At 40.0% G+C, this 72,089-nt stretch overlaps 1 protein-coding gene across 1 annotated transcript; it reads right to left on the bottom strand.

The window, feature by feature from the left end:
* Positions 1-44,678: 44,678 nt before the first annotated feature.
* On the bottom strand, positions 44,679-55,912 carry zgc:153993 (uncharacterized protein LOC767645 homolog). The gene is made up of 6 exons (XM_017709789.2): positions 55,552-55,912; positions 53,976-54,024; positions 53,690-53,851; positions 53,318-53,450; positions 50,709-50,813; positions 44,679-45,967 (listed from the first exon to the last, which is right to left on the bottom strand). Exons 1-6 carry the CDS (start codon positions 55,613-55,615, stop codon positions 45,869-45,871), a joined length of 612 nt encoding a protein of 203 aa, XP_017565278.1. The 5' UTR covers positions 55,616-55,912; the 3' UTR covers positions 44,679-45,868.
* Positions 55,913-72,089: the final 16,177 nt, after the last annotated feature.

Raw genomic sequence — 72,089 nt, 5'->3', positions numbered from 1 at the left:
ATTACAGAGAGAAGAGAAAAGAAGAAAGAAAATCCGGGTCCGAGCCCCCATGAGCAAGCCAGCGGCGACGGTGGCAAGGAAAAACTCCCTAAAAGGAAGAAACCTTGAGAGGAACCAAGACTCAGAAGGGGAACCCATACTCCTCTGGTTGACACCGGATAGCAAACATTATTAGTATGAAGTATTATAGTAAAGTGGGAAAAGAGAAGATCTGAGGGTGAGGATTGCACAGCGCTGTAAAGCAAGAAGCTCAGTGGTGGTCAAACCAGTCCAGAAGGCTGGTGAGCAGCGGCACCAATCAAGGCAGAAGAGGCAACAGCATCAGACGCACAGGATGGGCAGCTGATCAGCTCGGCAGAGAAAAGAAAGAAAAAACACAGTCAGTTCTGTAAAGAGTGGCTGACCACAGATTACAGTAAAACAGAGCAATGGAAACTCCAGCAGGTCTAGACCTGACAGGGAGACTAATCACCAAATGCTTGACTGTACAAATAAGTTTTTAGCCTAGACTTAAAGATTGAGGCTGTGTCTGATTCCCGAACATCGTATAAGAAAGCTCTCCCCCCGATGTAACTTTATTAATTCTAGGTACCAGTAGTAAGCCAGCACCTTGTGATCTAAGTAGGTGTGATGGTTCATAGTGGGAGAGGAGCTCACTCAGGTACTGAGGGGCGAGCCCGTTTAAAGCTTTATAGGTCAGTAATAGAATTTTATTATTAATGTGGAATTTAACAGGTAACCAGTGCAGGTTTGATAAAACTGGACTAATATGGTCGAACTTTCTGGTTCTTGTGAGGACTCTGGCTGCAGCGTTCTGGACTAGCTGAAACTTGTTAAGGCTTTTGCTGGGACATCCAGACAGCAGGGCATTACAATAATCTAGCCTTGAAGTAATAAATGCATGAACTAGCTTTTCTGCATCCTGTAGGGATAATGCATTTCTTAATTTAGCAATATTGCGGAGATGCAGGAAGGCTGTTCTAGTGATATTAGTTATATGTGTGTCGAAGGACAGATCAGCGTCTATCATGACACCAAGATTTTTAACAGATAAGGTTGATGAAACTGAGAGATTGTTAAGTGTTAAGTTAGACAGTTTGTTTCTGGCTAATTTTGAACCCAGAAGCAGGACCTCTGTTTTATCTGAGTTAAGTAGCAGAAAATTGCTTGACATCCAATCTTTTATGTCTTTTATACAGTCCTCAATCTTGCCAAGTTTAAGTTTGTCATCCGGTTTGCTTGATATATATAACTGGGTGTCATCGGCATAGCAGTGGAAAAGATGTGTAAATGGACCCACAGATGACATTGCACAACCAAATGGGTTACGAACTATGTAAGGTGCCTTTCATTAGCACTGATATGTCAGTATATTAACCAATAACCATAAGATATTTTATCTACTTCAGCTGTTCTTAGACCTAGACTGGACTTAGACTTTGTGGTCAGATGTCCCAGACTTGCCACCTACAGGTTAAATGAGAATGAGGTTTTGATGTGTAGTGATAACAACCTGTCTTTACCTCTAACACTACTAGGCATGGCCATCAAAAACAGTGTTTTTTTTACAGCTGGGTGTGGCGGTATGAGCAGAAACCAGCCGACTGTTTGAAGTTTTGAGCTTTTTTATTTTTTTTTTCAGGCCGTGTTGTTTCGTCTCGGTGCGGCTGGAGAGGAGAGACAGCCACTGCAAACAGCAGGTGTGGCTTTTGAACGAAGCCACGACATGGCAGGTCTCTTTGGTCTCCATCGTCTGATTCTTGTTTTCATCAAAAGAAGAAAGGCCCTCCTTGCTGTTGTCTTTCATCTCCGTAGAGCTGGCCTCTCCTTCATTCTTTACCTTTTGTTTATGTGTTGTCCCTGGGCTGTAGCTTTGTGGCTTCTAGCAGGTTTAACTATTTAGCCCTTTGGTCAGAAGGAAGCAGTGGTTGAGGATTGCTTTACTGCAATGGATGATAAGTTCTGACACAGGTAATGTCAGAGGTACCAGATTTTTGATTGCCTTGATCTTTACTTAAGCAGTAGCTCCCAATCCTGGTTCTTCAGTATACCATCATATTTGAGTGTTCCTTACTCTAACACAGCGGAGTCAACTAATTAGCCATTTAGCAATCTGTCTTGTTGACAAGAATTGGATTAAGATGATTTCTCCAAGTAAGAATAATATCCTTGTGCTCTTTCAGAACAACATAACCAGCAGTGCAAAAAGATAATTTCCTAAATGTCACAACCTCGTAACTGTAGTTCAGTGTCTAAAAACGGCTGTTTGTTTCTCTCAGAATCTCCAGCTCTTCTTTCATGATTATTCCAAATGAAGTTGAGTCTTAGTGAATGTTAGCTAGCTAGCATGCTGTTAATGCACAATGTTAATCAGTGTCATCATCACAGTTGTCCCTTCTCTTTAAGTGCTCTGTGAATTCTGACTTTTTAAAATGTTGATTCAGTACCATTATCTTCATATTAAACCTACATTAATATGCTAGCCAGCTAAGTTTACTAAGACTACTATGTTGTCCCATCTAAATGAATCATAAAGGAGGAGCAGCTTCAATATACACAATAATTCAAAATGTTTTAAAAATACACAATGTTTTACTGTCTGGAAAACAGTGCATTATAGTGGAATGTTTTTAATTACTCAGCTAAAATTAGCTAGCTGTTTTTTTATTATTGAGAGTCCCCCTTTGGGCTTATATAGCTCAATTCAGTCACTGTTTAAAAATATTTTAACAAATTAACAGTTTTGCCTAATTTTATGAGCTGAAATGCTAAAAGGACAGGTTTGTTTTGGAGACAATTTCCAAGTGGGTGGCAGGCACACACCGATGACAGCAGATATCAGATAGCAATAATGAAAAGTAGGACTTGACGTTAAGCTTTTTCAAGGACTAAAGTAAATCCACATTTTGTTCCAAAGAACAAAATCACCTGTCCACAGAAGAGCAACACTCACAGCTGACTGCTGGATTCATAGGTTTCTTAAAATGTTACAATTAGCACTGAACAGTTTTAATGTGTGAAAGAGAGAGAAGAAATGGAGAGAAAATAATTCCATCCTCCATTTCTTTCAGCTCTTCTGTTTCAGGGCAGAAAAAGAGGGAAATGTAGCTTCCTTGTCCTCCTGTCACTCTTTCACATGTTTAGATGTTTTTCTGTGGTAAATTAGCTAACAGTTAGCACTAAATGACTAGCCGGTGTGATAATGTTCAACGTGATAATTTTCTGAGGTCAATTAGCTAACAGTTAGCTCTAAATGACTAGCCGGAGTGATAATGTTCAACGTGATGATTTTCTGAGGTAAATTAGTTAACAATTAGCTCTAAATGACTAGCCAGAGTGATAATGTTCAATATGATGATGTGCTGAGGTAAATTAGCTAACAGTTAGTGCTCAATGACTAGCTGGAATGATAATGTTTAATATGATGATTTTCTGAGGTAAATTAGCTAACAGTTAGCTCAAATGACTAGCCGAAGTGATAATGTCCAATATGATGATTTTCTGAGGTAAATTAGCTAACAGTTAGTGCTAAATGACTAGCTAGAGTGATAATGTTCAATATGATGATTTTCTGAGGTAAATTAGCTAACAGTTAATGCTAAATGACTAGCCGGAGTGATAATGTCCAATATGATGATTTTCTGATGTAAATTATGTAACAGTTAATGCTAAATGACTAGCCAGAGTGATAATGTTCAATGTGATGATCTTCTGAGGTAAATTGGCTAACAGTTAGCTCTAAATGACTAGCCGGAGTGATAATGTTTAATATGATGATTTTCTGAGGTAAATCAGTTAACAGTTAGCTGTAAATGACTAGCTGGAGTGATAATGTTCAATATGATGATTTTCTGAGGTAAATCAGTTAACAGCTCTAAATGACTAGCTGGAGTGATAATGTTCAATATAATGATTTTCTGAGGTAAATTAGCTAACTAGCTAGCATTAACCAAGTCCCACTTCATAAACTTTACATAAAATTAATGTTATCCAAAAAGCACACCTATATAGTGTGAGCACACGGTTTAGTTTGATAGTAAAGTAAGTACTGGTAAGTAAGTGGCTACGTTTTTATGTTAACATAGCTCCTTACTTTTCAGCCAAATTAGTGTGCGCACTACTACAACTAACACAAACACAAAGCAATGTTCTTCGTCATTGCTCACCTTTGTCCTTAAAGTTAAAATAGTTTTTCACTCCCTCTTAAACTACATGTCAGCGTTAGCCTTTGACTTGTTTGAGTGTTACCTGGCATGTGGCCATGATGTGGAGGTTTTAAAAATATTCTGACTGATTAGCTGATTAGCTAAGCTGCTGCTAAACAAAGGCTCTCAGGTGTGATGAAAAAAGCTGAAAAAAGACCATTACAACAATTAGGATTAAAACCATTTGGTTTTGCTTATGCAAATTGGCCTTATAGTTACCATAAGAAACCACTAGTTTCCTGCAGGACACCTTTAGGTCCCCTCAGGAACCCATCAAATGAATCTGGAATCAGTCTGCTACCTTTTAAACCACTAGAATCCTTTACATTGTGATATCATTTACATTTACGGCATTTGGCTGACGCTCTTATCCAGAGCGACTTACAATTTGATCACTTTACACTGGTAGGCTAAGGTGGTGTTAGGAGTCTTGCCCAAGGACCCTTATTGGTATAGTGTAGGGTGCTTGCCCTGGTCGGGGATTGAACCCCAGTCTACAGCATAGAAGGCAAAGGTGTTAACCACTACACTAGCCAACCACCTCACCACCCATTAGGAAAACACTAAATATCCTTAGAAAGGAAATCTCCAGGTTTGGGAATCACTACACTATTAGACTGCATAGGAGTGGTTACAACTATATATTGCCACATAGGAGTGTATACATCGCAATTATTTCACTTAATACCTTGATTTAGAGGTCCTACATGACTCCAGTTGTCTAATATCATGTTTGTCATTTGTCATTATTTCAAATGTAGTTTCCTCTTAGCCTTTAAAGTTTTATGCTCTTCTCTATTAATAACTCTTTTGGCATGCAGCAGCTAATCCAAGTCAAGCTGTAAAAGTTGTAAGAGCAGTTCTGTCAATCCACCGGAGCAAACAATGTGGCCAGACATTTGGTGTCCCTCACCCAGAGATGACCCTGTGGAGAGGATATGCTATTCACACGCTACAGAAAACTCACACAAGGAGGCAGATCAGGATGTACTTTTGCTTTTACTGTACCGGTCCTTCCAGTGTGTTCAGTGCTAAATTAGCAATCATTGAGGTTAGCCACTGGTGGACTGAATCAGCTGCATGTATTTTCCCCAGCTCTGCTTAATGGGTGCTGTTCTTCTAAATAAAGTGGACCACACCAAAAACAATCTGAGCGTGTTTGTGGGGGAGGAAAAGCATCTATCTATCTTGTTCCTCATCTTTACAAAGATGTAAACATTGCTTGACTCAGAGTCAAAAGAGGGAACCTCCCGCAAATAATGGCACTAATTGTGGAGCATTTCTATTCAGTGTTATCCTCAAATTACTTGGGATGGTTAAGGATCGTTACTGCCCACGAAAAAAGCTTTATGAATTTGTAGAATTTGAATGAAGAGTCAGTATTAATGAGTGGATCACTGTTTCACTGTATTTCATAAAACCATCTCATTGTCATCTGCACACACATTGTGCCACCTAGCTTCAGTTTGGGAGACTAACCCTGTGTCCTTGTTATGCTCTTTGCTCAATAGTTTTGCTCAATAGTTCTATCAGCAGTTTCCCTTGAGTTTCCTTGTTCAAACAGTTTTGGGTGAAAACGGGCCCTCTTGGGCCTGCTTAACAGTAACATTTATTGATACTATTTTTGCCAAACGGGTGTTTTTAAAAGGAAACCACATTTTACAACAGCATGCCTAGGTCACGGCTGCTGTGCGGTGTTTTCTTTCACAGATTCCTTGGATGGCTGGTATGAGAGAGCGTGGAAAGGCATGTGTTTCCAAAGAGTCAACAAGACTGTGGGGGATCGGTGTGGTCGGTGCCACCTCAGCTGCAGCCCTCATTTACTGTTGTCTTTGTTTTTATTTGATTGCTTTACTGTGGCTTAAACATGCTGCTACCCCAAAGTGTAAGTTTGGTTAAGTTATAATGAAGTCAAATGGTGGGCATGTACAAGGAAAAGTGTGAACATGGATGTCACAGCTGCATAGGAAGGCTCTGAGCCACGGTATATGAGGTGCAAATGATGTGACAGTTCAAGTGTCAAATGTAATAAAGCATGCTGGCTATTCTTACAGGTGCTTTAGTCAAGCGATTTCTTTTTTTACTGGAAGAAATAACCTGGAAAATGTGTAGAACATAATAATATTTTTTTTTTTGCAATAGCATCAGTAGACATGTGCCTGGGAAACTTTGTTTGGAAACCTGCAGGGTGGAGTAAAGGGCTTGTTTGTGTTTATTGACCTCCTGTCAGTTATTTCAAAAGACACTTCCCAACACCCCATAATGCTGCTCCTATCTCCTTCTGCTTAGCTAAGAAAACATGGCGGAATCCAGTTAGCAACCCTGCCCCACAGGTTCTAGTACAGTATGGGGAAAACACCAAAAAAAATTGGAAAATTACAAAAGAAAGGGGATAAAATTGGATGCAACATTAGCACTGTTCCTCATGAAACGTTACATTAAACCCAATACGTATAATGAGTGAACTGTTTGAATTGGCCCAACTTTAGCATAACTCATTAAGCAAATACATCTTTCTCACTCAGAGAGCTTCATAAAGTTATGCTTTGGATGAACCAAAGAAAACAGAACAGCAAAGACACACTTAACTATTCTCAAGCAGCAAATCGGTATGAACCGAATGTCTATTGAGTTTTTAGGCCTGTACTTTTACAATCCCCTGGACAAAAGAGACAACGGAGTTTAATGCTTGCTCTGGCCAGACACCGCTGTTATACAAAAATATTCATCTTCAATTTTGACTCATGCACCTTTAAGAAGAAACTCCAGTTACACTACTCCATTATATAGAATTCAACTACTCATGGGTTATTTAAAGAAATGGAAGAGGTCCTCAGAAAGCAGATTTCTTGACCTGGTCCATTGTGGCTTCATATGGTTTTCTTTAAAGTCCATTAATTTTTAAGATTGAAAGAGCCACTTGGAGGTCAAAGGGTGGCACTGTCTTCTCCTCACTGTCTGTAGACAGGGCATGGCCTGTCATGGAACTCACCAAGGCAATCTTCTGTCTACATCATACTTGGGGCCTGGCTATTGGCCAGTCTACCAAGGTTAGGAGTCTCCCTGGAAGCTGCCAGACACTTAAATCACAAGGCCCTCAGCCAGAGAAGTGTCCTCCCACCACCCACCCATTTAATCCATCCTGCCCAGTGCCCCCACTGTCAGCTATCTCTCCTGAGACCGTACTAGTGAAGTGGCCTGGGTGGGGGGTCCGGAAGATGCCATCCTCTCTGCGCTGGTCAGTTCCAACTGTACTTAGACAGTAAACACCCGAGGGACCACATTTTTCCCAGGCTTCAGCTGCAGCGCAGTGTCTCATCCGTGCGGTTGGGCCTGTGCTCTTTGCTGTCTGCGTGCTGCTTCTGTGTCATTATTTTGACTCTCGCTACAGCAAAAGGGTGGCACGGACAGTGGCGGCCACTACCCGCCGCGTGGTGCACTGGCTGTGTCCCATGATGACTCAGTGAGGCCCGTTCATATCTCGCCATCCAGATGTAAACAAGGGAACTTACACACATATTTAGGCACTGTAATTTAGTTGGATTGATCTTGTAGCAAAATCAGGCCATTTATAATCATGGAAAAAACAACAACTGAAGCAATTTGTTCCTCAGAATGTATAGTTATTACTCTCATTTAGCTACATTATTTAAGTGTGATTACAAAACTCATGTCATGCATCTATACATTTACCACCACAAGCACAGCCTCAAAAAAAAAGGTACAGCTCAATCTTTAGGTACGAAATGCAAAATCAACATCATACTAACAACAGTAAATAATTCACTTACAACCTCAGAAGACTAAATGTTCACCAAGTTCTCTTTGAATACTCTTTCAACTGGGGTCTAAAGCATGATACAAAATGCTCATCCACACATTGCATGCAGTTACACTTTTTCACCAGAGAGGTCCAAATCTCACATTGTGTAGCTTCAATTATGTAGTTCAGTTTTTCCTTTCAATTTATTTTCTATATCAACAGATTTGAGTTGCTGTTTATGATCTGTTTTGATTAAAATGTTTTTTTTTAAATAATATATAGTATAGATTGTCATCAAATTCAAGCTGTAGTAAAGAATCTTCTACAAAAATTCAAATGGTAACAATTAGTATTATTAATTAATGTCTGTAACAGAATTTCTCCACTTGTCCACAAGGAAGAAATAATTAGCATCAAATTATGCCATGTTTTTGTTATCTCTGGAAATAACTATGACTTATAGCCATAATTAAAGGTTATGATGAACACAGTTATATAACTGTTGAGACTATGCAATGTGTCATGCACCATCAGATGAGGAAGCACATTACTCGTACAAATGCGTTTGACCTTTTTTGCCACATTCCATGTCTCTGAGCTCCCCGGTTTCCCTGTGGAGGACTCTTCGTTTTATGATATACCACATGTCCAGACATAATGGAGGTGTCATGGGTGTTTTTTCACGACACAAAAGCATTCTTTCGCTAAAAAGCCTTTTTATTTTTCTTCACATCTCAGTCAGAATGCCCCCGTTTACCTATTTATTTACCCTGCTGAAATCAAAGACATATGGGTCTTTAAAAGCAAGGGGTGAACGAGGATCTTCGGAGGATCTTTGGATAAATGCCCTCAGATAAGTGGACACAAAGACACAAAAGGAACAAAAGCAGCTGAGGCTGGGAGTGCTCCATCACCGAGGGTCACTGTTATCTTATCCAGGAGAAAGAGGAGAAAGACACATTGACACCTCTGCGCGTCACGCTCTTAATTCCTCCATCACAGAGCTCCCTCTCTTTCTCTTCCCCCTCTCCCTGTCTCTCTTTCCTCTCTCCCTCTGCCTCTCTCTTTTCATTGAGACAATGATAAGACTGCCGACAGAGGCCTGCTGATAAGACATTCATTCCTTCCCCAGTGGAAAGTGTTGGCTGTTAGCAGGTATTCACATCACTTGACCTTAGTCCGCAAGGCCGGAGGATCTTTCAGCAGGATATTTATACTCAAGCTGCTTTGCTTGTGTTAAAGTTTGTTGAGCATGTTCTTTATTAAGAGGCTTGCTGTTTCAGCTAATGAGGTCAGTGCTGTGTTAAAAACAAACCTCAGATCCTGCTCATTTTTTCCAGTACCTCTAAAGATATGTTAAACAATAACTGTTAAATATTTCTACTAAAACGGCATAGAGTGTCCCTAAACCTTAACACTTACCAAGAATGCAAAGAATCATGAATATGCATGATTATTCAAAGTGTAAACCCACCCTTGCTGCACCTTTTCAAAACAGCGCCCTTCCCCCCGGCACTGCCGGATTTAAACTGGAAACCTCAATTTGGACCACGCAATGAACAAAAATTTCTGCAACTGCTTTAGCGGCTCCGGTCCAGTATCGGCTGTGTCTGAAATGTAATAAATGCTGCTGACTCACAGTATTCTGGGGCAGTAAGGGCAGGCAGTCACATCTGAATTGAGTGTTTATGTAAAACACTGTGAGAGTTTCCTCAGTTTGGTCACTTTTTGAAGGGCAGCATAAATGTATCCCAGCCTTCATAAAAGACTAAAAAAAAGATGCTAATGGCTAACAGGTAAAGTGAGGTGTAACTATCTTGGCAACAGTATGATGTATCGCTGCTTTCAAAGCGTGTCTCAAAATCGATTCGGTTGCAGGTATGTTCATCACATCTTGGCATTGACTTAGTGCGGTCAACAAGGCACTGAGACAGCTGCTTTCAGTTACAGCAATACATGTTGATGGTAGCTGTTAGCATTACCACCAGTTTTTTTCCAGTCTTTCAAAAGGATTAGGATATGGCCTGTGCTGCCTTCAAAAAAAAGCGACCAAAATTGAGGAAGCCCTACTATCCTGAACACTGTCTCTGCTTTATGAGACATAGCAGATACAAAGCTCCCACTATACAATCCAATAAATTTCTGTTGTTATGTCAGCACAGGTATCAGTTCACTCAAACTCACACAGATTTAAGTCTTTATCCTCTAAATTTGCATCAAGAAGCCTTAGTAAGCTGGGACATGCCTGTGAGGTTGCATATAAAGGCTGTTCAGGCTTTCTCACTAGCTAATGCTAGCTACTGGGGCTATTGAGGACATTGAAGCAAATGTGGCTTAAGCTAACAGCTTCTCACACAAAAACTCCAATTTATCCACTCAGACTTTAGTCTAATTTTCTAAAATTTGCATCAATGAGATTTCAGTGAGCTCAAATGAAACTGTGTGGTTGGGTGTAAAGCTTTTTAGGCCTTCTCACTAAGCTAACGGCTAGGCTACTGGTGCTAACACGGACATTGAAGCAAACATAGTTTAAGGGCTAACAGCTTTTCACATGAAAACAAAGGTTGTCCACTTAGATTTGAGTCTAATTCTCTAAAATTCCATCAGTGAGATTTTAGTGATGCATGAACCTGTGTGTTTGTGTGCAAAGCTGTTTGGGTGTTCTCACCAAAGCGAACACTAAATTCTAGTGGCTAAACAAGGATATTGAAGCAAAGGTTGTATTGAAGTACATTGGACATTGAAGCAAAGGTTAGGCTAACAACTTCACAAACAAAAACACAGATTCTCTGCTGAAAAAACAGCACATTCTATGCTGTCTTAGCTTGTTTATGATGGTTTTACACTGCACTAGTGCTGGTTTAGCTGGTCACCCAGCATGGCCATTTTTCACTTTTCCTTTCTTAAATTATGAGGTCCAAACCAATCTCATGTATCTTCTCTTCTTGATGAAAATTCACCGCTGCAAATCTGACACAAACAGGACAGTCTGGTCTCTTAATACAGAGACCACAAGACCTAGCCCTTCGTAAGGCTAATGTGTACAGAGTAATTTCCCAAGCCTAACAGCCTGTATTTGTTCCAAATCCCATTCCTCGTCTTCATCAGCTTTAGCCACTCCGGGCCAGTTCTGTGAAAACAATGCAGTCACTCGCTAGAGGCAAAGAGCGGCCTGCACTGGCTTCTTAGATCTGCGCTATGCGACATTTGAGCTGGGCCTCTGCCAAAACCAGAGAGACTACTTGACAATTTGAAAACAGCCGCGTCCTCTGGGGCCATTCGCTGCAATCTAGAAAATGTGCCTGGCAACTTCACATGCAATTAAATCGAGGGGGGGGGGGTGTCCCAAACATACTCGGAGAGGTAGGGAGAGTCTAAGAGAGGCTCTCTTAGATGGAACGCAATTAGTGGCTTAGTCATTTTTCCCATGGACCCTGTTTTTGACTGGATGTATTTATTTGTTTTTATATTTATTTATTTATTTATTAAAATGCAGAAATACTTGGTGTTGACATGTTCTTTCATAGGGTGCTCTGCAGGAACCTCTACCCATGGTTATCTCTTAAAATGTTGTTGGTACCGTTGCACGCAACCAAGGCTGATCGTGAAACCATTGACATCTGGGAGACCAAAGGCTGGAGACAAGCAGTCTTGATTTGCAAAACATGTTTTCCCACAAACAGCATCCCGGCCAGCAGTGTGTGAAAAACTCTTTTCGTCCTTTCCCTCTCATAGGAAGGCAAAGTGAGGTGGTCCTGTTACGTGGGTACTGTTGCACCTCTGTGGCTGCGTTCATTTGGCAAAGTTAGAATTAAATACACTTGATTATAATAGTGTTTAATAAAGTGCACTGACTTCTGAAGTTTTTCCCACCTGCAAAGGAAATATATTTATGCCATGCACGTATATTGTCATGTAAATAGCAAATAATTTTGGAGCCTTTCTATTGGTCCATTCATCAAGAAATTACATGAAAGAACAGCAGCCATGTTTAAATGTTGCAGACAAAGAAAGAAAAAAAATTTAAATGTTTTGTTTTTCACAGCAACTATATATTTAATTATTTAGAGATTCTAACAGTAGCTATATACACACACATAAACTCGATATATAGAAAACCTCATATCTCCAAAATGATCTTTCATCTTTCAAATGATGTCAAAAACAGAAAAAACAACCAAAATGGACATATGATTTTATAATGATTTTATTTTGCATAATTTTGAAAAAAAAATCTAGCTACCTTTTACCTTGTGTTAAAATTTCATGACAGGCAGACCAATAGAAATGCTCCAAAATGACTTGGAGGGGAAAAACTTTGATTTATTCACTTCAATTATGTGTTAACCTTTTTTAGAAACAGTCCAAAATTACTTACATTAACTTTGAAGATTAAAAATGCTTTTCCTTCTCCTGTAGTTTTTTTGAGATACAGGGTTTTGTTTGCATATCACTGTATTTCACTAAAATTCTTTTTACATTTACATTCAGTACGTTTTTGCAAATTCTACATTGTGTTAAAGTCATTCAAATCAAAAGACTTGATGATGCATTAAATTGTTCCACAACGCAACGTAATCGAAACAGACTGTTGTGAGGTCAGATATTTACAGGCCTGCCTCTCAGAGAACGAAGGCCATTTGCAGGAATGTATCGTGTTGCAGTTATCGCTGCCCGTGTTTGATGTCAGCCTGGCCGGGCTACAGTTTTAGCAGTGAGTGAGCGCTGAGCAATGCTAACCAGCTGAGTCTGAGTTAGCTGGATGTGTACAATCCAGCCTAGAGCAACCTGGAAAAAAGAAAAGACCATGGGAGAGGTTTGGGAAAAAGACCAAGTGCCTGGCTTTAAAAGCGGGTTGGGGGGGGGGTAGTTGTATATGGTGCTATTTCTTTTGATTACAGTGTTTGAAGTTGCTGTTCGTCCTGAGTAATATCTGATCACATCAGCAGCAGATGGCATGATGTCTGCTGCCTAATGTCTATAAATAAAACTGGCCCAGTCATCATCTTCCCATCAGTGGACCTGCCTGAAATGCTGGAATACAACTGCGTGTATTTTGTGAAAAGCACTTTACCAAATCAGGATCTCGCGACAGTGTAAGTTAGCCTAGTTTTTGTCTGCTTTTCCTGCAAGGGACATTTTTGTTATTTATCTACCGCATTATTTGAGACTTATTCATGTAAGTTAACCCATTAAAACTAAAACCCAGTTTAGCAGCATTTACAGAACATTAAGCATTAATATCCTCACATTTTACATTCTGCTGACCCCCTGAAGACCACTTTTTTATGAAAAGTCATAATTCATTTGTACATTATCATTTTCCAGCCTTTCTTTAGACCTTGGAATTTAACAGGCTGTTTTTGTTAATGTGTCTGATTGGCTGTCCTCTGTTATGCCTCATTCGAGATCGCAGTCTGGCTTGAAACACTCCTTATAACTTCAGCCTGAATGGGTGGGGCTAAAATGCCTACAAGCTGCTGTCGGCTGAATAGGCGGACAAACTGTATGCAAATGTGTTGATTTTCGTGACATCACCAAAACAGTAAATTCAGAACTGAACTGTATGGACTGCATGTGTTAAAACTTTACCAATACTACATCAATTCCTTTCCTTTAAACAAAACAAGTAAAAAGTCAGTTTTCCATGATATGGACCCTTTAAGAAGTCTGGAGTTGAAAGCGCTGCAAAAGCATGGCAATACAATTAGCTAGCACGGTTCAGCATTTCAGCATAACTGGATCCCCTGTGTTCTTTCATTTATCCTAAGCATACTGATGTGTGAGTTCTGGGCAACAGTTGTTAGCCCTCCAGCTGTATGTGCCTATTTGCATCACGGTTCAGCTTTGCAGAGCAGAAATCTGCACTGCTAATTGAGCCCAGCTTTAGATCTGCTGCTCATGGTTTGAGTTTATTGACCTTGTGTGGGTGAGGTGTGTGAGCATGTATGTCTGTGCGGCACCATTAAAACGTTTGGAATCACTTGATGCAATTTGCTATTTTATTTAATAATAGCTGATACAGTGTAGACTGGACATACTGTAAACACTGAAAGCTATTGTTAGAAGCTTTATTAAATACTAAGGGGCAGATTTTACTAAAAGAGGGACTAATTAATAACAGTCTACCAACACCTGGCTGTTGGGGGTGTCCAACTTAGCAGCTTATTTACTACTTTCATGCAAATGAACACATGCACAACTTTATAATTGACATATGAGCAGCACAATGTAACCACGTGTTTGTTTTGGCTTGACTTTTTGTACAGACACTTGTTTCACCAGTAATAAAAAGTAAATCCTTCTCAAATCTGGATCATCGTTACTGACTAAACAGCCCAAAATAACAACTTATTTTTTGAGATATTGATTTAGTAAGTCAAAAATAATGTAAAGTCATTACTTATTGAGGGTGTATGTGAACATACAGTATATCACCAATGTAAGTCATTTTTAAATAATTTTTTTGACATAATACATAAGACAAAAACATGATTTTGTTATTATCACTTTCTGTTTTCATAAAAAAGTAAATAGTAAAATTCATTGTGTGCTTCCTAGTTGTTTGGTAACTGTATGGTTTTACACTTGTGGTCAGTTTAACCTGACATTTCTGTAACAGAGGTTGCAGAAACAAAGTAGCCAATGCCTTTAGTAAAGCAGGGACTGCACAGCATAGAGTTTAAACATAAGCTTTTAACAGTAGTCACTCTTAACACACTTGTAAAATAGTGTTATACAATAGATCCAAAACCGCAGTTTAAAACTAAAATGTTGTAGCTTTTTATTTCCTGCATCATTTTTCTTACTGAACATACATAAATATGTTTGAGAAGTTTTGTCCCACTGAGGAAAAACAATGGCAGCCATGTAAGCACCAAAAATATGATGTATAAAGTGATGAGTCAGTATTTACTAATAGTGTTTGTAAATCATAATAAGTACTTTATTATAATCTCTATAGACTCTTGTAAATGTATATGCAATGATGCCCCTTTGGTCTTATTATGGTTACTTAAGGGCTGCTGAGCCTCCTCTATAATGCCACTGCATTATCTTAATTTAAATTTAATTTGATTTCTATTTACAGATTTTTCTCTTTAAAATCTATTGCTTTAAACACTTTTTTTGTCAAGTTTTATATTCTATTGTATGAATAAAATATAGATTTGTACAAAAGTCCTATAAGAATATAAATAAACTCGCCTGCCTTTCAGTCGAATGCAAAGGTTTTAGGTCCCACTGCGGTCAGAAGATATGTTTAGTTGATTTTCTAAGAGAAAATAAGAGCACATTTCTACACATTGTGCAAAAGTAATGGCTTAAATTTTATGTTTTTTTTTTTCCAATTTATTAAATTCAGCAAATAAATAGAAGTTCTGCACTGAGATTTGCAGAAAAAAAGCCATATTTGTATCTTATTGGTTCACTGTAGATTTGCTCTCTGTAGGATGTGTTTCTCTTCTTTTCACCTCACAAATCAGCAAAACATGATTTGGCCGGGGGTGTTTCAGACTTTTGCACAGGGCTGAATGTATCTGAGAGTGTGTGATTGTGTCAGTGGATGAATGGGCCCTCGCCAGCGGAGGCAGGTGTTTTCTCGCCTTGCTCCACTAATCGATCAGCGGACGGCCGTAACAAGCGGGCCTGAATTGAAGGGACATGGCCCCTCGCCCCTCAGCCCCTCCCCGTGTCATCAGTCTTGTCCTACAAGATGCCTCACACCCGGCGATGGCATGGGAGACTGACTGTGTCAGCCCACGCAGAAAAAAAGACCCTCTCTCTCTCTCCGCATCAGTGGGAGAATGGGACACAGAGGAGGACAACAAAGTCAAAGATTCTTCACATAGCTTCCCATTTTCATGCACTGCTGCCAGCGGAGAAATGAGTATGTCCCCCCTCCTTTGGCACCCAGCCAGATATCTCATTGCCCCATTCCCCCCCCCCCCCCCCGCCCCCCCCCCCCCCCCGCCCTAACCTTTTATCTGCATTCAAAGGTAGCCCTATACCTACCATTCATCAAAGGAGTTCAAATGTGACCACCTTGCAACCTAATGCCACTTTTTTCAAACTTTCTCACTGGCTCGGAGGAAAAAAAACAGACTTGAGGGCTGACCGGAGAGCACTGAGCTCCACATACACCTCACTCAGAGCCTAATTTAATTCCTACACACATTTCCATACAATCAGCCTGCACTTTATTATAGTTACAAAAATAAATGGTAAGTGCTGTTAATGTCAACATATTTTCAGTTTGTACGTTTCTGAGTGTTTATTCTGCCACTCCTCTATCAATCATTTTAAAACCAGTGAGCACAAAACAAAAAATAACATTGAATGGGATTAAAAAGTGAATGCTGTTTAATTGAGTGAAAGCTTTAATTACTGCCTGGCTAATGAACTCCACATTTATGAATTCAGAGCCAGAACATTGTGGTTACCATCAGAAAACTGAAGCCTGGTTTGAATGTTTAGATCTGATCCAGGCTGATCATGAGTAAAAGTCCTCTTGCCACTGCGTTTATTTAAATAACAAGCCTACACTGCAAAAAAAAAAGTTAAAAGCACAAACATCTAAATACTAAGTAAAACAAAATCAGTGATTAAACTCCAGCGATCTGTTTTGTACAAAGATTAACGTTGTTGTTTTTTAGTTGTTCTGTTTGTTTTGGTAAATATATGCACATTCCAAATGTGATGCTTGCAACACTTTACAAAACAGTTGGGACATGTTGCTCCAAAATGTGTGCATATTCTATCAGCACAATGGAGCCTGTCACAGCCACACCATGACAGATCCTGGCTTTTGGACTTTATGCTGGTAACAATCTGGATGGTGTTTTTCCTGACTCATCAGAGCACAGCACACATTTCCATTTTCAGTCCATTTTCAGGCTTTGAGGAACAGTATTTTTCACTTTTTTTCTGGCATGAGGCTTGAAGATTGAATGTAGTGTACCAGACTGCCAGTTAGTTGTGATTGTGTTGCACACAGCACAATGGGTGTTTTGGTTGTATTTCATTGGTCTAACTGATCTCCAGGCAGCTCTGTGTGATTAGGTTAAGTTTCTGCATTTAAATCTTGCTAAGATACAGTTGAATATGGGCTACAATAAAAATTGCAGCTCTTGCAATTAAAAAAAGCTGCAATGTGATTTTGAAATAGAGTAACCTATCTATATAATATGTTTATGATATTAATCTTTCAGCCCTATTCGAGACTATCCAAGGAAATCTGATGCGTCTGGAAAACCTATCAAAACGGTCAGTCTTTACACTAGGTGAAGTAAGGCAGCTGTCCAGGGACCCCATAAGCCTAGGGCCCCCTCAGAAATATAAATCATATATACTGTGCATACTAAGGTTAAATTGTATGTTAAATATATTAAAATGTTGCCTATACATTTTAAAATTAGCTGTTATTTGTGATTCTTGAGATTATTTTCAGTACAACAGTACAATGTAGCTGCACCTCCTGGTCATGGTTATAATGAACTTTTCCATGTTGATATTTGATAAAAAACTGTGTGACAGACAGACTGGTATGAATAAGGCAATGAAGGAATGATATACATTCTGCAATTCTGCACAGGGAGCCATTTGGTGGGATTTTCTTGTTGTTTAGAGAGAAACTCAAAGTTATACAAGTGTAGCAAAGAAAACTACGTCAATCTGGATGGTCCTATCTTTGGCCTGGAGAACAAGAACATTATCTCCATAAATAATTTGAAAGTCTGACTTGTCAGAACGGGGTGGCATGGTGGCGTGGTGGGTAGCACTGTTGCGTCACGGCGAGGAGGGCCTAGGTTCAATTCCCCTTCTGTGTAGAGTTTGCATGTTCTCCCTGTGTCTGCGTGGGGTTCTCCTGGTTTCCTCCTCACAGTCCAAAGACATGCAGTCCGGCCAAGTTGGACATGCTAAATTGGCCCCTGGGTGTGAGTGACTGTGTTTGTCTGTCCTGTGATGGACTGGGGCCGACCTGTCTGGGGTGTATCCTGCCTTCCGCCCGATTGACCACCTGGGATAGTGGTTTAGAAGATGGATGGTGGACTTGTCAGAACACAATACACATTTCCACTGTGCATCAGTCTATTTCAGATGAGCTTTAGCCAGAGAAGTCGGCAGTGTTTTTGGACATGTGATGACCTCACTGTGCATAGTACAGTTCTAACTTGCATTTGCTGATGCAGGAACAAATTGTCAATTGTAGATTGACAGTCATCTACAGGTCCCTGTAGTGATATCTACCATAAAAACATGCAGTTTTTTTTTTGTTGCAGTTCCATCTAAGGGTCGGAGGTCAAGCACATTCAGTTGTGGTTTTTTGGCTTTGCCCTTACATACAGAGATTTCTCCAGATAACCTAAATAATTTGATGATATTATTATACCATAGATTGTGACATATGTAAAATCCTTGCGAACGCTCAGTGAGGAACGTTGTTCTTAAGCTGCTGCAGTATGTAATGATGGATTTTTTTGGGCAGCGTGGTGAGCCTTGATCCATATTGCTCATAAAGATACATCACGGATGCATTTCCTGGTTGATCCTTTTTTACTCAAGCGTTGATGTCACCCTCTTTTAAAAATAATTTTCTGAACATTAAACAACGTTCCTAGTCAAAATATTCCCCTGTTCCAAATGGGAATTGTTGCAGGCATCCAGAAGGAGCATATGTTTAGAAAAAAACAAGAAAGTTGTTAAAATAAAACAATACATATTTAGTCTTTTTACAGCTTTCATTTAAATGCAGGTCAAAGTGGATTTACAAATGACTGCTTGCACAGGTTTAAAAGACCTAACCTATTTAGAATTAGCTCTAGTGTTGGGATAATAAGAATACGTTATTTATTAATTCCTGGAAAATATTATATGTTCCTTTACTTCTATTTTACTTTGTATTAAATTATTTCAGGACATTGGCAGAAACATTTGCTTAATTCAAGCATATTTCCTAAAACAAGTAAAATGATCTGCCAATAGAGTGAGATAATTTCACTTCATAAAATTACTCAATAAAAATATCTTAAACATAAACACAAACATAAATTAAATAATCTTATTCTTTCTACAACAGGAATGGGAAAATGTAGATATATTGACTGGATTTAAGATGATTTCACATATTTTTTTGCAGTATAGACAGTTGCATTACTATTTTAAAAATGTCTATCTAAGGGGTCAGATGCCTGTCTTTTACCCCAGAATCACTACATCCACCGCCACAGACAATGTGCTTTCCTCTTGGCAAGTCACCTCAATTCTATTAGAACGTCTGGACACTGAGACCATAGAGAGCCACAGTTGTTGGCACATGGATGTCCGGCAATAGTCCCCCTTGTGCAGGTTCAGTCAGAGGGCGTTAATGAAGCGAGTGAACGTGTGAAAGAAGGAAGGATGTAGCAGCTGATCAGCAGGCCTGATAGCAAATGTGTGTGTTTAGTGTGCTCTGAAAACACTTAGATTAAACAGCCACCAGTTCATCCCCTATTGGCATGAAGCGGGTCATTTCATGTTTAGTGGCCACTTGTTGCACATGGAAGCTTCAGTCAAACATTGCTGTGCATTGTTCTAGGAAGTTGACACATGGATGTGTATATCTGCAAAGCTGATTGGCGGCACTAAGCCCTTTTTTCTTTGGGCCCTTTGAGAGTACAATAGAGGGTAATTAATTTGAAAATAGCCCTCTTGTCACTACAGATGCATGCTGGTAGTTTGAGTTTCTTCTCATGTTGGTGCACCACTGACCTCTTTGTCTAGGCAGGAGGTGAACCTGTATATCAACAGGCATCACATTACAAGCTTCAGATCTTGATAGGCAGAGAGATAGAAAAGAATCAGATAACTTGTCTAAATTCCTTTTTAGGAAAAAACACAGGACACATGTATGAGTGCATATGTGGTGCCTGGCCTGTCTGCAGAGTGATTGGCCTGTGGATCAGACGGCCTTGATCACAACAGCTTTTCTAGGCTCAGTCATGTTAGAGATTCTTCATGTCCTTAATGTGAGCTTGTCTGCTGTCACCAAAGAACATCAGACAGCCACTTGGGATAGTTTGTGTGTGTTCTGGTTGCTGGGACTTATTAAGCCTGATGATGGACACAGCATGTAGTGGTGCTCGTTGTAGCACAGTCATGAAGATGTATGAACGCAAGGGCACACTTGAAGAGTTTTTAGGCAGAGCAGCAGCTGGACATGCTCTGTTTCTTGCCTTTGACTAGGGTTGTGCTGTTTACCAAGCCAAATTTTATCCAGCGAGTTGGATTGAATTATGTAGATGTATAAACCAATAGTTTAGCTTTTAACTGTCTGACATTACAGGGAAATTCCACCAATCTCTCAGAATTGCTGCATGACCAAATGACTGAGATAAGGCAAACAAAGTCATTCACAGTGGTGGTGAATGGAAGCAGACGTCCAGAGTTTAATGCTTCTGAAAGCAACTTCATAGAAAGATATTTAAGCAATAGAACACGAGAGTGAGTGTGTTATCGCAAAATAACATCACGACTGTGATTTGGTAATACACAACCTCGAGTGTTCTATTGGCTTTATATACAACAGTTAAATAAATAAAGTAGAAATTATAAACTGGGCTGTGAATGTGGCATTTAATATGTTTTAATGTTGGCAGTTCCTTCTGCCAAATTAGAGTTTTTTAAAAAGCAGCTTGTTGCTAGCGTCAGAGTAACGAGCTCTGCCCTCTCTCGCTGCACAGTTTCGGCCAAGTTTAGTGTAAAATCATATTCTGAGTCTGACCAAATTGGCTGTCGGTCAAATGTGATCTTAAAAGGATCCATTTTCTGTTTGTGCACAAAGCAAGAAGTAAAAACATTCAAATGGCTTGAGCGTCTCCTACAGCTTTCAAAGTCGTTGCTTAGCAACGGAGTCTCAGCAGAGTGATACAGTGTTTGTGGAAAACCTGTGATGTTATGGCAAAATAACAGCACGGTCAGAACGCTTTTCAGAAAATCAGCTCACATGGCCAGAACTAACTGTTGTATAATACATGTATATTACATCTAATGGTTACAAAGATGTCACCCGATGCCTGTGACACTGATTTATGATACAAATGCAATTCCAAAGTTGGAACAGTGTGTGAAATGCTAATAAAAACAGAAAGCAGTGATAAGGCCTAATTGTGTTTGACCTGTATTCAGTTGAAAACAGTACAAAAACATGTTTGATGTTTTACCTTATGAAATGTATTGCTTTTTTATTAACATATGCTCATTTCCAAATACAGTGGCTGCAAAACATTTCAAAAAAGTTGGGGCAGGAGTATGTTTACCACTGTGTTACACCACCTCTGGGATACTGAAGACAAGAAATTTTTTGCCATTCTTCAGTTAGTCGAGGACAGGGGAGGTGAGGAAAGGGGGCAGGTTGCAGCGCTATCTACCCTATCCACAAAGGGGGGGCGAGGAACTAAAAAAGTTCTAAAGAATAGTTACAGAACCTATTTTCTCCAACAAAGCACAGTAAAATTAATAATGAGAACCAATAAAAATAAAATGAACAGAAACATCATGTTCTGTCGAAGACATGGGCTTGAAATCCTAATCACAAATCAGAAAACGATCAAGGGCTCTTTTACACATCTTTTTATTATGTGAAAAAGATTCAATTATTTGTCTATTTATCCATTTAGAAAATGGAAGTCTGCAAAATGTGGTTAAAAGGCCCAGTATGCTATAGCAGTCACCTCACCGCATCTCTATTTTCATGCAGAAGTTAGTATCAGCTGTCTAGTTTGTAGTAACAACACCCAGGTATCTGATATTCAATTTGTGCCGTGATTCAAGCACAACACAAATATCACACAAGTCCCTAAACCTCCAACATATGCCCCCTCCCCTCCCCCCGAGCTCAGATCACTCACATTACATGTAGTTCCTAGTTCCTTTCAACACCACTACAAGCAATTTGAATCTGTATGTTTCTTTACAGTGCGGCATTTCACCATCAAACAACCCATTACATCAAACAATTCATTACCCATTAAACCATTGAATTATGCTGAATTTTAAAAAAAACAGTGGAACTTGTTTTAACATCCTTACAATTGATATCTTATTGAATAGGTCACTAACTGCTTAGCTGCCAGAATGAAAACTGACCGAGAGCTCAGAGCTGGCCAGTGCTGCATAATATTAGGCTTAACTTACTCATGACTGCTAAGAGCAGCTTTCAGTCTATTTGTCAGAGTAACAGCAGGGTTAATCCCACAGCCATTATCATGCATGCTGCCCATCTCTCCCGGCCTGTCATCCATCACGACAGAGAGGCAGAGATGAAGGCCTACAGTGACAGACAGCCATAAGACTGCACCCCTTCAGAAGCTCCAATTGGTAATGAGGCGGCAAATGTGTGTTCTAAAGCTGGGTGGAGAGGATCCCCTGCCGAGACCCCCACTCACCCGTTCGGTGTGTTAAAAGCCCAGAGCCTGCCTGAAGCCCCAGCCACAGTCCGAGCAAGCCCCCCAGGCTACGTTCACATTACAAGTCTTATTGCTCAATTCAGATTTTCTTTCGGTAACAGTTCACATTTCTGTTTCTAAGAAACCCATGTCTATCATTAATGTGAATCATGCCTCTGTCCTGAGTGTGTGTGCGTGTGTGTGTGTGCATATGCATATTTTACTATTTCACATACAATTTGAAAAAAGGAGAATTAAAATGAGAAAAAATGGATTTTTGTGTTCACACAGCTCTGAAGAATCAGATTTGTTTTACATTAGGCAAAAGAAAAGTGGCCATTAAGGTGGATTTGAGCCATCATTAAAAGGTTGAAGAAGCGTGTATTTAATATTTTTGCCTAGGATGTGACACAGATCTGTTTTTTTAGAGTTGTGTGTGAACACAAAAATTAGTTTTTTTGGGGTTTTATTTCTTACATAATACTTCACTGCACAGGCACAAGTCAGTGGCCTAACATATGTCAGCAGGATCCTGTTTCACACAAATGACAAATGAGTTGCTAACAATCAGAAATGTAAACAACCAAATTGGATCAGAGCGCAAAAAATGGAACTGAGCAATAAGGCATGTGATGAAAAGACAGCCTAGTCTCATCCCAGAGAACAAAGCCCAGGACCCTTTTTATTGATTGGTTAGGACAACTTTTCACTGACCTGCCGTTTCCTCTGAGCGTTCTGAGCGAACTGTTCCCCTTTCTTCTTGGGACAGGCTCCAAATTCCTCATGCTGCCTCCATGAAAGCGTGGGGACCTATGGCTCCTCTCGCGGGGAGTTAACCAGGACTTAGAAAGAGCTGTGATTATTTGTGGTTTGCTTGGGCTTGTACCATTTATTTTGCTCTTTTTTTTTTTAATCCCACACGATTTCGGCAGGAGCCCGAGGCGCAGCCTTCCTGCAAACTGTGGCGCTGACGAACATTTAAAGATAAATCGAATAAAGAATCACTTTGCATGTTTGAATCTAAGCTGATGTAGCATGTAAGCATGTAAGCAAAGCCTCATTAAATAGAGATATCCTCTACTTAAATCTCAGCAGAGTAAGCAAGGATAGAGGGGGAAAAACTACTGTTTAGATACAGTGCGTAGCTCTTTAAATAAATTGCTGGAATCAAACAAGCCCTAAAGACTGTAAAACACAAATTTAAAGCAGTAATTATATTACTAGCGCTAACCATCGAAAGCAACATATGCTTAGGCAGATCCCACATAATCATGTGAAGCGTTTTATGGTGGCCAGGCTCTATTATTTTCAGGTTAGGCCACAACGTCCCTTCAGTCGCTCAGCCTGTGCGCAATTGCATTGTACATGCACAATAAACAAGTCAGCCTTGCAATTAGCACAACACAGAGCGGTTAGGGAATACACACTTTGTAACAGCTAAGACAAAAGCCGGGGCTATGAGTTTTGTGTATTGTGAGTTCTCCAAAGCCACTTGAATCTTTCATTATGTGATTAAGGGGCCTGCCTTGATCCCTCTCCAATTGAGTTGTCTCTTTCATTCTGGCAGCTCCTAATTGGAGTCAGTGTGATTTTAACGGGGTTTAACAAGGTCACAATCTAATGTCATAGATGTTTTTTCCCCCGATTGAGGTACGAGCTTTTTTGTAAGGGCCTGGGCGTGAATTTCTGGTAAAGGATTGGACACTACGTGAGAGAAATACTTCTGTCATTAATCCTGTTTCTTGTAAGTCGAACAACAGCAACGTTCCTAATTGTCCACAGGCAGCAGATATTTTATGGGAGTGTGAGCGGCAGGGAGAGTAGACACGGTGACATGAGTTACCATTAAAGTATGCCCATTAGAGCCAGGCAAAGAACACAGAGGCGAAGCACATGGGTGGTAAGGAAGGAATGATTACCAGCATGGTTTTACAGTTACGGGATTGATGGTACAGCGTTGTGAGCACTTGTGGTGCCTTTTTAGTTATTTCAGTTCATTTTAGTTAACTGAGCGGATTTCTGTTAATATAATAAAGAGAAAAATATTAATAAAGTGGCATGCATTTAAAGCATACATTTCCTCTATATATGTTGGGTGCTGGTCACACCTTTTGTTGATTTTCTAAGTGGAAAGAAGCTGAGCTCTTAAAACAAAAGAAAACATATATTAATCATTCCACTCTTTTTTTTTGTTCATATGTTATTTTGATGTCTATCTTATTTTGTACAGTCTTTTACATTAAAAAGCCAAATTATGCTTTCTTTACAATTTAGTGACCCCTTTGTGTTAAATGCAGGGCATCAAACAAAACCAAACCATACTTATATGATTTTTTTGCATCTATGGAGAGCACACTTTAATGCACAATAAACTATTAAATGTGGCCTGTGCAAAAGATATGCCACATTTTATCTTTTTTTTTTTTTTCAAAAATGTTAAACTCGAGAAATAAATAGAAATTGTGCACTACGATTTGCTGAAAAATGTCATGTTTAAGTGGGGAAAAAATTAAACATATAATGTGGCCTGTGCAAAAGTTATTTCAAATTTTATGTTTAATGTTAATAGCACTACAGTTTGCAGAAAAAAGCCATATTGAAGCCTGTCCACTGCTGAAGATGTATTAACTTATTTTCACTTAGAAAATCAACAAACCTGTCATTTGATTAAGGGTGGTCAAACTTTTGCATTGGTTATCCAGGCTGGTCTTTGTATGTACTTGCCCATATGCTACCTGTGACAACTGGACCGCCGCGACTTTCATTATAAATATGACCTGCACCCGTGTGAGCATGAGGACAGTATCCATACACTCAAGAGAGCTGAAGAGCCTAATCATTCAAATATGAAATTGATGGATAAAGAACCTTGAACTCTTACTACTGACCAGTTTTCAAAGTTTTGATTATCATTTGAATTACACATAGATGACTGTGTCTTTTCAAGTCAGGGCAATGAGGCCTTTTAAATGATGCTTACTGTAACTAGCTGTTTCTTTCATTTCTTTCAATTTGAGAAAATGCAATGGATCATATTTTGCAATAATACCCATTACCTGTTAATAGACCACATTAAATATTGCTTCTGAGAATAACATGAGGTTGATCTGCTTGACAGAGCAAGAGAGCAATGTAGAGAGATAAAGAGAGATAGGCAGACAGATATACTGACATGGAGACCGCGAGCATGTGAGTGAAAGACTGTGGCTGAGGTGGGCGACTCCTGGCTCTTGTTATTAAAAAACGTTGTCATTAAGAATAAACACCCTGTCTAGGCCTGATTGAGTGTACACGGCTTCAAACAGGACGCCCTAATTGTTATTATCGCTCAATGGAGCCATTAGAGCAGAGAGGAATCAAAGGCTAGGTGCCCACATAAATGGGAGATGGGCCTAGCGTCTGAGGAGAGATGGGTGCAAAAGGGGCACCCTATGATGTCACTCGGCCCCCGACAAGCTTTCTCATGGGAAAAGTAACACTCCCCTCTGCTCACCATAAAAGAGGAGAAGGAGCCATAACAGTAACAAGCGCAACCAGCGAGGCCGTTTGATGTGCCCATGTTATCTGTCTCCTTGGCTTTTTTGTATCCCCATTCAGGGCATTAAATGTGATCATTGAAGTGGGCCGCCCCGTCTTCGCCGAGCACAAAAGTCTCTCGCTAATTGCTGCCACATCAAATAAGCAGGAACAACTCCGAATGGGAGCCTTACAACTGCTGAGGAAAAAAAAATGAACCATTGCTTAAAGCTGGTTAGAGAGGAGGGCTTTTTGTGATTTCCCATCTAAGATTAGGTTGGTGGTTCGGTGAAGGTGGTGGCAGGGCTAGCAGAGGGGCAGGGGGGCGGTTATCACACAGGAAAGACCTCTTCACAGATTAGTTCTGCATGGGCAGCCGTTCGCTATTCGTTTCAGAGTGACAAATCCAGTGGCTTGCCCTTGCATTGTCTTCTTGCTGGGAGCAGAAATGGTGGCCCACGATTTTGGGGGGGGCAAAAGCTAGCTAGCGATGGAACCAGTGTGTGTTTTCAAAGTGTAACTCTTCTCCTTGCCGTCACGGCCCAGCGATATGAGTGTCTCGGGGGCCCCGGTGCCGCGCCACACGGAGCGAGAAAAAGCTGTCAATTCAGGGGCCCTTTCAAAGGCGCATCACTTTTGTGCAAACAGGGCCTGAAAGTCACAGTCCATATACTCCCTCAAAGCATGCTCCCGGTTAAATAGCCATTGACTAGCTTTGGATCAAATGTGATTTGTTTGGGACAACCCCCCGTCCCCTCCCCCCACCACCACACTTCTTTTTGACCCACTGCATTCTTGTTTCCCAATTGTGTCGTCTTTGTTTGAACAGCGAGGTTCTGTTGGGGGGGTGAGGAGGTAGAGGAAAGCGCCTTGGCCAGGGAACGGCTCCTGTGATTTGTTCTTTTTTGGCTCTCCTGCCGGATCTTGTCAAGGTCACGACCCAGCGGAGTCCACCACCTCTATCCGTGTTAGCTGGTCAGGCATACTGCTTTGAAAGTGGGAAGATAAACATATCTGTTGCACACAATCCAATCCATCAGCACGACTTGCCTCGTGGAAGTGAACCACGCTGTGTTGTCACTCACAGATAAATAAGCTGTTGGACAGAGGGTGGACTGGGAGGGGAGGTGTTTTAGTAAGCTACTACATAAAAACTTTCCACACAAAATGTCCACATCCATAAATACCATCCGAAAAAAAAGGCTTCAACTTTAAAGTCTTGAAGATTTGCGTCATATCTGTGTATATTCCTGGAGGGAGAGGGGAAATGTAGTTGCTGATTACAGTGATCTTAGACCCGGTAGCCACCATTCAGGCATGATGACATACAGTCAGCTTCAGCAAGGAGGATGAGGAGTAGGGGTTGGGGGGAGTGAGGGGGTCATTGCACTTTTTCCCAATGAGTGCTGCCTCTAAATATAAATACTAAATATGCAGCTTGTTGAAATATGTCTGCCACTACAATTGACAGCTCAATAAGGGAGCGACTAACACATTAGCATCTCATTGGCTGCCAAATATCTCCTCAAAGCCTCAGGGTGATAAAATCCGTCCAGCTCAAGGTCTTGGGTCAACTGGTCATCCAGAGGTTCCTCGTAATCCTGCAAATCTGGGCTGTGTGTCCAGCTAGGCCAACTGCTGCTAAAAATATGCCACATAGGTCTTTTAGGTCCTGCCAGAGGGGAATGTTGCTTGGCCATGTGTAACACAGAGCAAGGAGACGGACGCACATGCTGAGATAAGCAACTTTTATTGAGGGCAAATCCAGGGTCATGGTCATGACAGTCCAGGTTCATTTATCCAACACGGATAGATCGATAGGCAGACATGACGAACAGAAACACAGAATACAGAAATCCAAAGCACTTCAATCAATCAAACAAACAATCAGCATGTCAAAACCAGCATACAAACAAATCAAAAATACATCCAAACATCTCGAATCAAACAAACAAAACATCCAGCAAACATATCAAACAAAGACCTGCAAACACACAGGGGAAAACAGGGCTTAAATAAATGAGGGACAGGTGGAAACACAGGTGGAGCCAATCAGGGGTGGAGTCACAAAACAAGAGGGCAGGACTGAAAACCAAAACAAAAGCACATGGACAGGACTGGGAAGTAAACACAACAGGAGCACATGGACAGGACTGGGAGGGCCAATCGTGACACCATGGGAAGACGACAACTTTAAAAATACAGTTTTAGCAGGATGGAAGAGTGAGAGTGTGCTGTGGTGTCCATTCTGAGTTCCAAATAGCTAGGTTTAGGGTTCGACTATTCAATATTTTCCCAATCATTTGCAATTTGTGGCCTGCACAATCTTCCACAGAAGCATAGGTATAAAACCACTGTTCTGATGAATATTGTCTTAAAAATGTCTCAAATATTCTATAAGAACAGGAAAAGTTCAAGCTGTGTTTCACTTTAATGAATATATTAAAATGTTTTTTATACTTACTATTACTATTATTATTATTATTATTATTATTATTATTATTATTGACAAAGCCAACTTACTGTTCTTCGCTTTATTATTCTATGCTTTTTTCCCTACCATTTTTGTGGGCGGCAGTTTCAAGCTAGAAGCACAAAACTTTGCAAGATTGTAGCGCCTGTACGGGAAAGCTTGTGCTTTTCAATCTGATCAAACTTATGTTTTTCATATAGCATTCATTCAAAACCAACAAAAAATGAGTGGCAGAATGTTGAGAAAATCCAAATCAACCTGCCACAAACGATATTACAAAGAACATCCGTCACAGACATTACACAAAGACTCACATACATTTTACATTTTAGCAACCACCTGAGATACCTTAGCAACAGCCTTGCAACACACAAGCAATCACCAAGGATTATATAGCAATGGCATCAAATTGACTTAAAATTTGCTCACAAACTTTCCACTTCTAATTAATTAATTTGAGTTAGCTTTGTACAACTGCTGTAATCTATTAATTTATTTTTCTTTACATTTATGCTTTTTTAATGAAACTTAAAATACTGCAAGGTAACATAAAACATCAGTGGTGAACAATTATTGTCATAGCAAGGGCCTAACAGCCCTGACCAGGTTTAACCACATTGTCTTATACACTGAAAACAATTTATCAGTGAGGAGGTGACCAAGGATTCATTTCTATATGAAGATTCAAGTTTTTAAGCCATTCAAAAAAACACTGTGCTGTGTCAGTCTGTAAACCAGTGAAGTCTGAATAAATTTCTTCCTTCTTCGGATGACGCCACTCCGCACGCTACTGTTTGTTCTCAGAAATAAATGCAATGGAAAGAAGCTACATAGCAATACAGAGCAGTAGGGAAACAATCTGGACGGCACTGGGCAATTAAAACTGACATTAACACCTCCTGTCAGAGTTCCTACACAGACAGTTAGGGACTGAGTGTAATGTTTATCAAGCAATAAATCAATCAGTTGGTGAAAATGTCTATAACCAAAAAGCAAGATCAACCATGTTAGCTTGAGATGTTGAAAAAGCTTACTAACAATAAACTATTAGCAAAAAGATAAACACATGTCAGTGAGGGGGTGTGGTTAGTAGCACGTAAACGTTTCCCTCAACCAACAGCTCCAGGGAACTACCACCGCCATGTTCTTACTCTATCAAATGCCAACAGTTTCTGAAAGGAAACATGAAAGCTGTTCCACTTAAAGCAGCTGGGAACAGCACAAAGTTTGAAGTGTGAATTGCCGTCAGTGGAATTCTTCAGCACAACTCCCTCTTAATTGCACAGATCGATTTTTCCTCTGCTTATCGTCTGCTGCGAAGCCAATGAAACTGTTTCACTTTGAGCTTGAAGGTTAGATCAAGCCATACAAGCTTTACTTGCCATCATTGTTGTTGTTGTTGTTTTAGTGGTAGCAGCATAACAAGTGAAAACATGCGAATGTGAAGAAGGCCTGTTGTACAAATTTGAGTGCAAGTTTACTACCTGTTCTACAGAGAGCTGTAACTGAACAGATGAACACCAGTGTAGCCGGCCACATCAACTGGCAAACATAATGGGCCTTTCTGTGATTGTTCATCCATGTCACCTATACATCATGAAGGACACGGACTCCCTAGCTCACGGCTTCTGTCTCCAGAGACCCCGCTCAGGATTAGGTGTGTGATAATCTCTTTGTTTAGAGCAGGCTTTTGTCATCTGATTTGGGATTTTCCAGGGTCAGAAAAAGCAAGAAGGACATCAGGATGAAGAGAGAGGCCTTTTGTCAGAGTAATGGGAAAATCCAGATTTACCCCTTGCTGTAAAAATGTTTACTCAGAGCAGCAAAGAGAGGCGCACAGTAACAGTAACTTACAGCTTTTAATGTTGATTTTATCTTCATTTATAGATATGATGACGATCAGAGAAGATGCTTCCAATGTTGTTGTATGGCGAGTTCTCACTGAAATATATCATTAATGAGGCTCAGCACCTGTTGTCACCTCTCAGGGTTTGTACAATGGCCTTGTTTAAGAATGTTGGATTAGTTATACTTCATTGTTGTGCAAAGGGAAATATAACAAGCAATTGTGTTCCCCTGCAGAGCATAAGTATTATATCCACTGGAGAAAGAAGGGTCTGACCTCAATTTAAAGGCCTTTTGAGGTATTACCTGGGAAAGCAGTGGAGGGTCTGTTGGACAAGACCACCATGCAGCATATCGCCCCCCAGCAGTCTGCTGGAAGACTATTGGAGGGAGGCAGGGGGCCATATTCTCCTCCAGTCTGGGAGTTAGTGCTCAGCCACCAGGAGGGAGGCCCAGCCACAGTGGGGAAAAATTATCCCAAATCCCCTAACACTGGGCCTGCACAGCTGGCTAGAGGCACAGAGACAGTGGCTGAAAAGCAAGCTTCAGCCAGCCTACAACAACTCCCCCAATCACTCAGCCCACATCCCAAGTCCCATTCACAGAGAGAGGGAGAGAGGAGTGAGAGAGAGACAGAGAGGGAGGGAGGGACAAGAGTAAAGGGAAAGAAAGAGGAAAAACAGAGTGGGAAGAGGGACTAGACATAGAGAGACAGAGGATTACTGGTCAGAAAATGACGTTAACTCATAGCAAACTTGGTTAGCCACATGCTAACAGGTACTCTCTACTTTTGCCACTTTACATTTGCTGTGCAAATAATAAGCAAAGCCCAAGTGTTCTCAGAATGGTGCCTGATGCATATAACAGCGCATTATAAGTGTGTGAGGTGGGGGTGAAGTGGTGGCAGTTCTCAAAGGCATGCAAAGGGTTAAAGGCTCCCCCTCAGAGGACATCTGAGTTGAAGGATTTCTCAGTGTCGATAATTTGTCTAGAATAACTGCCGTGAACCGCTTGCTTTTAAAAAGGGAGAAAAGAAAGCAAAAGAAAACCCTTTGGCCAAACCCACATTGCTGTAGGTCTATGGTGAAGTAGCACTCAAGAGCGCTCAAAGGGCCCTTGCTGTCAGAATGGAATTTGGAGTGACCACAGAACAGTTGTCCGGCCCATGAATGTCTTTCTTGCTTAGTATAGATGGAGGTATGTTCATACGGCTTCATCTGTCTTCATGCATTTCCCGAGCCCTTCATGGGGAGGCTTGGTCAGCTCCGCAGCATCATTAAAACTGCACATGTTTGTTCCGATTGTCCCGCGGGCCTGCAGGTCTCAACCTTTGATCTTTTTTTATTTGGTATTGTAATAGGCCAAACGAAATGTCCAACACAGATGTTCATCATTAACAAACCCACTAATTTACTCCTTGGAGTTTCACAGTCCATTTAGATGCTGAAATGGAATAGAAGTGTAAAGAAAGCTGGTTTTGCCTTAGTATCATTGGAGGTGTTCAAGTATGTCAAATTAACTCCAAAGGTCAAGGAGCATTCTGCATTATCTGTGCTTGAATGACTTGTCAGGTATTGTCATTTTAGGTACCGCTAGCTTTGAGACAGTATCCAGTAATGCTAAGACCCCTCATTGGACCCTTTTCCTCTGAGTCAAAACATTTTATTTCTAATCATCAGTAGAGTCATGGGAGGACAGTGCTGCTTCTAGCTGCTTCCACTCACATGCCCAGTGGCAAACTGGTTCAAGCTGTTGATTTACAATGTAGTTAATGCTGACATCTAGTGGTTACTGGAATCGGAAACTATCAACAGTTCTGAAATTATACATCATGGGTGAGAAAAGATGTATAAATCAGTATGTATAAATCATAATTGTCCCAATTGTTTTCATGCATGGGTCATTTTGGAATTAAACTGGAATGGAATTTAAATTAACACATTTTTCAAAAAACAATTTTTTTCATCCCAAAACCAAATAATCTTGATATGCCTGATAACATCTCCTATTATCACATATACAGGAAGGAGAGGTTACTTCCAAACATATTTCACAGTTACTGGTGTTGTATGAATACGGTGTAACTCCAATGACGGTGACTCCAGTGACATTCTGGGTGAAACTGAGTATTCTGTAAATTGGCTGACTCATTGGTGGTCAGGTGACTATTTAAAATTAGCAATAAAACCTATATGTGGCATTATTTTGGAAAAACAAAAGTACCCAGCCATTAAAGTACATAACACCAGTGCCACGTAGAAGTTATGAGCTGCCTGATGAACAAAATTATTAATAAATTAATGAAATATAGTGAGCAGGTGTGACTGGCCTTCTCATGCCTTGAGATGTTGAGATGCGTCCTCTCTGATGAGCCTCGACCCGAGGAAGCAGTTTAATAGAGTGGAAAATACTCTGTTAAAATGTGACATAAGAGTCCTGATGTCACCAGTGCCCAAAGTCTCTGTGACAAATTAATTTTTAAAATAAAATATTTTTGTAATGTAGTATAACGTTAATGATATAAAAAGTAAACATGAATCTGTTTTATACAAATTCCTAAGTTGAAGCTCTTAAAAATATTGTTTTATATTAAAAATGTTCAAATGTTGAAAATCGGTTTTGTGACTAAATGTTTTACAGATGCAGAGTGACTATGAATCAGGATAAAAAAATTAAAATCTGAGAATCATAAGGGAAAAGTATTTAATCTTAAGTCAATTGTGTAAATGGACATGCTGATGTTTGGAGTTCTGCCTAATGTTTTAAGCATCTTTTAAAGCCCTGCTATCTTTCTCCAAAGACTTTTTAAGGAGACCCGAACTAAGAAGTTAGTAAGGTGCTTCTAAACACATCCATTTAAGCCAGTTGCCCCATTTGCTAAATTCATGTTTTCCATATTTTGGAACAACAGAGCAAAAGCCAGAAATATGAAAGAAATATGGGAAGAATATGGAAACAGTTCTATTTTTGCACATGCAGTTTTAGTGTATTGAATGTTAAATAGTACAATTGTCTCTTTGTTTTCTATTTACAAAGACAGTTTTACACTATTGCAAGCAAGCAAAATTGATCTATATAGCGTTTTTTACAACAGGTGTCGTCACAAAGCAGCTTTACAGAACAATCAGTATTACAGAAAGAAATAGAAAAGAAAATCCGGGTCCAAGTCCCCATGAGTGTCGCCAGTGGCAAGCAAAAAAAACTCCCTAAAAGAGGAAGAAACCTTGAGAGGAACCAAGACTCAGAAGGGGAACCCATCCTCCTTTGATTGTATATATATTGCATATATTTAGAACTATTTTTCTAAATATATGCAATATATAGCATTACAATGTTCAGTCACATGTCACATATTCCAAGAAATGTCTAAAGTGTGTGGACCTAGCAACCCCGCACACATTTCAAGGACATTGGCGGCCTTGTGCCAGTGTTAGCTCAGCTGCTACAAAGGTGGGGAATGGATCCCCAACGTGACAATGCTGAAAGTGGTCAGCTCCAGAGTTTCACCACATGCTATTATGAAACAGGCCCGTTATAAACATTGTATGATCAGGTGGAGACTTGCAAAACTGGACTTTGTAAACAGCAAACCAGACGTTGTCATTACAGGGAGTGTTAGAATGACTTCTTTCTAAGGGAAGAAAGTGGTTTACACTGAAACAAAAGGAACAAAAGTGGACAAAAAGCATGCACAAAAATGCTGCACAGTGCAGGAGATGTCAATGGCCACTTTCAGACACAACAAAGTGGGTTTTGGGTCAACTGTATATGAATTCAATAGAAAACGGACCAAGACCTATGTGTAAAAAGGGTGTCTATTTCAACACCACCAGACAAAACATGCAATTGTTGGTCATTTTGTTCTATTTTAGGTTTAAATTTTAAAATATTCCCTGTGTCAGTAATCTGCTTTCTTAGGGAACTTTCCATACCCAGCAATGGTTAATCTTTTGGAAGCAGTCAGTATGACAATATTGATGTTCTGGGCCTCACGTGAGCTCTCTGACATTCACACGGGTTCTGATTCAAAACGGACCTGAGGATTCTGAACTGTGCAGATCTCGGAGACCTGGCCTTTCTTCTGCACACACAGCTGTGCAAATGGCGCTTGCACCTGAACAATGTGGGCACCGGCTACAGATCAATAAGCAACCTGGCTCTTATCAAGACTCTGAATGTTTTCATAGATAGAGCCTGCGGTATGTTTCATGACCAAGTGTGTTTTGACGGCTGGGCACGTGCAGCAGCACGGAAAGCATCCCTCTGGTTTACTGCTACTTGTTTACATATTGACTTTTTAAAAGAAAACACAAATATCTTTATCTTGTAGCAGTTATCTCAAAAACTACTCAGCTTTTTTTCCTGAAAAAAAGCCAGCTGCTCTTACATTGTGTAGACAAATGGACCAACAGAAACAGTCCAAAAGGACTCTGTAATTTTGTGTTAACTTATCTTAACATTAAGAATGTTTTTTTATCTCCTTCTGTAAAGCATGTCATTGATACAAGGTTTGGCAACATGCTATGTAGCAGGCCTGGGATATAATAATATGTTGTGACTTTATGGCAGTTCCTTCCATTTAAAAGATGCAAAGAAATGTGACATGGGTGGTAACAGCTCTCCCTGTGGAGAAACATTTAGACTGCCAAATGTAAGTGAGAAAATGAGCTCTATATATAGATACACTTTGTATTTCTACAATTACAGACTAGTCCCTCTGTTTCTCTGCATACTTTCTTAGCCCCCTTTTACCCTGTTCCTCAGTGGTCAGGACCCCCATGGACCCTCACAGAGCAGGTACTATTTGGCTGGTGGATCTTTCTCAGCACTGCAGTAACACTGTCGTGGTGGTGATGTGTTAGTGTGTGTTGTGCTGGTATGAGTGAATCAAAGACTGCAGTGATGATGGAGTTTTAAACACCTCAGTGTCACTGCTGGACTGAGAACAGTCCACCAACCAAAAATATCCAGCCAGCAGCGTCCTGTGGGCAGCGTCCTGTGACCACTGATGAAGGACTAGAGGATGACCAACACAAACTGTGCAGCAGCAAATGAGCTATCATCTCTGACTTTACATCTATGAGGCAGACTGACAAGGTTGGAGTGACTAATAGAGTGGACATTGAGTGGACATAGTACCTGATCTCCATGGGGGTCCTGACCACTGAAGAACAGGGTAAAAGGGGGCTAACAAAGTATCAGAGAAACAGATGGACTACAGTCTGTAAATGTAGAACTACAAAGTGCACCTACATAGTAAGTGGAGCTGATAAAAAAGGTCATAATGTTATGCCTGATCATCTGGTCATCTGGTTACTTGTCAATCGATGTCCGATTACTAGTGTGTTCTTTAACCTCTTGGGTTGTCCATCTAATTATTTCTCAATTTGTATTTGTAAAGCAACCTGTTGAATAATGTATGCTTTATTCACACTTTAGGCCTCAGCTAAACAGTAAACTCTTCAACTAGACTCATAAGTGCATTTTCTAGAAAAGTTAGCAACTCTGCAGTCAGTAGCCTACATCCCATCAGGCCACTGAAGCTTAAAGAGAAGTTATTTCCTTAAGGAAGTTGTCATGTGTCATTACACTCAGGTCACAGTGGAGGATGTTACTTTAAGCCCTAACCTTTCCATGATTTAGGTGAATCTCTGCAGCCTCTATTCGAAAGATAGACTTGGCAGTGACTCAGAAAGGACACCCTGGTGAGACAAAGCTTGTCGTCTATACAGAACTGAAGCCCCATGCAGCTGTGTGCTGCCGTCTATGACGCAGGGGGGAGACCCGCTGTGGGAGAGCAGGGGGGAGATACCTGCAGAGTTCCTACAGACCACCACCGTGGTCCAGTCCATGGACGGACACTGCCTGGCTATGACGATACACACCCCTCTGGCCTCAGGAAAGGTGGCCTACGTAATTCCCCCATCACTCCTAGCTGCACAAACCTTAAGACACACTCACAACTTTCTAAATATTCTGCTCAATATTTTCTGTTTTATTTAGAAGCAAGCTCTGACTAAACCCCTAAGTGTTAGTTTAAAAAAAATCTGGAGTTACATGTTCTGATTCCATATACATTTATCAGCATTATGTTGCCTTACATAGAGTAATTAAACAATGACTTAAATAATGTAGGGTAGTGCTATATATGTAATAATAAATTAATATGGAAAATAATGTGTTGTAGTTATCAATTTAAACACCATTTATCTGCATTGAAAACTGAGCGCCACTTTTGAAATATGAGTGATTCTGAATATTAATTTTATTAAAACTTCATTCTTGATGATGTACAGCTTTCTGATTTTTCTGTGGAATCATCTACAGCATTGTTTATTATTGTAGACATATCAAAAGTTGTTTATTTGTCTGAACTAATAAAAATTCAATGACACTCAAAAGCCATGAACTCCTCTAAGGCAGCCGACTGAGGATCTAAAAATGAAGCTTACAAAGAAGAAGAAGGTTATAAAAAGATATCAAAATACACTGAGAAAATCACAATTCCCACTGACAAAATTAAGAAATGACAGTTAAGGGGAACTGTGGAGTAAAGGTGGATCTAGAAGACTAAGAAACTCTCAAACACAAATGCTCATATACTGACCAGAACGACAAACAAAAAAGCACCAGCTGGAAGGTTTAGCAGACACAGAAGGAGTAATGCACCGTTTTGTGTGCAATGTGCTTGCACCAACATGATTTGCAGAGTCATCTGTAGGAAACCTTACCTTTGCCTTCATCAAGTCAACATCTGAAGTATATAAAACAATATCTAGATAGGCCAGAGGCATTTTGGAAACACTTTAACCACAATCACCAATTTGTATGTTTGGAGAAAAAAGATCAGTATTTGATGAAAGGAACACTGTGTAAAGTGTTAAGCATGGGAGTGGAGCTATTTGGCTTTGAGGTGGAGTGATGTGTGCCAAAGGGCTTGTTGCTAATTACTGACTTAGAAGGGGGTCTAAACTTTTGCTCATGCCACAATTGCTATTTTATTTGTTAAATTAATTAACAATAAAGCAATTGTGCTTTAACATTTGTGACCAAGGTTGCCCACATTTTGCAGACAACTGTAGCGTAACAAAAACAGCAGCCTGTTCAATTCTGAAGAATAAAGAGAAGTTGGAAACTGTTGAAGTAACACCTGTATGGAGTTTGCATGTTCTCCCTGTGTCTGCGCGGGTTTCCTCCGGGTACTCTGGTTTCCTCCCACATTCCAAAGATATGTAGTCAGGCCAATTGGACATGGTAAATTGCCCCTAGGTGTGAGTGAATGTGTGTGTATGTCTGTCTGCGCTGCGATGGACTGGTGACCTGGCCAGGGTGTATCCGCCCGATGACAGCTGGGATAGGCTTCAGCACCCCCCACGATCCTGAGGGAGAAGCGGCTTAGAAGATGTGCGTGGAAACTGGTGAAGTAACACTTTATTATGACTCATTTAATGTAAAAAAGCATAGGAACATTATGTTATATATAATTTATATGTAAATTATTATACAGTGCATGGACAGTAGGGGAAATGTATGACATGAGACTTTTAATAATCAAAATCTATGAAAATGCTGTTTATGCTAGAAAATGTTAATTACAAATCAAACATTTACTAGCACAAGTGTATTCCAAAATATAGCTATGTTAATAAACTCCTTAATGCCTATAACAAGCTAATAAAAGTAAATATTTTTTGCTCCCTCCCTCACGTATCTATGTACATATCCTAGGCCAACCTTCCAGGCCACATGAGTACCCATATACTTGTTTGTGATGCTTAACAACACAAAGCTGACAGTGTTTAATGTCTAACAGCTAATTCACATTGTCCCACAGAGCAAAAGACGGCACATGTACTCCAGGGGTCCACACAGGTCAGGAATAAGAAGCTAGGATTCTGATGTTCCGGAACATTCCAAGAGGACTGTGGAGAGTCACCACTCTTATGACATCAACCTGACTCCTAAAAAGCAACAAACACAGCATGCAGCCTGGTTGCAAAAATTAACCCCTTAGCAAAAGCGACTTAGCTCACTGGAGGTGCCATCCTGTTATATAAGACTGTTGTGTTTAATGCACCACAATTTATGCTTCATGGGAGAGGAGACGTGACACACAAATCATGGTGACGTCACCGTTGACGAGAAAACAGTGTGTCAAGGCTCTTTGGGGCAGAAACACCACATAACCGCATAAACAAACACTGACATTCTCAACATGACTTAAGCATATTCCGCTTGATTTGACAAATCCTACCACCAAAACAGTCTTGAAACCAGGAAACATACATCACAGCAGTGATGCAGCAACACCCGGAAGGCCACTTTGTGACTGAATCAACCTTAAGACAGATTAAAACTAGAATAAGTTTCAGCAAATTCTCACTGTGGTTACAATATTAACAATATTACAATAATAAACTGTGCCTTTCCATAGAAAGTAATACAATTCCTTGATTTAGCTATTTTATGATGGACATGATGTTCAGACAGGGAAAAGACCAAATCCAAATGATGTCCAGACAGAGACAAGACCAAATCCAAATGATTTCGAGACTGAGACAAGACCAAAGACGATTCCAAATAATGTTGAGACAGAGATAAGACAGAGTCCAAATGATATAGAAACAGAAACAGGATTGAATTCAAATGATGTCAATACAGAGACAACACCAAGCCCAAATGTTGTGACAAAGACAAAACCCAGTCCAAAAGTCCACTTCATCCCGAGTCAAGGCCAAATCCAAATGATGTTGAGACAGAGACAAGACCGAATCCAAATAATGTTGAGACAGAGACAAGACCGTGTCCAAATGATGTCAAGACTGAAACAAGACCAAATCCAAAAGGTGCTGCAACTGACATTTCCAAGTCCGCCTCATCCCGAGTCAAGACCAAACCCAAATGATGTTGAGACAGATTCAAGACCGAGTTAGAATAATGGCAAGACAAAGACAATACCAAGCCCAAATGATGTTCAGGTGAACAATAATTAACTTCACTGCACTTAATAATTAGGCCTGCTCACTGTAACAGTACAGTCAGTCTAATAGAGATGGCCATTAAAACTACATCTCTGAATGAGAGTCCTTATCTGGGCTTTTCTTTTAAAGAGGCTATCAGATAATTTAATTCATTTATTTATGCATTTAACTGTAGGTTCTTACACTGTCATACTGTTGACTGCCATATAACGAAAGATTTTTTCAGACAGATTTTTGCATCTTTGTGCTTCCTCTGTTGGATTTGAGTTGTTCAGGATTATTTGGAAAGAGTCTGATTCCTCAAATCAATCAGAATTAGAGCACACGTTGCGTTAGCTGTTCCTTGTCAGAGCCACGTCCCACACATGGTACAAAGGGTAACACTAACCTGAATGTAAGAAATAATCCAATATCTACACAGACTCAAAAACTGGCTTTGCCAGAAAATAAGAAAAAAATGAAAAAAATGGATTGCCAACACAATCCTGATCTGGCCAAGAAGCTTTTCAAAGTTTTTGAAGTTGAGTTGAAGATTTATGAAATTAAAACTAAATTCTAACTAAAACTATGTTAGCTAACCATTTAACGATAGCTAAGGACTAAGACTGCATGATGTACCCAACCTGTTTACAGTCTGTTTGACAAAATTAACCCATTAAAAATGTGAACATATGTTTTTGTAAGTTATTCTCACTGAATTTTAGGAAAAATCGATATTAATTTCTGGTTTGAATCAAAAGTGGGGGAGCGAAAGTGTATGCATGTGCCACCTTAATAAGTAGGTTTAAAAGTGAATGTTAATTCTATGAGATTAACAAAGAAAAAACAGGCAATATTTTTTTCTTTTGTGGCTGTCCGGTTTTGTTTTTCTGGGAGGCTGAAAAAACTTACATGAAGTTACACCTGTGCTGACAGAGTTTGTTCCACTGGAAGCTGATTTTTTTATATTTATACATCTGACCCACAGAGTTCCAGCAGTGTCCCTGGGGTGCGCGGTCAATACCCGGTCAATACACATGCCTCCTCAGCCAAACATGCTCCTAGTCCTCTCTCAAAGCTGCTGTTCTCTCCCTCACTCACCGCACTGCACCCTTCGCCACAGCGCAGCACAATTCCTTGCCTCAGTTAAGACAGCTGGAAGGCCAGCTGGTGTAGCAAGCTGCACATCCCATGCACAGCCCAACTCCTCTGGCAAAAGGGCACCTGCGCCAACTTTATCCACTCTGCCACCTGCTTCTGCACTTTATCTTATTACGTCTCATCCTAACACACTGCTATCAAATAAGGGTGATTCCACAGCTGTGTGCCATTTGTGCTCTATTCACAAATATGTATGTAAAGGTAAAAGGCATTTTAAACAACAGTGTTGTACAGTTCCCTTTACAATAACTGCAGCTTTCACATAAATTACTTAAAATATCAGTAAAACGTCGCTATAGCACTTCCAAAAAAGCATTTTGCTGCCCCAGCCCACTATAAATATTCTTCACCCTGAGATAACCTTCTAAATTGTTCAGAAATCAATGTGCAGATCAGTTTAACATCTCATGCTTGAAACTTTTATCTATTATAGGTCATGAAATACCAGAATAAACTTACTGCTATCTTATCTGGAATCTTATCTGGAATATCTTAGCTCTCATCAGCACTTTTCACTTTTTGTTTTAAATTATATTGTGATTTTGACTGACAGGGTCACTCAAAGTTCCACCCTGATACCCAAAGTCTGGACTGAAAGTGAAATATTTCAGTAGAAAATAAGCCAGTAGGAAGTTCTTTATACCCTCAATCTATTAAGATGGTTGCTAGTTAACCATATAAACATGTTCTAAGGCATTTATCCTCCTGGGTCGCAGAGCGTGCTGGGGCCTATCCAGGGCTCATCAGGCCGAAAGTGGGAAACACTCTGGACAGGTCACCACAGGGTAGACACACAGACATACATTCACAAACCTTGTAACCTTGTAAAACTGAGTTATTGTTCCTGAGATGGCTTGCACATTTTTTGAATGGTCAAATGTATGTTTTATTAGATTCAAAGTTCAATGATAAAACATACAGTTTAAAGGGTTCAAGATGTACAATACCTGCTCACGTTCAAAGAATAAGATGAAATTTGTGAAATTTGTGAATATTTGTCTCAAAATCTTCTTGTGTAGGTCAGCAGTGCTCATCTGGGAAAACAGCTTTATTGCAGGCCACTTTCTCCCCACTGTCAACACCGCCATGGACGTCTGGCCATGTGCTGTAATAAGGCCCTTCCTTTTTCATGTAATGGTACAGAAGCCTGAGGCATTTCAGAAATGCTATCGGTGTTAAGCACTGACTGATTTTCACACATTACTGCTGGTGTGTGATCCGTGACCCCAGCGTGTAACTACTTCAGCATTTTGTGTTTGCGCCCACAGATAAGACCTTTTCAAGCATATCAAACCAAAAGCCTTCATTGTATTGAATTGGCTCAAAGGCCTGCTGCTTTGGAAGGCCTGAATTGCTAATCTAATGGTACACTTGATCTTATTTAGATTGCAAGCAGCTTCTCACAAGCGCAGGCCTGCAGTTTCATAGAGAACCTGAGCATTTTTTTTTACTGTGAGTTTGACCTGACATCTTGTGGTTAAAGCTAATCACTACATGCTAGGACTATTCAAGCATGACTGTGGGCCTGTAGTGGTTATAAGATTATCTATATTAAGTTAATGAGCAGCTTTCAAACAGATCAAACAGTTTAACCCTTTGAACACTAGGCTTGTTATTCAAGTTTAGTAAGTACTATTTATAATTCAGTAGCTACTACAAAAACATGTTAAGAGAGCAAGGTAGTGTATACCCACAAATGGGCCCTTATGATTAAAGAGGCACTCCAGCCAAAATTAAAAAATCTAACTATTACTACTTCTGTTGTAAACATGCCTATTTCCCTCCTACAGCAGTGCCATAGTAAAAAAAACAGTTTAAAGACTAAGAATGATGATGTATCCTGAAGGTGGGAGACAATTAAAAGACTACCAGAGATTTGGGGTGGACTGTTTGAAGTATATTTTGTTTTCCGCTTGCTGGTTAGAAAAAAAAAAGACACCACTATATGGCCAAAAGTTTGTGGAGCACTGATGATCACCTCTATATGAGCTTGCTGGACATCTTTCCAAAACCATGGGCATGTTGGTACAGAATTGGCTGCTGCTTTGTGGACTTTCCCAAGATTTTGAACTGTGTCTGTGCTAAGTTGGGCCCATTCAGTCAAAAGAGCATTTGTGAGGTCACATACTAATGTTGGATGAGAAGGCCTGGCTCGCAACTGGCATTCCTAAATCATCCCAAAAGTGCTCAGTAGGGTTGAGGTCAGGGCTCTGTGCAGGCCACTGGAGTTCCTCCACACCACAACTCATCGAACCATGTCTTTCTACACTTCAGTTTTGTGCACAGGGGGGAAATCATAATGAACAGACTGTTGCTACAAAGTTGGAAGCTTATAACTGTCTAAAATGTCTTTGTATTCTGTACCATTAGCATTACCCTTCATTGGAACTAAGGTGCTGAGCCCAAACCTTGAAAAACACACCCTACCCTGACCATTATCCCTCCCCCACCAAACTTCAGTAGCGTTTTCCAAATCCAGATTTGTCCATCATACTACTAGACGGTATAGAGTGATTCGTCACTACAGAGAAAACATTCCTACTGTTCCAGAGTCATGTGGCAGCATGCTTTACGCCACTCCAGTTGACACCTGGCATTGGGCATAGTGATCTTAGGCTTGAGTGCAGCTGCTCAGCAATAGAATTACATTTCATGAAGTTCTTGATGTGCAAGTCTTGTGCTGATGTTGCTTCCAGTGGAACTGTAGTGAGTGGCTACGCTAGCAATCAGGATACCTTTATTATACGATTCATTATTGTTTAGGTTATTGTGGATTACACTGAGGCAACACAAACACCAAAACATGAATTCCTAAAATGCTAGCTTAAGGTTTACATGGCCCTCTTAGGTTTAAACCTGACAAGCATTTTAAGCCTATATAAATAAATGCTCATTTATATGTTGCTGTAGACCTGTAATGATTAGCACTATAGGATTAAGGGCTACACTTGTTTGTTGCTTTGCCAGTGCTACAACTCTTAGCCTTCGCACACCTCCCCCAAAACCCATCCCAGGCTCATATGCTTCAGTTTAAGGGTGAGGAGAGACAAGAGGAGGAGGAAGAAAACTACTTCCTTGCAAAGCACACACATGGAGCCTCTTTCTAGTGGTCCGCCAGGGTAATGGACCCACGGACACACTGCAGAGACTCTTCCCCATCCCAGGACGCGTGGTTCCAATTACAACAGGAAATGATAAAACGGCAAGTATCCACAGCCCACTGCCGACCACTGCTTTCTCTTCCTCCGTCTGTGTGTCATGTGAAGAACTTCAGCAGCCTTGAAGCAGGCGTGGAAGGCAGTGACGGAAGGCAGGCCCATAGAGAATGTGATGTAGGAAGTTGTGTGTGGGTTTGAAGTGTGCAGGCTGTGTTTGCAGTATATTTAGCAGCAGCGTGAGCCTCAGAACAGAATGTGGCAGTTCAAAAGCCTGATAGCACAAGAGTATCAGATGTATCTCTAGCCTGAAAAGCACTGCGTAATGGACTCATAGGGGTCATTCAACCATTATGGCTTTTTCATTGCATCTGAAGCCATGAACATTGGCTAATGCTAAGAATAAACCACAGAAAGCTGTTGTCTGTGTAGTATTCATTCTATTCCTAAAATAATGAACAAAAATTATGATAACTACGGTCACACTTTATTTGGATGATCCCCTATAGATGCTGTACAGATACCTAAATCACTAACAAACTTCCTGGTGATATTCAGTTGATTATCAACAACAGCATGGTTATGGTTAGGGTAAGGAGTAGGTGCAGGATTTGCCTTGAGGCTATGGTTTAATAAAATCTTTCATACTGAACTTGGAGTTCAGTTTCATTTAATAGATATTAAGTTGAATGTTACTTAAAGACATTAAGTACATTTACAAAGCATTTACAGTGGACCATCCAAATAAAGTGTTACCATAAATACTTCCAGAATTTCTTCAAATTCAGTGATTTTTAGTGATGTTCATGAGAAATAATGTGAGAAATAACACCAAATAATTCACAGATGTTGAAGTACTATTTCTATGTGAAACAAGGTATCGTCTATCCTACGTTCAAATTATTTAAAACATCATTTTATTTAGATTTTAATTCTTGTCTCTAGTATTTTGTCAGCGATGTGACAGAAACGTCATGAAAAAATTAACAACCAAGAAAGAAAGCCCGTCTTGGAGGAGTCTGCAGAAAGTGAAACCTTTTTATATTTCTGATAAATCTAACCTACTAACAGCTTTGTGTGTCACCAAATGGTTGTCATTGGAGTTACACAAGAAATTGATTTTACCATATAAATAAAGCACAAATGCAACATTTTCTACACACAACTTGAAAAAAAATTGAGACAGACTAACTTTACTGACGCTCAACAGACTAGGTTTTTCACTTTTTACATATCAGCTGCAACGTAGAACAACCCATACAACAGCACACCGAATACGACATTTGTCATTAGTAAGAATGGTCAGTCTCAGAATTAACCCTGATCACATTTATTTTGATGTAAACAATGACCAAGTACAAAAAAAAAAAAAAAAAAACACAACTTAATTTCCCCCCCCCATTTTGGACAATTCATTACATACAAAGTGAACATACAGTAATGTTTTCACCATATGCAATAAAATTTTCCTTTGACCTCCACACTGATCTTTACTACTAAACTACACTAACAGTTTTTCAATGACCAATGCCAATTTTTCTCCAAACTTGGTCAGTTCTCAGAGTAATTAAGGGATCAGATCATGAATGCCAACACCAAGCTCCACCTAAAGCCACACAGCTGGGACTGGAATCAGGACTGCTTTCAGACATTTTGTTATTTAACCTGTGATAAATCTATCAATCCCACATTCTTTGTTGCTTAACTCACTTTTATGAACAATGCCTACCAACATCTTACTAAGATATTCAGATGAACTGTAGATCAGACTTTATGTAGACTGGATGAGACCCTTTCTACAGACAAGAAAAGCTTAATAAAATAAAAATAAAAATAGCTTTTAAAAAAAGCTTTTAAATTTGCAATCTACACTTATCTTTTCAGTTACACTCAAATGTAAAAATTCAATAAGATGCACATTTAAATTCAATATAAAAATCATGTGATTAACAACCGGTCCTGGACAATCCACCAGTTGGACGTAGGGCTACAACTGATTGGCACTTAAGATCGGATATCTGAGAAGGAGTGGAATCCCTGATTCTAAAAATAACCTCAAACATAGTGGGAAGTATAAAAAGAGACTCTGTTAATAAATAGTTCTTCCTTAAGGCATCAAAGTCACAAACACAGAGAAATTAGAGAAAAAAAGGGCTACAGTGTCTATTGCATTGGCTCTCAGTGTGTGCTGAACTTGGCTTATGACTTGGTTTAAATAACCCGAACAACATGAGTATTTGGTCAATATATTTGTCAAGCATCATTCAATGATGTATTATTGCTTCTGATATCAATTTCCCAATGTGCAAATAACTGAATCTGGATCCCCTGCTGTTTCAAGAGCTTCAGGCTTTTAGTCCGAGGAGGTCAGCGAGTGTTTCTCCAGTACACGGCAGCAACAATGAATGCCACGGCAGCAATGATAGACACAGTGCGCCATCTGGACACACTGCGCAAAACGGCCCCCTGCAAAACACAGGAGAGCACCACCATGAGGTCTGTTAAAGCACTGAGAGTTAATGAAGTTCCTTCTCAATTCCACAAATCATCTCCAGGTACCAATAAAAGTTCGTTGGAGCCATTTTACAACACTACTTATATGTAATTGTAGCTAATATATAACAAATTACATATTAGTTATAACTAATCACATAGTGAGATAATGCATACCAGTGCTGTCACAAAAGGACTTGCTCAAAGTGTACAGGCAAAAGAAAAAACATCAACCTTTGTTAATATAACTGAGGCCAATTTAACTAAAACAGAAGTTACAAGGCTTTTTAGAGCTACAATATCGTTTTTCAGTCTGTATTGAGAGCTTCAAGTCTGAAGTTCTGGCTTTTTGTTTTGACATCAAACAATGACAGAAATATACATAATGTCACAAAACAAGACAGCATGCACACGAACTTTCCTTAAAAACTTAGGAATCACAATACAGAGGTTAGGAACCAATTTTTTCAATAAAATAACAAATGTTGCAGGTATTAAATTAATAGGATATTTCTGTGTAATGTCACACATTTCCCCTTATTTGTAGGATGCTGTGAAAAAAATGAAATTTAGATATGTAAAGAAATTGAGAAATTGAGCTTCCGCTCAAAAATGAAGTTATAATTAATAAAATTCACATCCACATGAAATGTGGGGATCAAACCTCAAGCAGACAATGCATCAAAGAATTACCGTAAATAGACAATTATAGTATACTGTTAATCATTTAATAACATCTTGGTGTAACCTGGCATAATGAATATCTTCATTATTCCTTAATGAATACTGGTACACTGCATACGATTTGGCAACTTCTCTGGTGGAAGTCTGTAATTGCACACAATGTGTGGAAGAACATTTTCTTCTCTAAGCAGAGGAATCTGATGTTTCAGAGTGTGTTGAAAGAGCATTCTTTGAGAACTCTGTCCAAGCTTGGTGAAGGACATGTCTTCTAAGGATGTGAGTGAATTATGTATTATCATTATATCTGCATCAGTATACACAGATCAGGCATAACATTATGACCACCTCCTTGTTTCTAGACTCATTGTTCATTTTATCAGCTCCATTTTCTCTATAGGTGTACTTTGTTGTTCTACAGTTACAGACTGTAGTCCATCTATTTCTCTGATACTTTGTTAGCCCCCTTTTACCCTGTTCTTCAGTGGTCAGGACCCCCATGGACTCTCACAGAGCATGTACTATTTGGATGGTGGATCATTCTCAGCACTGCAGTAACACTGATGTGGTGCTGGTATGTGTGGATCAGACACAGCAGTGCTGCTGGAGTGTCCACTAACTGTCCACTCTATTAGACACTCCTACCTTCTCAGCCCACCTTGTAGAAGTAAAGTCAGAGACAATAGCCCATCTACTGCTGCAGTTTGTGTTGGTCATCCTCTAATCCTTCATCAGTGGCCACAGGATGCTGTTGGCTGTATGTTTTTGGTTGATGGACTATTCTCAGTCCAGCAGTGACACGGAGGTGTTTAAAAACTCCAGCAGCACCGCTGTGTCTGATCCACTCAGACCAGCGCAACACACACTAACACACCACCACCACGTCAGTGTTACTGCAGCGCTGAGAATGATCCACCACCCAAATAGTACCTGCTCTGTGAGGGTCTAAACATCAAGCCAGATCTTCTTTTAATTTGGCATGTGACATTAACACTTCAAGACAACACTTCAACCTGATCTGACACGTCCGACACACACACACACACACACACACACACACACACACACACCATATTTTGTGTGATTTCTCTCGACTCCCCAGTGGTATGAACTGAAATTTTAGAATGTGCTTGTTTCACTAAAGCTACAAGTGAGAAATAATTCACCACCATCCTTTTAATATCACCTGTAATAAGTGACTTCTAAAGGTTAACATACTGTGCATGATAAGAAGATTTTTGCCTATGTTTGCATAAGAGAGGAGGCACTCAGCACCTGTTGCTGTCATTTCTAACAGAAATAGTGTATGTGGTCTCTCCACCACAGACCACAGAAAAGAGCTGCTCTCATTTATGCTGGCTTTAATGTTAACAGCTGTGGGCATGGCTTACCATGATGAACGCAAAGTTGTTGATGTTTTAATGTTAAGTGAATCCTGCTTTAAGCAAATCCGTGATACCATAAAAATAACTACCACCATTGATCTTCAGCTCAAAACACTTTCTCAGTTGGAGCTGCACAATATATCATTTGTTAATGGGCATCATAATGTTGGCTCTTTCACAAGTGTTATCGCTGAGGCTTGTAATATGCACAAGTAAGCCCTTAAACTGATCATTACATGTTTTATTGTGTGCTGTGAACATCCAGAGGAGTCTGGTCTCATTTGTGAAGACTCAACCAAATGTCTTAACCAAGCTACTGGAGCAAGGAGAAAACGCAGGGGCCAAGTGCAGAGTCCAAACGGGCCAAACAAATAATTTCAGTTGTAAAGTAAATCTCTGTTCTGGCTGTGGATCCCAGTTTGCTGGAAGTGATCGAGCCAAGTTAGAAAACATTCATTGTAAAGCTCAATTTGCTTAATTTTAAGATGCAGCCTGTAGCCTGTATTTTGTAGATAGCACACAAATGTTTGACATACAGCCTTTTGGGGTATAATATTTATTTATCTTATATTTTGTAAGAATATGACTTTTGGCAGTTCTTCCTTCAACAGGGACTGCTGTCTTTTTTTGGTGGGGGGGCTATACATACATAAATATATATATATATATATATATATATATATATATATATATATATATATATATATATATATATATATATCATTATAAATAAATAAATGAGAAAGTTACATCATTGCTGTACGTCGGGTTTACATTCAAGCCATTTTTCTTCTGAAGAATTATTTCGGACTTGAAATTAGCGAAGAGTTCTTCTTTTGCAATATTGTAGGCAATGTTAAACCTGATTATCATCTCGGCCTCGTCTGATGACCTGTTTGCTGCTGCCTGCCGCTGAAAGGCAGCGGGGAGAGGGGACAATCGGGCAGTGCATTTATCGCGGCATGTAACGTGTTTTATAGATGCATTGTGCTTTTTCAGCATTTCAAATGCAATATCGTCAGCCATGGTCTTCCCACACTTTTTACAGTAAAGGCAGTGCATTATATTATCGGTTTTACTGTATTATAGCCAGGGAACCTGGTCAAGGCACTCTCTTCGAAATGTATACACTTTCCCCCTTTTAATTTCAGCGGGCTCTGGCTCGGAGTCAATCGCATGTGGCTCATTATCTGATGCTGTCTCCGGACCAGGGCTTGACATAACCTGGGAGGTTGGTGGCTCCATGTCAGAGCATCGGTTATGATTTTCGGACGGATCAGGCCTTAACTTAACAATCTTAACGAAAAAGTTGTCAATGGTTCTTTTCATCTCCTCTCATCATCCGCAGCTACATCCACTCTGTTTATCTGACGGGCCTAGGCTACTCACCTCTCTCTGTCTGACTGCAGCACACTCATTTTCAAATGTACACACACGTACAGGAATATCTGGACCATGGCCAATGGTGGGGGGGGGATTCCCAAGGGGTATCCCGCCCATCACCATCTCTGATTGGGTTAGAATACGATATGGGCCTAATGTGTGTCTTGTTGAACCCCAGGGAGATTTTGGGAGTAGCGGAGACTTTCTTTTTTCCCCTTCAAATGGCTGGTCGCACCTCAGATTTTTTTTAGTCGTATCATTGAGAAATTAGGTCGCAATCAAGAGCCCTGAAAGTTCAACGTTATGATATAATTTCTTTAAAACGAATAACCGATTCTGACAATCCTTCGACAAACTGTAATCTCAAATGTAGTGATATAATCTCAATGTGGTATTTTGTCTATATTATGCTATTCTTAGCCATCTCACTCTGCAAGTGTGCTCTCCCTTATCAGCTTCTCTCACACTCAAGCTGCTGGGCTGAAGCGTGTCTCAGGTTTACTGAAGGCCCCGTTCCCATGATCTGCAATTTTAGCAGCGGCAATCAGGGTATACTCCATGGCACTGGGCCGTTTGAAGTCTAAACCTCACCACCGCACATACTATGGCTTTTATGATCATGTGTGTGCTATAAAACTTGCCTGGCCCCAGCAACCAGTCAACTCCCACCAGTCCTGGAGGAGGCTCTGCGCCACACGTGCGCACTGAACTCCGCTGGGGCGTAATGACAGCCTTCAGACACCAGCGTACAAACACATTTGAGCCCAAGGCTTCAATCAGAGCTGTAAGCAGGAGTTAAAACTAGATATCTTGAATTTGTACAGCAAAGCCAAAAGTTCAGCCGCCTTCTGACTAGTTTTGTGTGCCATAGAGTACCAATTACGATTAAACCAGCCTCCCTCCTTTTTAGTGTGTGTGATTACATCACAGTGAATTAGCAGTAATTAGTCTTTGCAGTGATAATGGTTGCTACAGGGGAATATCAGTAACTGCCAGCTTCACCCTAACCCCAATACACACACTTCACATGTGACTTCTGTTTTTGTTTACTGTTTCATCCAGCTGCGTTTTGTGTACACAGTACATACGTGTCTACTATAAAGTGGGTCAGCAGGTTTGGATGTGGATTTTCGAGCGGAATGTGTCGGAGTTTGTGCCTCTGTGCTTCCTGCCACTCGAGTGGGCGCATCTCTGTGTGTGGTGGTCTGGTGTCTGGGTCATCCTGTGTGGTTCTGTATGGGTGGCCAAACAACACAGCAACTTACCCATCCTCCCTGCTGTCTGATCCAGGCAGATATGTGTTCCCTGATAAATTGTAATACCCAGCTAATGATCGTCTTGATGATTTCATAGTGGTTTTGAGTCAGTGCCTGAGGAAAGAAAAGAAAGCAGTTTTTCCAGGAGCTTCAGCATTCTCCACAATTTCCTGTATTATTGTACCAGAGATAAGCATGCTGGAGCAATCATGAGGTCATTTCAAAGCAGTGGTATTTGTACTTAGTTTGAGGAATTTCTCTTAAAGCGCTGTAATGACCTTATTTCATCTTTACTGCATCTTTTAAAGGGCCCATACCATAAAAAATTTGTGTCTCTCACTTTTTATAAGTAGGAGTTTGATGTAGTATGTAAACATCGTTAAAGATTAAATTTTATTTTCCCAGTCCATATATGGAAATTATATTTAAAAACCAGCCCACTTTGAATCCATTGTCCTTGAGTTGTTACAAAAAACTATTTATTCACTTGTAAAAAGTGCTGTGCTCGTGCTGTCTATTAAAAAAAATGTTAATTTCATTTTATTCTCTCTCAGATTCAAAACAGGTTCTATTCTGGATTGTTTATCATTCAAGCTGAGGAACATTTTGGGCAAATGAAATAGGCAAACAGTTCCACTAGACAGACCTACTCCAAAATACAGTATGCAACTAAACTGAACTAAACTGAAACTACACTACAATCAAAAACAAAAATGAAAAACTTGATCAGTTTTTTATTTAAACTTCAAAACTATTATAACCCTGGTCCTGAATAAGTACTAATACGTCATCCGGCTTTAGAAAATTCAGTACAATGGTTGGGCTTTTTAAACAGACAAAGTCGTGCTGCAGCCAAACAGTGAAAACCTTCCTTTTGAACGAGGGATTAAACAACTTTATGATAATATCAAAGTCAGAGGAACAAAACAGACAAAACAAAACTATTATTAATAGCATAATAATAAGAAGAAGAATAATAAGAATAATAATTAATAAATAAAAATAATAATAATAATAATAATAATAATAATAATAATAAGCTAAAGTAACAGTAGCTTGTAGGCCACCATTACTGCACTCAATTTTAGCCATTTTATTAGCAATTTACAGACTGTAAACACACAAATTACTGAACCAAATCAAGAACAAAGTTAGCGTTAAATGTTTCTGAGCAGAAACACTAACAATGTTTTGTTTCCTCTGGTTTAAGCATGCCTCTCTGTGGTGTTTCCACATTATCCGCCATGCTAAAACTGCTTCTCCGAGATGGCAGCCACACAGATATCAGTTAAGAGGATCCTCATATGGTCAGCTTTAGGAGCAGCTCAGTCAGTATTTGAACCAGTTTCTTGTTGTCAATTTTTTCCCCAGCAATTGATAAAAGTTAGGGGCCATGATCGGATGTTATATTACGTGCAATTGTCACAAGTTTCACCCATGTTCTCTGAGGGTAAGTGTGATGCATGACAATCAATAATTATGGAGAAGGACTTGAAGGATGGTGAAGGCTTCTGACAGTTACTGAGATGCAGAGCTAAACCCAGTTGTGAAATGTATGCTTATTGTGGCTAGTTATGAGTAGTAAATATGAATTTAGAACGTTTGAATACATAACTTTCAGTAGGCTCATTATACCACAGTCATTTCAACAACATGGAACATATTTTAGTTTTCAGCTTTTCTATTTATGCGAAATCAGATTTATACGTAGTGCATGTTAAATACAGGTTTCAAAAATGGAATTATTAGTTTTAATTTGATATTGTGATTAGTTGGTTCCTTGTTTTAGGGTCACTGGTTAACCATTAGGCTTGAGACACACTAAGCTGATATGAAAATTTGTACTCAAACACTAAGACGACTACAGCTGACGGTATTGTGGTTAATGTGCCAACACAAAACAGAACAACTCTCTATAGGAGGAGCTGCAAAACTGCAGAGCACAAAGTAAAATGTTCTGTTTAAATGTCTCAGCTTCAAATGTCGGTATTCAAGCTAAAGTGTGTGAAAATGAAAGTAAACCAGGGCTAGGTGGATTAAAAAGGCTACTTGTATGTTTTCACATTAACTGGCAAATTAAAAGGACACATGTTCATAATTTAATCACAAATAGTCCATGAAATGACGGGAATATCTGACCTGCTTTATCCTATGTTATGTTAGCTAATAATCTTGTGGTTTTTTTGTTGAGAATAATTACATTTTTGCTTGAATATCTAATCACAAACTAACAGCAGTCATTGGTCAAAAGGTGTTTGCCAAAATCAAATGCATTACGACTGTTACAGCATTATAAGTGAAGCTGTAAATAAATAAATAAATAAATAAATAAATAAATACAATAAAAACACAGGACATGGCCCACTTAATTCATTCAATAAAGATAAATGGCAGCACTAGTAGTAGTAGCAGAAAAGCACATTGAACCAATTAATAAGCAAGTAAAGGAGCGTTTCAGGCTTTTCAAGCGATGCTTTTAACGCGCCGTCAGTGGCATCTAAATTCATGCCACAACACGCTGAATAAAAACTAAGCATCTGAGCATAAAAAGTCATGTAGTTAGAACTCAAAGTATACACACTCTATAATCTAAATAACACACAGCAGAAGAGTTTTACCCTGTAAATCAGCTGATAGGCCAGATGAAAGAGAGCCACAATCCGCCCCCAGTTAATGCCGTCTGCAAAGATGCTCCTGGCCACCGTCATGAACACATCTTGAGCACAGTTAGCCTCCACAGTGCTGATGAGACTGTCCAGAAGACAGAGGTGCTTAGCATACAGTCTATCAACAGTACATCCTCAGTGAAGTCTAAATTACCCTTTGCGTAAAACCACTTACTGAACACTTGTGTTACATGATTAACATCACATTATAATCACAAACAACGAATAAAAAGAGTGTGAAAATTCAAGAAAACAAACAGAAATTATGCCAAAAATCCAACAGCAGTGTATACAGGAGATGCATAACAAATCCGTAGTTCTTACTGTTGAAACTCTGCATTTCGATTCAGATCATCCGCAATCTTAAGAAGCTGCTCTACAACCACTTTTATTCGAGGATCGTCCATTTCATCAGGTCTTCCACCGAGATCCTCGGGGCTCACGTGCATGGCAGGGTTCTCTGTACTGAACCGCTCCATAACATACCTTCGCATGAAAAACCACAACAGCCAGGTTAAAGAGGAACAGAGGATCTTACAGCACAGTTTATGATCATATTCAAATGTGATGCATATAAATAGAGGACCATGCAAGAAGGAAATTTCTGTACCCTCTAAATATTAATGCACTTTCCTCTACGATTAGATCATCAACGACATCTGCAACGAAAAGGAGAACAAATTAAGACATACAATCATCAGCCACTTAGGAACCCCTGCCCTGTATCTCCACAATGCTGTATAAATATTGCAATTCAACCATAGTCAAGAGTAAACACAACATTATGCCCTAGTGCGTGGAATGACATGCCTTGAGAGCATCAACTTATTTGTGAAATTACAGCAGCAAATATTAATTGAAAATATTATTTCCATATGGGGGAGGTGACCTGTCATGATCATAAAATTTTAGCACATAATTGCTATACTCAATATTAACAATTGTCTGTTTTTTTTAATGCAACAATTAAAAGTACATTTATTTTAAGACTAAAGTGGATAAATCGCATTTTGCTTCATAGTTGTTGATACTTAGCAGCTCCTGACTGACAACAGACACAGTCTGAGCTCATATGAAGTGTCATATTGCCGTTGTCGGATCAAAACTTCGTATCTCCATTATTGTCATTTTTCAGTTTTTGACCATTTGAAAACACTTGTTGTCCTTTACATTGTATGTAAATTTCATGATGAATGGACTAAACAAAATGACCATTCATTACTTGGAAAGATGTCTAGTTTGTCTACTACTGACTTACATTAAAAGTAAGGCACGTTTTTTCCTTGTCTTGTAAACATACCATTTTGGAGATACGAGGTTTTGTTCCAACAACAGCGAAAGGCACCCTTGAATCAAGCCATACCATTTGGGAAATTAGAACCGCTGTTGTTGTTTTCATAAGACCTGTTACATCTCCAAATTTTTGCTTTCTTTCATTTACATGCATTCATCTCAAACCTAGGAGGTGAAAACTCACCCAATTCACATTTTGTTTATCATGCCATAAACTTATGTTGTTTACCAACTGTGGAAATAGTTCAGATCAGCTCAAATAACTGCAATCAGTCAGTTGTGTAATAGCTAGCTGGGACAGTCCTATGGAGGGGCATTTTTTTTGGCACTGGGGCCAAAAGATCCTAGCTGCATCACTATAGGTAATTTTATATCTATATAGTGGGCCTAAGATGTTTGTAGACCTCAAAATCATACCAGTGAGTGGAAGCACAAGATATATTCTGATAAATGGGGCCTAGACAATGAGTGATAGGTCACGTTATGTTATAGTCCATTCTCTATCTATGACCTACTCTCTGTTCTCTATGCAGCCGTAATCTCAGCCCTGTGGTTATCTCTGAAATCTTTCTTTTGTCTTTTCGTCTTTAAAAGCGACAGCCCTCCCCAGGTCTGAGAGCAGGTAGAGCTAGACAGACAACCATCTCTGTGGGACGTCAGAAGAAATTCCTAAACGGTGCTCGTCATTCACTGGAGTCGTCTGGTCCACACTTTACACATTTATTCCCTCTGAAACTGTGCTCGAATCATCAGGACGGACACAGTCTCTTTAGCTCCGACACCGAGGTCAGGCCAACACCTCGGTCTTTCCAGTCGATGACGTCAGAGCTCCCGTAGCCTGGCTAACCGGGGGGGGTAACAGAAGCTGAAAGTCAGGTCGGTTTTTGTCTTACCTGCCCCGCCGGCGGCCCCCAGCAGTTCGTCGTCCGTTCTCTCGTTTTCGTTAGGTTCCGCCATTGTAAAGGCTAAAGCGAATGCTTAAGAAGAGCGCGCGGCTCTACTTCAAGCTAGCTAACGGAGTTACCAGCTCTGAGGGAACTTTGCTTCGCTCACTTCGGAACAGTTAGACGGAGTCTGGACTGCTGACGAAGTCGCGAAGAAAGAAAGTGGTTCAAACTGCTGCGGGTACATACGTCCTTCCCTTCACTTCACTTCGCCATGAAAGTGTCAAAGTTAAAGTCACTGTTATACGCTTCCCGAGACTGGTTGACTCCAGACCCATGAACTCGCATCGAGGAAGTAGCTGCGCGGCACCGCGTCTGCGCCTGCGCAGGTGCGCCGAGAGCGGAGGGAGACAGCAAGGGGGTCTGACAAGGCTGCGTTTACACTGATGGCACAAATCCGATTTATTTACATCTTGAAGTAGGACTGCTGTTCTGAATTGAAGTGTAAACTGCAAAAAAAATTTTTTTTTGCAAATTCTAATCCAGCCCAAACATTGATCTGGTACCGTTAATGCGATTCAAATAGAATTTTAAAGCTTGCGGCACCAGAAATTTGTGCCCACAAATAAACTAATTGAGACTTATTTTAAGTAAGTAATAAAGCCGGGCAAGACAAATAATAGATGCGATTTTTTACATTAATAAGTAAACAATTAATTATTTGATTACTTTGTTGCCATTGATTGGTTGGTTGTCTACTAGCAGCCACGTCATCGTGCACGCCATGTGCATATAGCTGTTGTCGGGACAAAACCTCGTTTCTCCATCATATTTTTCAGTTTTTGATATAATTTGAAAATACCTGTTGTTTTTTACACTGTATGTAAATTTCATGATGAATGGGCCAAAAAAACAGTCCAAAATGACTTGGACAAAACTCTGCTTCTATTGACTTACATTAAAAGTAAAGTACGTTTTTTTCCTTCTCCTGTAAAGTTACTATTTTGGAGGTATGAGGTTTAATAACCGCGATAATGCAGAATTCCCCACAAAATTCAAATTTCTAGATTTTTAAATTCTAAATTGAAAGCGTTTTTTTCTCTTAAACAATCATATCCGTCCGCAGTCAACGCCCACGTTACTATAGCAACCAATGTAGCCATAAAACCAAAGACAATACATGACGTCCAGAGTCGCCATGTCACAAAATTTCCGGGAACGCAGTCACGTGGTTTTAGCCAGCGGGAGGGGGAATCCTGTCTCCCTCCCTTCAGGAGACTCGAGCCTCATTCACGCCAGCGGAAATTCTTCCCATTTCGCCACATTTTTAAGATTAATTTCTAGGTTGTGGTCGTTTATGTAATTGTGAGTGTATCGTTAGTATTTGGAGCCTAAGTCATTATCCGATGGTCTGATTTAAAGAGGAAATTGTTTTGTGTTGGGCTTGTTCAGCCGCTCTGCAGTCCTACTGCACAGGCCGCTGCTGTTGCACCTGTTTGGTAGATGTAAAGCCAGAAACAGGAGCATCTGTAGCTGCACAGTTTGTGTTGGTCATCCTCTAGTCCTTCATCAGTGGTCACAGGACGCTGCTGGCTGGATATTTTTGGTTTGTGGGCCATTCGCAGTCCAGCAGTTATCCTGCTGTGTCTGATCCACCACCACGTCAGTGTCACTGCAGTGCTGAGAATGATCCACCGCCCAAATATTACCTGCTCTGTGTGGGTTCATGGGGGTCCTGGCCATCGAAGAACAGGGTAAAAGGGGGCTAACAAAGTATCAGAGAAACAGATGGACTACAGTCTGTAACTGTAGAACTACAAAGTGCTCCTATATAGTAAGCTGATAAAATGGACATTAAGTGCAGTTATATGGTGGTTTTAATGTTATGGCTGATATGTGTATATATAAATGCTACAGTATGATTAATACCACTGAGCAAAATCATACTTAAAAGCTGATAGACTAGGCAGTAAGGATCCATGCAATGGCTGGAGCATGTATAAACATATGTGCTTAAAATGATGCTTGTAAATGTTTTTCAATATTGTAAATATTTACTGTATATTACAGCCTAGTTAGTTTATATGTATCATACTTTGATAGTTCATTTATGGCTTTCTCTGCGTTTGAAACCTAGCCAGTTCCTGGAGGATGAGCCTAAATAATTTCCACCAGCAGATGTCGCTGTTGGTTCAGAGTTGGAAAGCAGAGCCATGGAACCGGAATGTCATTAGTAAAATACCCACTAAAATACAGTAATAGTACCATTACAAACTGAGAAGTTTGACTTGTAATGACTGACAAGAACTTTAACTTTAATGTGTTTCTTATCCTCCTGACGCCACTCTGCTCATTTAAACACAATGGGATCCGCTTTAAAGGGGAACTCCGCAATTTTTTCTAAATTTCTTCCTAATGTAACTGTTAAAATATTGTAGAGAAACTTAGAGAGTCAGACTTGTTCTCAGTGGTGGTGATGGGAACTAGACATCTAAAGAATTTAATGCCTTTAACAGCTCTCTCATATAAAGTTATCGCAGGCACTGGTTATGAATATGCTGATTGATGTCAGAGGCATTTTTTTATATATACCTTTGACATAAGCTTTTGGGTTACAACATATTTTTTAAACTGTTAATGGTGGAGAGATACATTCCAGGCATTATAAGGCAAAATAGTATTATTTTATATTAATAGTAAATATTTTTTGCATTAAACACAATTTTACCATCATCAGCATTACATATAAATATATCCTCAGAAGTGGTTTTAAATAGTGAAGGAAATGACTATATTCGAGTTAGAGAGATATTGCGACTCCTGGTTTCCATCACCACCACAATGTAAGTAAGTTCCTCTGAGCATTTAAGCTATGCTGAAATCTTAAATAAAGGGTGGAATTCCCCTTTAAGTAGACATGTCACATATCAAATCTTCATAGTCATGCTGAAGCACTGTGTTACTGTACAACACATTGTTTTGTCAGAGTATCAGACTGTGTACTTCCCACAGTATGGGCTTGTGTGTTATTGACACACATTCATTAAACAGTCCCAACCCTTAAGCCCTTATACTGTATCCTTAAACGCAGCCTGAGGTCAACCTGCCTAACTGGTTACGCGATAACTCAGCCAAGTCCAGTGGGCCGCAAAGACACATGTGGATAAGGCTGCAGTCTGTGTGTTCACTGCTACCCTGGAAATGACTGTGAGACCTGAAAGACATATGTAGCTACTACACTTCCACTAGACCGTGACCAGGGTGAGGGGAAGAAAGTCGGGTTGTTACAGTTGTTGCTGTAGCACATTATTATAGTCATTTCATTCAATTAACTGTGCTTAACTTTGCATTTCTTTACACAGAGGGCCAGTTTCCTTTCATGATAAAAGTCAGACTGAGACTAAGCATGAAATGCTGCTGAGCATGAAATGATTCCTGAAGACAGATTAGATCCAGCTACGGATTGAATTCTTTGCTGATGGAGAATTGCAACTGAAAGGCCAGTATTTATGTTTGTCATATATGGTTACATTTATGCAGTTGCATTTGCCTGTACATCTTTCGCATAGAGTGAAGAGAAGCATGTGTTTAGACTAGAGCTGGACAATATATAACATTGTAGGGATACAGTATATTAAACCAGCCATTAGGGGTGTACTTTGTGTACTTCTTGTGCCGGTCCCAAGCCCGGATAAATGGTGAGGGTTGCGTCAGGAAGGGCACCCGGCATAAAATTTATGCCAAAACTATCATGCGGATCACAAATATGATTGCCATACTGGATCGGTCGAGGCCCGGGTTAACAACGACCGCCTCCAGTGCTGTTGACCAGCAGGGTGCCGGTGGAAATTGGACTACTGTAGGTCGAAGACCATCAAAGAGGAGAGGAGGAAGGCTGGTTAGAAGGCAACGAGAGAGAAGGAAAGGCAGGAGTGTGGAGGTTAGAGTAGGGACTCTGAACATAGGGACAATGACTGGTAAAGGCAGAGAGCTTGCAGACATGATGGAGAGAAGGAAGGTAGATATTCTGTGTGTTCAGTAGACCAGATGGAAAGGAAGCAAGGCCAGGAACATTGGAGGTGGATTCAAACTGTTCTATCATGGTGTAGAGAGGAAGAGATAGTGTAGTGGTTAACACTTCTGCCTTCTACACTGTAGACTGGGGTTCAATCCCCACCTAGGCAAACACCCTACACTATACCAATAAGAGTCCTTGGGCAAGATTCCTAATTCTGCCTTGGCCTACCTGTGTAAAATGATAAACTTGTAAGTCGCTCTGGATAAGAGCGTCAGCCAAATGCCAGAAATGTGAAATGTAAGAGAAATGGAATAGGGATAATCCTAAAGGAACAGCTTGGAAAAGTGTTCTGGATGTAAAGAGAGTGTCAGACAGGATCATGAGCCTGAAGTTGGAGGTTGATGGTGTAATTTTGAATGTGGTAAGTTCATATGCACCACAGGTTGGTTGTCAGTTAGAGGAGAAAGAGGAATTTTGGAGTAAGATGGATGAAGTGGTAGATGGTGTCCCTAGAGAGGAGAGATTGGTGATTGGTGCAGACTTCAATGGACATGTTGGTGAAGGAAACAGGGGATGAAGAGGTGCTGGGTATGTATGGTGTGAAAGACAGAAATGCAGAAGGTCAGATGGTTGTAGATTTTGCAAAGAAAATGGAATTGGCTGTGATGAACACGTATTTTCAGAAGAGGGAAGAACACAGGGTGACATACAAGAGTGGAGAGAGGTGCACACAGGTGGATTATATTCTTAGCAGGAGACGCCACCTAAAGGAGATTGGAGATTGTAAAATGGTGCCAGGGGAAAGTGTAGCAAGGCAGCATAGGGTGGTTGTCTGTAGAATGAGATTAGAAACAAAGAAGAGGAAGAGAGTGAAGACAGAGCCAAAGATTAGATGGTGGACCTGAAGGAGGAGGATGGTTGCAGGCAGTTCAGGGAAAAATTGCAACAGGCCCTTGGGGGCAGTGAGGAGCTACCTGAGGACTGGGAAAATACAGCTAAGGTGGTGAGAGAAACTGGCAAGAATGTGTTGGGTGTTTCGTCTGGTCAGCGGAAAGAAGACAAGGAAAGTTGGTGGTGGAATGAGGAAGTCCAGGAGAGTATTCAGAAGAAGAAGGCAGCTAAGAAAAAGTGGGATAACCAGAGAGATGAAGGAAGTAGGCAGGAGTACTGTGAGGCTAGTCGCATAGCGAAAAGAATGGTGGCAAAGGCAAAGGCTCAGGCCTATGATGAGCTGCATGAGAGGCTGGACATTAAAGAAGGAGTAAAGGACTTTTCGTATCTTTTGGCTAAACAGAGAGATAGTGCTGGAAAGGATGTACAGCAGCCTAGGCTGATAAAGGATAGAGAAGGAAATGTACTAGTGAGTGAACAGAGAGTGTTGAGTAGATGGAAGGAGTACTTTGAAGAACTAATGAATGAGGAAAACGAAAGAGAGAGGAGGACAACGGGGGGAGAGATAGTGGATCAGGAAGTGCAGAGAATTAGTAAGGTGGAAGTGAGGGCAGCTTTAAAAAGGATAAAGAATGAAAAGGCAGTTGGTCCAGATGACATACCTGTGGAGGTATGGAGATGTTTAGGAGAGAAGGCAGTGGACTTTTTAACCAGATTGTTTAATCCTGGAGACTGAGAGGATGCCTGATGAGTGGAGAAGCAGTGTATTGGTCCCCATTTTTAAGAACAAGGGTGATGTGCAGAGCTGCAGTAACTACAGAGGTATAAAGTTGATGAGCCACACCATGAAGGTATGGGAAAGAGTTGTTGAAGCAAGGCTAAGGCGAGAGGTCCAGATCAGTGAGCAGCAGTTTGGTTTCATGCCCAGAAAGAGTACCACAGATGCAATTTTTGCATTGAGAGTGTTGGTAGAGAAGTACAGAGAAGGTCAGAAGGAGCTACATTGTGTCTTTGTGGATCTAGAGAAGGCATATGATAGGGTGACACATGGTTTCAAGGTGAAGGTAGGGTTACATCAGGGATCAGCTTTGAGCCCTTTTTTGTTTGCAATGGTGATGGACAGGTTGACAGATGAGGTCAGGCAGGAGGCTCCATGGACCATGATGTTTGCAGATGACATTGTAATCTGTGGTGAGAGCAGAGAGCAGGTGGAAGAGAATCTGGAGAGGTGGAGGTTTGCACTGGAGAGGAGAGGAATGAAGGTCAGTAGAGATAAGACGGAATACATGTGTGTGAATGAGAGGGAGGCAGGTGGAAAGGTGAAGATGCAAGGAGTAGAGGTCGTAAAGGTGGATGACTTCAGATATCTTGGGTCAACCATCCAGAGCAATGGACAGTACAAAAAAGAGGCGAGGAAGAGGGTGCAGGCAGGATGTCAGGGCTGATGTGTGACAGAAGGATACCAGCTAGAGTGAAAGGGAAGGTTTACAAGACAGTAGTGTGTCCTGCTATGATGTATGGTTTGGAGACTGTGGCTCTGTCTAAAAGACAGGAGGCTGAGCTGGAGGTGGTGGAGATGAAGATGCTGAGATTTTCGTTGGGAGTGACAAGGCTGGACAAGATTAGAAATGAGCAGATCAGAGGGACAGTGAAGGTGGAGCAGTTTGGAGATAAAGCCAGAGAGGCCAGGTTAAGATGGTTTGGACATGTGTTGAGGAGGAATAGTGGATATATTGGGCAAAGAATGTTGGAGATGGAGCTGCCGGGTAGAAGGAGAAGAGGTAGACCTCAGAGAAGGTTTATGGATGTAGTGAAGGTGGACATGGAGATGGTTGGTGTGAAAGTAGAGGAGGCAATGGATAGGGCAAGATGGAGGCAGATGATCCGCAGTGGCGACCCCTAAAGGGAGCAGCCGAAAGAAGAAGAAGATAGGGATACAGTATATTATACACCGATCAAGCATAACATTATGACCATCCTTGTTTCTACACTCAATGTCCATTTTATCAGCTCCACTTACTCGATAGGTGCACTTTGTAGTTCTACAGTAACAGACTGTAGTCCATCTGTTTCTCTGATACTTTGTTAGCCCCCTTTTACCCTGTTCTTCAGTGGTCAGGACCCCCATGGACCCTCACAGAGCAGGTACTATTTGGGTGATGGATTGTTCTCAGCACTGCAGCAACACTGACGTGGTGGTGGTGTGTTAGTGTGTGTTGTGCTGGTACGAGTGGATCAGACACAGCTGTGCTGCTGGAGTTTTTAAACACTGTGTCCACTCACTGTCCACTCAATTAGACATTCCTACCTTGTCAGTCAACCTTGTAGATGTAAACGAAAGCTCATCTGCTACAGGCCATCCTCTAGTCCTTCATCAGTGGTCACAGGACGCTGTTGGCTGGATATTTTTTTGTTGGTGAACTATTCTCAATCCAGCAGTGACACTGAGGTGCTGTGTCTGATCTACTCAGACCAGCACAACACACCACCACCACATCAGTGTCACTGCAGTGCTGAGAATGACCCAAATAGTACCTGCTCTGTGAGGGTCCATGGGGGTCCTGACCACAGAAGAACAGGGTAAAAGGGGTTGACAAAGTATACAGAGAAACAGATGGACTACAGTCTGTAACTGTAGAACTACAAAGTACCCCTTTATAGTAAGTGGAGCTGATAAAATAAATAATGAGCGTAGAAACAAGTAGGCAGTCATAATGTCATACCTGATCAGTGTATTTCCAGGTAAACAGTTCCCCAAGCTTATAAGGGTCTCTCAGATGAACTCACAATTTGAAAATGCTCTATACATTTTCAGAGAGATTCAAGTCAGGAGACTGGCTAGGCCAGGCGAGCACCTTTACTTCTGTCTAGCAGTCTTGAGTTAGTTTGGCTTTATATTTGAGATCTTTGTCTTGTTGAAACATCCATCTTCTTCCCAGATTCATTTTTTTGGCTGATGAGATTAACTTCTCTTTTAATATGTCCCAGTACATTGCTGCATTCATGTTTCCTTTGATAACTTGTACTGATTGCAGAGAAGCAGCCCTCCGTATCATGAAGCTCCCACCATCATGCTTCACTGTGGCTGAGGTGTTCTTGGAATCATACACACTACTCGTCTTTTTCCAAATATGATGAGCTGAATTATTGCCAGACTTCTATTTTTGTTTGGAACAGAGCACTTTGTTTCGAAAGAATTCTTATTTGTCTAGATGCAAATTTTAGATGCTCATCTCTATGCTTTTTGTTTTTGCACTCTTCCAGTGAATGTTACTTGTTGTATATAACCTTCCAACAAATTGTGATGTCTTTACGATGATGCCAGGGGCAAGTTGCGCAGCATACAGTACTGTACGAAAGTTTTAGGCATCTAACCAAATTTTTTAACAATTTCCCTCAGCAGTGAGTTTATCACAATATACATTAGAATAAAGTTATATTCATAATTCAAATAAACATAAAAACAAAAAGGAACAGGACATTTTTGGGTCCATATTTTTCCTTGATACCTTCACAGCCACCACAGAGACTTGTTAATATCATCAATTACATCATGAGCACAATTTAATGAAGCACTGATTGGTCAAACCAGAAGTTGATTTTAACTACATATAATACTGGGCTTCTTCGAGGAGAGGTTGAAAATGGTTAAACAAACACACTAACATCCATAAAGTCACTATTTATATACAGTGGAGCAAAAAGTCAGTCACTGATTGTGCAAGTTCTCCTATTTAGAAAGATGAGAGAGGTCTGTAATTTCCATCATAGGTACGCTATGAGAGATAATGAGGAAAATCCAGGAAATCACATTGTAGGATTTTAAAAAGAATTTATTTGTAAACTATGGTGGAAAATAAGTCTTTTGTCAATAACAAAAGTTCAACTCAATACTTTGTAACATAACCTTTGTTGGCAATGACAGGTCAAACGTTTCCTGCAAGTCTTCACCAGGTTTGCACACACTGTAGCTGGTATTTTGGCCCATTCCTCCTGCAGATCTCCTCTAGAGCAGTGATGTTTTGGGGCTGTCACTGGGCAACATGGACTTTCAACTCCTTCCACAAATTTTCTATGGGGTTGAGGTCTGGAGACTGGCTAGGCCACTCAAGGACCTTGAAATGCTTGTTACGGAGCCACTTCTTCATTGCCCGAGCGGTGTGTTTGGGCTCATTGTCATGCAGGAAGACCCAGCCACGTTCCATCTTCAATGCTTTCACTGATGGAAGGAGGTTTTGACTTAAAATCTCATGATACATGGCCCTGTTCATTCAGTCGTCCTGTCCCCTTTGCAGAAAAACAGTCTCAAAACATGATGTTTCCACCTCCATGCTTCACAGTAGATATGGTGTTCTTGGGATGCAACTCAGCATTCTTCTTCCTCCAAACACGACGAGTTGAGTTTTTACCAAAAAGTTCTATTTTGGTTTCATCTGACCACATGATATTCTCCCAATCCTCTTCTGGATCATTCATATGCTCTCTGGCAAACTTCAGATGGGCCTGAACATGTACTGGCTTAAGCAGGGGGACACACCTGGCACTGCAAGATTCCCCTCTCATTCCAGGAGTCCCTCTCGGTGTAGTGTGTTACTGAGGATAGCCTTGGTTACTTTGGTCCCAGCTCTCTGCAGGTCATTCATCAGGTCCTTCCATGTAGTTCTGGGATTTTTGCTCACCGTTCTCATGATCATTTTGACCCCACGGGATGAGATCTTGTGTGGGGCCCCAGATCGAGGGAGATTATCAATGGTCTTGTATGTCTTCCATTTTCTTACAATTGCTCCCACAGTTTATTCACACCAACCTGCTTGCCTATTGTAGATTCACTCTTCCCAGCCTAGTGCAGGTCTACAATTTTCTTCCTGGTGTCCTTCGACAGCTCTTTGGAGTCTGACTGTTTGAGGCTCTGGACAGGTGTCTTTTATACAGATAACGAGGTCAAACAGGTGCCATTATTACAGGTAACGTGTGGAGGACAGAAGAGCTTCTTAAGAAAGTTACAGGTGTGTGAGAGCCAGAAATCTTGCTTGTTTGTGGGTGACCAAATACTTATTTTCCACCATAATTTACAAATAAATTCTTTAAAAAATGTGATTTTTTTTTCTCATTTTGTCTCTCATAGTTGAAGTGCACCTATGATGAAAATCTTAGTAGGAGAACTTGCACAATCAGTTGCTGACTAAATAATTTTTTGCCCCACTATGTATATATATATATATATATATATATATATATATATGAAATCATTATTAATTCATATTCTATAAATTTTGTTTATTCAAGTATTAACAATTTTCTCAGCAAATAAACACACACTACACAAATAAATTGATTTTGAAAATGTGTCTTGGGTGACCTTCGCACAGTACTGTATATGTGTAGAACATTTGATGAATAAAACATGCTGATTTTGACCTCTGATTAGAAAGTGAAGGGCTTTTAGAAAAAAACAGGCCAAAAGGTGGGCTCATTGCAGTCTACATTAAAATTATTTGGGGTTTCTCACAATGTATGTGGTTGGTGTAGTGTACTGGGTAACGCCTCTGCCTTCCACGCTGTAGACTAGGGTTCAGTCCCCTACCTGGGTAAGCATCCTACACTATACCAAAAAGACTCCTTGGGCAAAATGAACAGATTGTAAGTCATTGTGGATAAGAGCATCTGTGTGATGATGGAAGGTACTCCTTACACATCACTAAGTGAAGACTGATTGTATATACTTACCTGTAGACTGATCATCCTTGCCTTTAAGGACTAAAAAGAGAACTGAGTGGGTTCGCCTGAGTTTCACTTACGTGGGTGAGTCCATCCTCTGTAGAACAGGAGGAAAGAACAGAGCCTGGAAGAGAGGAAATTGTGTTTCAAAAGTGTACATTGAATTGGAAATGCATGTCAGTGACGCCGTGAATGTGAATGTGAACAGTAAGTAGACAATATGAATTATAATTACTGTTGCATGTAAATGTGTATAAATATTCAGAGCTCCTGTTTTACCCAGATCAGTAATCGTTTATTCAAGCAGAGGAGTGACCCTGTATTTTCTTTCAAATCAATGTAGACGTAAAGAAGAAAGTACCTAAATGTTACATTTAAAAACGTTACATTGCCTCAGAAACAGTTGAGAAGTTTAAAACTGTCTATAATAGTTCAGAGAATACACAGACGACTCCATTCTGTAATGATCTAAGTGCTAGGTTATGGGAAAGCCTTGACATTCTCGCCCCAGTAAAAAGGAAGAAAAGCTCGCACACTCTTAAAAGTCCATGGATGAATGTGGAAATATGCATTATGGAGGAAAACTAAACTGCAGGTACACTATGATATTCTCAGTCTATAATAATGCTATGAAAACATCCAGACAGTTATATCTCTCCAGTGTAATCAATAAACACATACAATAATGCCAAAATCCTTTTTTCCACCACAGACCAAGTAATTAACCCTAACTTGTCTGCTAGTGTGTTTAATGATGATTTATCTTCTAAAATGAAGAGTTTGCCATTCATTTCCAAAATAAAATAGACCTGTTACGACAGGGTGTCACTCAGCAGACAAGCTCCTCGAACAAGCTCCTATAATGTTCCTGACAGGCCACCTACATCAGTAATGGCATCTTTTTTCTGTTATCAACTATGAGGAGCTCACAACTATTTCAAACAAACTAAGTTCATCCACAGGTGATCTTGTCCCTGTTCCTATGTCATTCCTTAAGATGGTTCTTGATTGTGTGCACAATGATGTTTTAACTATTGTAAATTGTTCTCTGTCACAAATGCTTTTAAACCTGCTCTGGTGAAGCCTCTCCTAAAAAAAGAGTATCATGGGTCCTTCCATACTAAATCACTTTAGACCAATTTCAAACCTACCTTTTATAAGTAAAGTCTTGGAAAAAGTTGTTTTCAACTAAACACGTATCTAATATCAAACAATTTATATGAGAAGTTTCAGTCAGGTTTCTGTTCCAACCATAGTTCAGAGACAGCATTGATTTGCATTATGAATGACCTCAGGCTTAGCGCCGATGCAAAAAACCCTTCTCTTTTTGTTTTATTAGATCTTAGTGCAGCCTTTGATATCATTAACCACAAGATTTTACTCCAGCATCTTAAATGCTGGGTCAGCCTCTCGGGCAGAGTTTAACATTGGTTTAAATCACATTTAAGTAATAGGCCTTTGATGGTTTCACTTGGAAATCATTCATCAAAACAATTTACTGTTTCTTGTGGAGTCCCCCAAGCTTCAGTCTTAGGGCCTTTGCTTTTTTCTTTGTACACGCTACCGGTGATGTTATTAGGAAGCATAGTATAAATTTGTATAGCTCTGCTGACAACACCCAGCTTTACATTTCTATTCCTTCTGAAGATCAAGACTCTGTAGTGTAGACAGACTAACCAGCTGTGTGTCAGATATTTCTCAGTGGATGTCATAAAATTTTCTACAATTAAATCGTGTAAATTAATTACTGATCATTGGTACAGAAACTCAGCAAAAAATTATTTTTAAGAAAATTTTAATTTAAATTGTAATTTAGCTTCTCATACCCAACCTGAAGTATGAAATCTGGGTGTGATCTTAGACTCTGAGCTCTGTTTTACCCCGCATGTAAACACAGTCACTAAAGTAGCTTTTTATCACTGAATCAACTTCAATATCGCTGAAGTTCGGCCTTTTCTATCTCAGAGCGACGCAGAGAAACTTGTTCATGCATTTGTTACAACCAGACTTGACTACTGTAATGCTCTTTTTACTGGACTTCTTAAGAAAACAATACATCCTTCACAACGCATACAAAACACAGCAGCATCCTAACAAAAATAAAAAAGAGAGATCACATCACTCCCGTTATGAAAGAGCTGCACTGGCTGCCTGTATCATTCAGGATAGATTTTGAGGTTCTGCTACTAGTCTTTAAAGCTCAAAACAACCCTAAACCACCTGCTTACATCACAGTGTGTCTGTTTATGTTCTGGCACATATTCTAAGATCTGCAGATAGTGGCCTTCAACAGACACCCTCTGTAAAACACAGAAAACATGGAGAGGCCTCTTTCAGTTATTCTGCTTCTAAACTGTGGAACTCAACTGCACCTTTTATTATACAGTCAAGCTCAGTGCTCACTTTTAAGAAGCACCTAAAAACGTATCTCTTTAAATGAGCATTTAATTAAAACTGAATGTCTCATGATTTTTATGTTATCTTGTAATTTAATCTTCTTTTTTTCTTCTGATTCTAATTAAATATTAATGATCTCTTCTATAACTATGTTTTATCACTTGTCCGTAAAGCACTTTAAGCTGCCATGAAGTGCTACATAGATAAAATTATTATTATTAGTAGTATATAAGCAACATTACTGGGGGTACAAGGAGATTCTTTCAGCTCAGTATTTGACTGAATGAAAACAAGTGTTTGTGATCTGTATGACTTTGCAGTCATTGATCTAAGTCGTCTAGTTGTGGAGACTATTTTTTTATAATTATTTTTGTTTTGTTCTGAATGTGCGCACTTGTAAATATGTAAATAGCTGTAATTGTTGTGTAAATAAAGGTGATGGGGAGAAGAAGAACTCTTACACAAGCTCAGCTTTTTCCAGATCTTCAGACCAATTGTCCGACACTGCCCATAAAGTGTGCCCTGCTACTACAGCATACTGCCGGGTCGGGGACATGCTTTACCACAGGATGCTAAATGCCGCAAACCTATTATAGAAATAATTAGGTAATCTAGAGTTCTTAACAGCAAACATTTAATTTTACTACATACATATGCGTATCCTGTTGGTGTGGGTTTCCTCTATTTCAGTGATGCTCACATATGCCATTTGAGTACTAATAACTCCCGCTTATGGAGAATCAGCTAAACATGGCTTTATAATAATCAGCAGATATCATGCTTAGAAGGTCAAATTGCAAACTATTCATGAAGCCAATTCCCAGAGAGCTAAACATTTTAGTAAATCAAATTGAATCCATTTAATGTTTTAGAACAATAGATATCACAATGATTCATTCACAGTTGAATACTGAGTATTTTTTGTGTTCAAAGTTTCCTAAAAATGATATTTAGAGATGATTTCTATGATGATTAAATTTCTATGATTAAATAATCAAATATGCACACATTTGCTTAGAAGTGTTAAGCTTAAATGTTTGTTTCACTTAGAACAGGGGTTCTCAACCTTTTCCAGCCCAAGGCCCACCTGTTTATAACTGTTTTTAATTGTTCACATTGTGAATTAGAGCCTGAAAAAATCAGATTGTCCATTTTACTTCAATCGCAGAAACCAAGATTCGCATGTTAAAAAACATAATGTAAATAAAATGTCAAAACAGGGGAAAAAGAAAAGAAGATGTAGTTCACACCTGTCAAAACAGAGCGAACTACAGAAATGTTAGATAGCTCCTGAGTGGCACAACCGTCTAAGCATAGGCCCTATCATCATGAGATAATGAGTTCGATCCCTGGTGATGCTACATCTGTCCGTAGCTGGGAGTCCAAGAGAGCACAATTGGCCTCGCTCTTTCTGGGTGGGTAGGATGGCCCCCCTTCTCCCCCCATCACTCATCGCGATACTAGTCAGTGCAGGCGTCTGTTAGCTGACGTAATAGATCTGGTGGTTGGTGCTTTCCTCCGAGCGCGTTTGGCTGTCCCATGATGTTGCGTGAGCGACAGTTTGAAAAGAACTGGTGGTTGGTTTCACAGGTCTCGGAGGAAGCCTGTGCTAGCCTTCACCCTCCTAGAGTTGGTAGCATCGTGTGATTGGGGGAGTCCTGAGTAGCAGGTGGAGTTGGAGACGACTAAATTGTGGAGAAAATCGGGTAAAAATTAAAAAAAAAAAAGTTTGATAGTTCCGCACCGAACAAAGTAGGAGAAACACCCTGAAACAGATGGCATCTCTTCAGTGATCTGCTCTGTAAAAATGATTTTTATAAAATAATATAAAGAGCGTCTAAAGATTTTTGGCTTTCAGCAGTAAATTGTAAGGATATAGCAATATGTGTAGATCATAAAACATCATAAAACACATTTTCTGTTAATTGAGGGAACTTTTACGAAAAATAAATAAATAAAAATTTGCATTTATTTCATGCAGTTACTGTATAATTTGTGTAGAGGCTACACTGATAACTTTTGGAAAATACAGTTAAACATGACTAGATGTGAACTGACAAAGCATGCTGAAATAGCCATGTTTCTGTGGGGCTTTGGCTTTTTTATGTTTACAGTTCAAGGCAAGACATGTTATAGATACATTTTCTCCAGAAATCTAGAAGAGAAAAGATTGAAAAAGAAGATTTAGAAGACATAATCTCTGCCTGTAGTTACTTGCCTTAAATCTAAAGGTAGCTTTGGGACATGACTCATCATAATCAGCTTATTAGTGATCTGTAGAAGTCAGCAGTTTGCGGTGTTACAGAAAGTGAGAACAGGCGTTGATTACTGAAAAATTAGAGAAGTTAGCACTGATAACTTTTCCGAGGTGTAATGTAAATGAGTGGAAAAGTGCAGAAAACAAGGTTGATGATTGACTTCAGACCTTTAGAAGAAGATGGAGGTGTACCCCATCTTCATAAACAAGTTATTCATAGTTAAATGTGTAAATATCTGCTCCTCTAACTAAAATAAACTGGAGTGAAACTGAAGGAGCTCAGTTTGATCTGCATTCTGTCTGGCATAGAGTCTAATAAAGGCATACAAACAAATCAGTGCAGAGCAGCTCATATATGGACTAGAACAGCATATAGACCAGAATGCAGTCACTAAAAGGCGAATCAAACACATTCATTACTGTTTAAAAGTTTGCAAGCACTGTTTTTATTAAAGGGGGATTCCACTGATCTTTCAAAATGTCTTCATAATTAAATGGTGGAGATGTGGGCAAAGTCATTCAGAGAGGTTTGATGTGAAATGTTTAATTCTTGAGAAACTTACAGACTCAGAAGTGATCACAGTGGTGGTGATAGGAACCAGACATCTGAATCATTTAATGCCTCTAAAAGTTCCCTCACAGAAATGATTACATAAAATGGTTCAAATACATTTCCTGAGACACAGGTATACAGTTGTTTTGATGTAAAACATATGTTTTAAATACATTCATGATGGAGAGGTACAGTAAAGCAAAATACCCCCTTTTTATGATTTGCCTTTATTTTACTATATATATATATATATAAAAGCTTGTGTAGGTCTAATAAATAAATAATGACTACATTAATTATTTATTAATAAATAAAATGACTACATTTCCATTGAAGACTGGTCACATCATGACAAGTTCCTATCACCACCAATGTAAGCACACACACACATCTTCTAAGCCACTTCTCTTTAGGGTTGCTAGGGTGCTGGAGCCTATCCCAGCTGTCATCAGCCAGAAGGCAGGATACATCTTGGACAGGTCACCAGTCCATCACAGCGCAGACAGACATATTCACTCACACCTAGGGGCAATGTAGCATGTCCAATTGGCCTGACTGCATGTCTTTGGACTGTGGGAGGAAACTCACGCAGACACTGGGAGAACATGAACTCCAAACAGAAAGGACCCTAGTCGCCCGGCCAGGGAATCGAACCCAGGCCCTTCTTGCTGTGAGGCAACAGTGCTATACACTGTGCCACCGTGCTGCCCTCA

This window comes from Pygocentrus nattereri, chromosome 15, assembly GCF_015220715.1.
Source record: "Pygocentrus nattereri isolate fPygNat1 chromosome 15, fPygNat1.pri, whole genome shotgun sequence".
Taxonomy (NCBI): Eukaryota; Metazoa; Chordata; class Actinopteri; order Characiformes; family Serrasalmidae; genus Pygocentrus; species Pygocentrus nattereri.
Note: the sequence above shows the minus strand (reverse complement) of the source record. Positions and strands in the feature narration are given on the sequence as shown.

Bases quoted from the DNA above. Each gene is read 5' to 3' on its own strand.
- zgc:153993 (XM_017709789.2), bottom strand. From the start codon at position 55,615: ATGGCGGAACCTAACGAAAACGAGAGAACGGACGACGAACTGCTGGGG. The intron at 53,852-53,975 runs GTACAGAAATTT...TTTCATGCGAAG, and splicing joins AGTGCATTAATATTTAGAGG to GTATGTTATGGAGCGGTTCA. The intron at 50,814-53,317 runs GTAAAACTCTTC...TTCTTTCCTCAG, and splicing joins CCTATCAGCTGATTTACAGG to GCACTGACTCAAAACCACTA.